Source organism: Oncorhynchus keta, chromosome 23 (assembly GCF_023373465.1).
Source record: "Oncorhynchus keta strain PuntledgeMale-10-30-2019 chromosome 23, Oket_V2, whole genome shotgun sequence".
NCBI classification, from domain to species: domain Eukaryota; kingdom Metazoa; phylum Chordata; class Actinopteri; order Salmoniformes; family Salmonidae; genus Oncorhynchus; species Oncorhynchus keta.
The window spans coordinates 15,005,431-15,066,378 of record NC_068443.1 but is presented as its reverse complement, the minus strand read 5'-3'; the positions used below and the strand labels follow the sequence as shown (position 1 = coordinate 15,066,378).

The 60,948-nt window shown below is 41.6% G+C and overlaps 2 protein-coding genes across 2 annotated transcripts; one reads left to right on the top strand and one right to left on the bottom strand.

Annotated features, from left to right (window-relative positions):
• The first annotated feature begins 3,859 nt into the window (after positions 1–3,859).
• On the top strand, positions 3,860–20,940 carry LOC118401847 (carbonic anhydrase 4-like). The gene is made up of 9 exons (XM_035799467.2): positions 3,860–3,968; positions 11,165–11,231; positions 11,323–11,349; positions 11,517–11,687; positions 11,823–11,971; positions 12,589–12,684; positions 12,798–12,876; positions 13,050–13,216; positions 19,477–20,940. The coding sequence occupies exons 2-9, from the start codon at positions 11,165–11,167 to the stop codon at positions 19,666–19,668; spliced, it is 948 nt and encodes a 315-aa protein (XP_035655360.1). The 5' UTR covers positions 3,860–3,968; the 3' UTR covers positions 19,669–20,940.
• A 12,741-nt stretch (positions 20,941–33,681) lies between these two features.
• Positions 33,682–38,933, bottom strand: LOC118401842 (carbonic anhydrase 4-like). The gene is made up of 9 exons (XM_035799462.2): positions 38,835–38,933; positions 36,880–36,946; positions 36,762–36,788; positions 36,424–36,594; positions 36,131–36,279; positions 35,418–35,513; positions 35,225–35,303; positions 34,900–35,063; positions 33,682–34,128 (listed from the first exon to the last, which is right to left on the bottom strand). The coding sequence occupies exons 1-9, from the start codon at positions 38,916–38,918 to the stop codon at positions 33,937–33,939; spliced, it is 1,029 nt and encodes a 342-aa protein (XP_035655355.1). The 5' UTR covers positions 38,919–38,933; the 3' UTR covers positions 33,682–33,936.
• Positions 38,934–60,948: the final 22,015 nt, after the last annotated feature.

Genomic DNA, 60,948 nt, shown 5'->3' with positions numbered 1-60,948 from the left:
AGTAAAAAAAATATTTTGACCAACAAGCGACAGGTTTAATCAGCACCATGGGCAGCACCCTACACACTAAAGCAAGATAAAACTCATCACATTTGTCGAAGCAGAAAATTAGTTGTAGTTGTAAACACCGCTAAAGTCAGTCCATGTTTCAGTGCAGTCAGTCCATGTTTCAGCATCGGCATAGCGGAGAGGGGCCAATGGAATCTTTGCAGGATATCAAGTGGGGTCCATTTGTCCTCATTGGAGCCAGAGTGGGCATTTTCAGTCTGAAAACACTTCTATATAGAAATTCATGGCTGCCTGAGTCAAGGGCACACAGGGCCTCCACCAAGTTGGCTGTTGCGTTCACTGAATCATTCTGACATTTCACCAATGACAGCATCCAACGTGCTGAAGAACAGTCTTTTACATTCAGTCTCTTCTCCTCTGTACTGCTGGCCTGCTGTACTTTTCTCCAAGTATTGCTGGAGATTTGTACTTACATAAGGTCGCTGTTTTCTTGGAGCTAGTGGTGGTGCATCAAATCATTTGGTACTATCAATAGCATTCTTCCAGTTAGAATACCCAGCTTGGGTGAAGGCCTTCTCTGCATTAGCATTAGACAACACAGAACTTTCGACATGGGAAAAAAAATTCAGCATCTGCAGTAACTGAGTATTCCAGCCACTCTCTTCCTATGAACCAGTTCCTCGTAAATTAACATTTTTGGACAGAAAACCTGTGGCTAGGGTAGGATGCTAGTCTAACCTGGCTCCTCTGTTCCAAGATCATCAGGAACAGTTGGAGGTGGAGGAAGCTATGGAGCTGTTGGGGTGGGTAGGCTCTGCACACAGAGCTAGCTGGAGCTCGGTAGAATCATCGCTGTTGGTCTTGATAGCGGCCTCTGTGGTTTGATGCAGATTTGAACTAGCTTAATAGGCTAAGGCTAATAGCACTAATGCTTTTTATAGCATCAAATTTTGATCTTATGGATGGTCAGTCCTTGCATCAATAGATTTGCCTATACATTTCAGTGGTTACATTTCTTTAGCCCCATCCCTCAGCTATTTACCAAAACAGCGGTGGAGTGGCCACTGTGTTATTCATGGAATTTGAGATTACCCCTTTAAATAATGAAAGCAGGAATTCTGAAGAAACACATTGACTTATTTTGGCTGACTCATTTTCACTTCACATTTGTCCATTTTCTCACTACTGAACCGTGCTGTGTAGACTTGAGCCAAGCTGCACTGGCCTGGTTACACATCCACCATAGTTGCAGGAATCATGCTGGAAAGGGCAATGAATGTGAAATAGCCGAGCCAGTTCAGAGCAGTTTGGGTCGGCATGATCGCGTGAAAGGTGAATAGGAGCCAACAGTCTCAGATTTAAATTAGTGCAACTGCTAGTAGAACTGACTTTCTCCAAACAAATGACTTAATTTAAAGACTTAATCACTAAATATTGAGTATGACGATGAGATTGTGTATTTTATAAAGTAATGTGAATCATTTTTAACAATGTACTGTATCTACCCCTATGACCTATGACGGTATTGAAGAACGCGAGGGGAAGAAATGGATGGGTGAACACAGAAATAGCGAGAGAACTGCACTGCAAGTGGAGGTTATTTTGGAAGATGGAGAGTGTCACGATCTCATAAGAAGTGGACCAAAATGCAGCGTGGTATGTGTTCATGATGATATTTTAATTAAAGAAAGCACTGAACACAAAACAATAAACGACCATGAAGCTATAAGAACTGTGCTGACACAAGCAACTAACATAGACAATCACCCACAACCCACAATGACAAAACAGGCTACCTAAATATGGTTCCCAATCAGAGACAACGACTAACACCTGCCTCTGATTGAGAACCATATCAGGCCAACCAATAATAATAATATATGCCATTTAGCAGACGCTTTTATCCAAAGCGACTTACAGTCATGTGTGCATACATTCTACGTATGGGTGGTCCCGGGAATCGAACCCACTACCCTGGCGTTACTACCCTGGCGTTACAAGCGCCATGCTCTACCAACTGAGCTACAGAAAGACCACTGAGCTACAGAAGGACCACAGAAACAGACAAACTAGACATACAACATAGAATGCCCACTCAGATCACACCCTGACCAAACAAAACATATAAATAGGGGTTAGAGGGGTTATGAAGATTGGATATTTATGAAATGTATTTTTAGCATAATTTATTTGTGTTGCTGTTTAATGATCTAATAATCTCCACCTAAATAAATATATTTCATTTTAACAATCAGATCTAATTTGTACTTTTTTTTGGTCATCCCCAAAATGTATTATCAAAATATGATAGAAAAATGGTGTATATTTTACCTGAAACAAATTATACAGTGGTGGATTATGTAATGATTTTGTATGGTATAATAATAATCATCACCATCTATTGGATTTATATTGCCCCAAGTCATTAGTTGTGATAGCTAGAGGGACTTTGTAGTCAGGAGGAAACTGTACTAATGTTTGGCACACTCCGGCTTAGTTTACAGTCATCATTGGTAACAAACTCTGTAACCTGGGACATTTGCCAACCATGGATTAAATACTGTAGTACATTTTGAAAATGAAAAACACATCAGATCTCCCTTGCTGTGTACTATGTGAGTTTTGCCAGCCAAGCTACAACACAGGAACATGAGCAGTCACTAAGGCCAATGTATTGACCAAGCTACAATGAATTTATCAATCATACCTCTCAAGTACATTGACATTTTTTATTGACGTCATGTTCTGGCTTAGTTTACAGTCATCATTGGTAGCAAACTCCGTAACTTGGGGCTATATTTGCCAACCAAGGATTAAACACTGTAGTACATTTTAGTTACAGACACCTTGTTAGTATTCTGAAAATAATGACTAACAACACAACCAACATGTCATTCAAGTTATGGAATATGGAAAGTGGGTGTCTGATGCATCTGCCTTGTGCCCTGAACTTAACAGTATGCTATTGTTATTAATGAAGTCTGAGACACTGTACTGAGGGTTTAACACTATCTGCCCTGACAATGACTCAGATTATTGCAATGGATCATAAATAATATGATGACTTGCCAGTACGTATTGACAAGCATCTTCAATAGGATCTACAAATCTCTGCCGAGAACCATTTTTTCTCATAAAAATTTCAGGGATGATTGATTCACTTGGCATATAATGGTGTCTGCCTGGGTTTCCTCTTTTCTATTTCAATATGTTATTTCAATTCTCCCCACAGTTTCTATCAGTGAGTGGTGTAGGTTGTAATGGAAAAGGTGGAGAGACAACCCAGCTAGCACCTAATGTTCTGAGAACCATGTTTCTTACAGCTTGGAGAGTGTGGTTGTCCGGTGGTTATTTTGCATAGTAGGATAATATCTTGGCTTTGGAACATTCTCAGCATAATGAGAAGGAAGAATTAACAACATGTTATTTTCTTCTCAATAGAGAAAGAGAGGAAAGGAGGAAAGATTGCTTCCTTTGAAGCTGGACAGTTTTTCTTCTGAAGAGAGCAAACATGCTTTTATCCAGTAGGGAGTCAAGGGGTATGAAGATATTCCCCTAATCTATATTAATCTATGGAATTTGTTTCTATGTCAGGTTGTAAATAAAGTGCATTGTGGATGTATTTTGCAGCTGTTGTATTGTTTAAAACACAATGATGAACTATAGACCAAATAGCCTACTGTTGAATCCTGTCACTTTGTTTAGGTTGACTGGTTGTGCTGCCATGAGGACTACTTACAATTAAGATTCCAGTTAGTCTTTCTGTCTTTTTTTTATTTTTACTGTAGGCCTAATGCTCTAAAGTTAGCCCAGGTGAAAGAAGCCTCAACATACACCCCCAAGGTGATCAAAAGAGGCGTGTTTAGTTTAGCTAGTTGAGGTGTGCGACTGAATAAAAAGAGGAAGGATGGGAGGCTGAGCGCACAGGACGGACAGGTGAAGACAGGTGTGGCTTCAAGGTAAGATCATTCTGGCATTGATGCAAACAGACATTGATGCCACAATATGCCCTGCTTTTAAGATATGATGGGTTCTATTTTAACAAAACTAACGCAATGGTAAATCTAAGCGCTGGCGGTAGGGCTATACAGTAGGTTTGGGGGTGTGTCAGATACAGTGGGGCAAAAAAGTATTTAGTCAGCCACCAATTGTGCAGGTTCTCCCACTTAAAAAGATGAGAGAGGCCTGCAATTTTCATCATAGGTACACTTCAACTATGACAGACAAAATGAGAAAAGAAATTCCGGAAAATCACATTGTAGGATTTTTAATTAATTTATTTGCAAATGATGGTGGAAAATAAGTATTTGGTCAATAACAAAAGTTTATATCAATACTTTGTTATATACCCGTTGTTGGCAATGACAGAGGTCAAACGTTTTCTGTAAGTCTTCACAAGGCTTTTCACACACTGTTGCTGGTATTTTGGCCCATTCCTCCATGCAGATCTCCTCTAGAGCAGTGATGTTTTGGGGCTGTTGCTGGGCAACATGGACTTTCAACTCCCTCCAAATATTTTCTATGGGGTTGAGATCTGGAGACTGGCTAGGCCACTCCAGGATCTTGAAATGCTTCTTAGGAAGCCACTCCTTCGTTGCCCGGGCGGTGTGTTTGGGATCATTGTCATGCTGAAAGACCCAGCCACGTTTCATCTTCAATGCCCTTGCTGATGGAAGGAGGTTTTCACTCAAAATCTCACGATACATGGCCCCATTCATTCTTTCCTTTACACGGATCAGTCGTCCTGGTCCCTTTGCAGAAAAACAGCCCCAAAGCATGATGTTTCCACCCCCATGCTTCCCATGCTTTGGTTTTCGTTGGATGCAACTCAGCATTCTTTGTCCTCCAAACACGACGATTTGAGTTTCATCTGACCATATGACATTGTCCCAATTTTCTTCTGGATCAACCAAATGCTCTCTAGCAAACTTCAGACGGAACTGGACATGTACTGGCTTAAGCAGGGGGACACGTCTGGCACTGCAGGATTTGAGTTCCTGGCGGCGTAGTGTGTTACTGATGGTAGGCTTTGTTACTTTGGTCCCAGCTCTCTGCAGGTCATTCACTAGGTCCCCCGTGTGGTTCTGGGATTTTTGCTCGTCCTTGTGATCATTTTGACCCCACGGGGTGAGATCTTGCGTGGAGCCCCAGATTGAGGGATAATTGCTCCCACAGTTGATTTCTTCAAACCAAGCTGCATACCTATTGCAGATTCAGTCTTCCCAGCCTGGTGCAGGTCTACAATTTTTTGTTTCTGGTGTCCTTTGACAGCTCTTTGGTCTTGGCCATAGTGGAGTTTGGAGTGTGACTGTTTGAGGTTGTGAACAGGTGTCTTTTATACTGATAACAAGTTCAAACGGGTGCCATTAATACAAGTAACGAGTGGAGGACAGAGGAGCCTCTTAAAGAGGAAGTTACAGGTCTGTGAGAGCCATAAATCCTGCTTGTTTATAGATGACCAAATACTTATTTTCCACCATAATTTGCAAATAAATTCTTTAAAAATCCTACAATGTGATTTTCTGGATTTTTTTCCCTAATTTTGTCTGTCATAGTTGAAGTGTACCTATGATGAAAATTACAGGCCTCTCTCATCTTTTTAAGTGGGAGAACTTGCACAATTGGTGGCTGACTAAATACTTTTTTGCCCCACTGTATACTTACTGTATGTGTGCTATTTTTATTTTATGGGCGCAGATGCTGGCAGTGGCGTGAAAGGTCTGGGTTTTTATGAATAAACAAGTTGTGGGTGTGTCGAGGCTTGGTCCGTCAATGGCTGGCCAATCATTACATGCTCAATGGCTAAATATGTGGTTTCTTCCAATTACTTATTGTATCGTTTGTATTGCATTGTCATCGACTTCAATTTGAATGTTAGTCCATTATAGCCTAGTTCTTAAATTGCCTACCTCATATTTGAAAAATATGTTGAACATGTTTGTAGTCCACATTGTTCTAACTGCATTGCTTCAATATGGGGGGCACTCAGAGTCTGAGCAGGGGTGGGTGAACACAGGGGCCATGGAGGTTGGAGTGGGGATTTCATTTTTAAATTTAATTTTACCTTTATTTAACTTGGTAAGTCAGTTAAGAACAAATTCTTATTTACAATGACAGCCTACCCTGGCCAAACCCGTATGATGCTGGGCCAATTGTGCACAGCCCTGTGGGACTCCCATTCATAGACGGATGTGATGCAGCCTGGTTTCAAACCAGGTACTGCAGTGACAGCCTCACTCTAGTCTCCCAAGAGGCTCCCGTGTGGTGGGTTACCAGGTGCACAGAGTCTGTTTCAGGGTAACCAGGTGCACCGAGCATGTTTCGGGGTAACCAGGTGCACCGAGCATGTTTCGGGTTACCAGGTGCATGTGGTTCCTAACAGCGGAAATATAGATGTCTTAGTGTCTGGGAAGGGGTGCCCCGTTTCGCCTGGTGGGCAAGGTTATGGAGATGGCTGAGGCTCGGTCGGGATGCGAGGATGGGTGATGCCCAGTGAGATGTTGACCGGTGTCGACTGGGTTGTCAACAGGTTAGGGAGAGTAGGTGTGTCGGCCTGCAGGTCTGTAGTTCCAGGGAGTAAGCTATACGTTCTCAGGTCCAGGGAGAGAGCAGGCAGGCAGGGAGTGTAGGCCTAGAGGTCTGGAGTCAGAGGTCACCAGGTCAATGGGGGCCTGGCTAGAGGCCCAAATTAATAGGTGTGTGAGTGACACTGTCCTTCAGGGGAACAGAGCAGGCAATTAATGTAAAATCGTGTGAGATTAAAATGGACTAACCAAAATGGACTAACATGTAAAAGGCTTGTCAGTTGATATTCTGAAAGTAGTTTGAGGGTTGTAGGTCACATGACGAGGGAACTATTGAAATGTAAAAAGTAAAAAAATGAATGTATAGCCGTGTGAGATTAAATTTGACAAACTAAAGGGTGTACAATATAGAAGGGTAGTCAGTGGACATTCTGAACCTTGGTTGAGTCCAGTAGGTCACATGACCAAGAAGCTTTTGAAATGAGAAAGTTTGAAAAATTAATGTAAAATCTTGTGAGATGAAAATGGACAAACTAAAAAGTGTGCAATATAGAAGGGTAGTCAGTGGACATTCTGAACCTTGTTTAAGGTCAGTAGGTCACATGACCGAGGAGCTATTGAAATTCAAATGTTTGCAAAATTCATCTAAAACATGTGACATGAAAATGGACAAACTAAAGGGTGTGCAATGTGTAGTCCCACCGAGTGTACATTCTTAAACTTGTTTGAGGTCAGTAGGTCACATGACCAAGGAGCTTTGAAATTAGAAATATTGAAAAACATTGAAAATCAATGTAAAATCGTTTGAGATGAAAATGGACAAACAAAAGGTTGTGCTACATATACGGCTACTCAGTGGATATTCTGAACGTAGCTTGAGGGTTGTAGGTAATAAGACTAAGGAGCTATTGAAATTCGAATCTTAAAAAAAAAACATCTCATGAGATGCAAATGGGCAAAAAAAGGATGTCCAACGTGTAGGCCCACTGAGTGTACATTATGAATCTTTTTTGAGGTGTTTATTTTAATTTAATTTAATTTCACTTTTATTTAACTAGGTAAGCTAGTTGAGAATAAGTTCTCATTTACAACTGCGACCTGGCCAAAATAAAGCAAAGTAGTGCAATACAACAACAAAACATAATTACACATGGAATAAACAAGCATACAGTCAATAACACAAAATAAAAAATAAAAAAATAAAGTCTATAAACAGTGTGTGCAAATGGCGTGAGGAGGTAAGGCAATACATAGGCCAATAAATAGCGAAGTAACTACAGTTTAGCAAATTAACACTGGAGTGATAAATAGCAGATGATGATGTTCAAGTAGAAATGCTGGTGTGCAAAATAGCAGAAAAGTAAATAAAAACAATATGGGGATGAGGTAGGTAGATTGGGTGGGCTATTTACAGATCGGCTATGTACAGCTGCAGCGATCGGTTAGCTGCTCAGATAGCTGATGTTTAAAGTTAGTTAGGGAAATATAAGTCTCCAGCTTCAGCGATTTTTCCAATTCGTTCCAGTCATTGGCAGAAGAGAACTGGAAGGAAAGGCGGCCAAAGGAGGTGTTGTCTTTGGGGATGAGCAGTGAGATGTACCTGCTGGAGCGCGTGCTACGGGTGGGTATTGTTATCGTGACCAGTGAGCTGAGCTAAGGCGGAGCTTTACTTAGCGTAGACTTATAGATGACCTGGAGCCAGTCGGTCTGGCGACGAGTATGTAGCGAGGGCCAGCCAACTAGAGCATACAGGTCGCAGTGGTGGGTGGAATAAGGGGCTTTGGTGACAAAACGGATGGCACTGTGATAGACTGCATCCAGTTTGCTGAGTAGAGTATTGGAAACTATTTTGTAAATGACATCGCTGAAGTCGAGGATCGGCAGGATAGTCAGTTTTACGACGGTATGTTTGGCAGTGTGAGTGAAGGAGGCTTTGTTGCGAAATAGGAAGCCAATTCTAGATTTACATTTGGATAGGAGATGTTTAATATGAGTCTGGAAGGAGAGATTACAGTCTAGCCAGACACCTAGGCATTTGTAGTTGTCCACATATTCTAATTCAATCGTCCAGAGTAGTGATGCTAGTCAGGCGGGCAGGTGTGGACAGCGAACGGTTTAAAAGCATGCATTTGGTTTTACTAGCTTTTAAGAGCAGTTTGAGGCCATGGAAGGAGTGTTGTATAGGCATTGAAGCTCGTTTGGAGGTTAGTAACACAGTGTTCAAAGAAGGGCCAGATGTATACAGAATGGTATCGTCTGCGTATAGGTGGATCAGGGAATCACCCGCAGCAAGAGCCAGAGACTGCCAGAGGTCCGGACAACAGGCCCTCCGACTTGACACACTGAACTCTATTTGGCAAGTAGTTGCTGAACCAGGCGAGGCAGTCATTTGAGAAACCAAGGTTGTTTAGTCTGCCGATAAGAATACGGTGATTGACAGAGTTGAAAGCCTTGCCCAGGTCAATGAAGACGGCTGCACAGTACTGTCTTTTATTGATTGTGGTTATGATATTGTTTAGTAGCTTGAGCGTGGCTGAGGTGCATCCGTGACCAGCTCGGAAACCGGACTGCACAGCGGAGAATGTACGGTGGGATTCTAAATGGTCAGTGATCTGTTAATTAACTTGGCTTTTGAAGACTTTAGAAAGGCAAAGCAGGATGGATAAAGGTCTATAACCGTTTGGGTCTAGAGTGTCACCCCCTTTGAAGAAGGAGATGACCGCGGCAGCTATCCAATCTTTAGGGATCTCAGGCGATACGAAAGAGAGGTTGAACAGACTGGTAATAGGGGTTGCAACAAACAACAAATATTGCAACAAAGATAATTTTAGAAAGAGAGGGTCCAGATTGTCTAGCCCAGCTGATTTGTACGGGTCCCGGTTTTGCAGCTCTTTCAGAACATCTGCTATATGGATTTGGGTGAAGGAGGAGCTAGGGAGGCTTGGGCAAGTAGCTGCGGGGGGTGCCAAGCTGTTTTTCGGGGTTGGGGTAGCCAGGAGGAAAGCATGGCCAGCCGTAGAGAAATGCTTGTTGAAATTCTCGATTATCATGGATTTATCGGTGGTGACAGTGTTACCTAGCCTCAGTGCAGTGGGCAGCTGGGAGGAGGTGCTCTTATTCTCCATGGACTTTACAGTGTCCCAAAACTTTTTGGAGTTAAAGCTACAGGATGCAAATTTCTGTTTGAAAATTTTTAAAATAAATAATTTAAAATAGTTTGAGATGTAAACCGGGAAAAAAAGTGTGTGCAATGCCATCGGGTTAGCTGGAACCCGTTTTAAACGTTTTAGGAGTAATGGTTTAAGAGCTAATGAAATGTGAACATTTTGATTTGTCACTATTTTGACGGTCCCTCAGTGCTGTTTGTGGATGTAAGGAAAAATACAGGTGAATATGAGTTGAATATCCAACTTGAATCTGTCTTTACCTCGGTATTATGAACTGCGGTACGGTTAATACCGGCTTTTTGTGGGTCTTAACTTCCCATTAGTGCTGTATGAAAATGGCACCTTTGTGTCAGTTTAAAAGGACACACCTCAAATATTGCCACCCCTATCCCTCAGCACAAGTGAGCTGATGTTAGACAGCTACATTTCTGTACCTGGCGTTCAGAATGGAAAATGCCAGTGTGCAAGTCTTTTTTTAACAGAATTGCAAACTATAATGTCCGTTTGACACTTGCGCCTCCTTACCGTGAGATGAAAATAGAGCCCAACATGTTTTAAGTGGTGCACATCTCATTTTTTTGGCCTGGCTAATACATTATTTGTTTGTTTTCAGGCTGCCTAGTAATTTACCAAGGTATGAATTGTATAGAGTGTGAGGTTGGGGAATCCAGTCATGTAAAAAAATATTTTTAAATATGATTGCACTATGAAATATTTATAATTGCTCCCATCTGTCACTTGCACTTATGTTAGCTTTTTTCAAAAGCATCAGAACCAACCGAACATTTCAACTACAACAACATTCTCAGTAAAAGGTTATAGAAACGTTTTACTTGCTATAATAACAAAATAATTTTAATGAATTGCATTTATATAGCTCCTTTCTGGATGCTTAAAGCACTCACCTCATCCACCACCAATTTGTAGTACCCACATGGATGATGCAGGCAACCACTTGTGCCAGAACGCTGAACACATATTAGCTATCAGGTCGATAAGTGAGGAGTGATATATGCCAATTATGAATGAGGGGGATTATTACATGGCAATGATGGAAATGGGGCCAGGTTGATAATTTACAGATTAGGATGATGATGATAAAAATAATGAATAACGCAATAATCCACATTATAATTCACATTTCCTGTTGCTGCAGGATTATTTTCCTGCTGTCGCAAACTGGGTCAAATTAAGATCCTACATCTGTAGCCAGGACATCGGGTTAACACCCCTACTCGCTATGAAATGTGGTTGTTTATCTACCTTAGTTGAATTACCTGACTAAGTTGCTCTAGATAAAATCGTCAAATAAAATGTAAATTTGTGGGATGTTGAAATCAAGGCCAGGGCGGACTGACCAAATTTCAACCACATTTCAACCACATTTCAACATCCATGGCTCTTCCGATGTCGGTCGGTGCATAGTGGTCTCTCTATTCATAATTTCCTATACCTCGCTTTCAGATGAATCGACTTGTGGTTATCGTTGCGACACTCTTTGTCCCCACTACATACGGTGCTGCAGGCGGTTGTAAGTGATTATTCTATTATTTTGTTGGACTGTGACTTTTCTATCAATGTTGTGACTCTGCATAACTTTTTCCCTTCTTCAATTGTAACAGTGTGGTGTTACCATGATCCTAGTTGTGGTAAGTATTGATTTTATCCACTGATTACAGTGTAATTTCTACTCACAAATTGAAGTGATTGCGATAGCAGTGGATAATAAACTAGAGAATTGATTTATTAGCATATTATATGACCCTTATAAAACGATGGTACATTGACACCATGGTATGATTGATTCCATGTTAAGATGACACCACTTGGTCCAACATTGTCACTGAACATTGCAATGGATCCCGTCAGTCTCCCATCAACATCGTCTCCGCATCAGCAGTGGGCGATGAAACCCTGACTGCCTTCACTTTCACTAAATACGGAGACAACTCCACAATGAACAAGATCAAGAACACTGGCAAAACTGGTGAGGAGAATGGATGGATGCCTTGCTTTGTCAATCCATGCACACAAAGTCCCACTTGAGGAAAATGTATGTACTAAACCAGGAACCTTCATTTTCGAAATGTAACCAATTCCTCTCCTCCTCTCTTTCTTTCAGTCAAAGTGACGCTCGCGAGTGGTGTCCAGGTTACAGGTGGGGCACTGTCTGAGGCCTATGACAGCCTGCAGTTTCACCTCCACTGGGGGAATGGTACCTCAGTACCTGGGTCGGAGCACACAGTGGATGGAACACGCTACCCCATGGAGGTATGGAAAGGTTCAACACAACATTGCTGCGTTCTGATTCTCTAACCTTCTCCAGAATTATGCCCCCTCCCTTCCACACTCCCACTTCTTGGATTTGTGAAAGCATGGCTGGAAGGAATTTCCACCATATTCCAAACACTAATCCATTCCTTTTAAATTCATGCAGGGAAGAGTGTATGCGTGCACTTTGGGAGAAGGGTTGAGATTCTGAATGTAGCCCATGTCACATAGGGTGACACTTCTCATACTGATGCACATATACCAAACTGCAATGGACCAATGTCAAGGTCTTCATTTAGCCTTAGTCCAGTCTGAATTATTCCCCTCCAGCCAAACTGCATCCCTGCCACTTGGTTTACTATAAATCTGACAGATGGGGAAACGTAACCTCTCTCAAATTAATAAATGGTGCAATAGTCCACTGTTGTACTGAGGCATTTATACGTTCCTTTCCTCAAGAATCGAAGCATATATATATCATTAAATGACATTTCTTTTGAACAGCTCTAAGTATGGCAGATTGTAGTCTACCTTTTTAAATGAATCATTCCAATATTTTAATTTTCCAATCGATTCAGATAACTTTTATAGATCATCTGTTATGCTTCACCTTTCAGATGCACATAGTAAATGCCAAGTCGTCGCTCAATGGCAATACGACCGCGGCCGTTGCAGACGACACGGGACTCGCTGTTCTTGGCTTCTTCATAAAGGCGAGTGGATGGTTTAACCTTCCTAGAAATGGCATCCATTTTTCCACTGTAGATTGGGCATTTCAGTGTTTTATTGCTGTTTTTGTTTATAAAGTCAATCTTGTTCCATAAAGGCCATGCCGAGTAATGTGACTGGTTCACCAGCAGCCTGGAATACTCTGACATCATACTTGGCCAACATCACACTAAAAGGTGAGAGGAGAGATTTAACTGGTTCTGATTTGATCAAGAACTACTTCCTCGAAATAAAGTTTGGAAGAGGATTTGGGTTGAATTTTTCTTTTTTAATTCAACATTTGTATTTTTCTTGTTCCATTTCAGTACCATATTATTTTGGTATATGTTTTATTTCTCTCTTCCTCCAGATGAGTATATAAACATTACTCATGATGCTTTTTCATTGGATGAGCTCCTGGAAGGGGTGGACCGCACTAAATACTACCGTTACCTTGGATCCCTGACCACTCCAAACTGCAACGAGGCTGTGGTGTGGACCATGTTCAAGGATCCCATCAAAGTCAGCCAGGATTTGGTGAGTTTGTGCAACAATTTCACAATAAACTGAATACAATTTCTACTTACCAGGAAATAAACATAGCTCCGACAAGAAACATGGACTGTATTCAAATATCTTCAAGTGCAGGATCCATTCCTTATCCATTCTGCTTTTGAAATATTATCACAGTAATGATTCCAAAATAATACCGGCCTGAGGAAAGACACATGGAACAAGGGGTTAATATGGTAATCAGGGCGAGCTGTAATCTATAACAAACCTTGTTCAGTCTCCTCAGGACGTTGAATGGCCCCACAAACTGAGGACCCAGCTTCTGGCAGGGCAGGTGGAGGGTCGAGAGCCAGACCCGGTCCCCCGGCGTGAACACCGGGGCCTCACTGCGGTGGCGGTCGGCGCTCTCCTTCTGCCACCTGATGGCCCGTTGCAGGTGCACATGGGCAGCGTCCCTTGTCTCCTCCGAGCACCGAAACCACTCATCCCCTGCAGTTGCTTCGATCTGGCTCTGATGCCACGGTGCCAGAACCGGCTGATAACCTAGTACGCATTGGAAAGGAGATAGGTTAGTGGAGGAGTGGCGGAGTGAGTTCTGGGCCATCTTTACCCAGGGGATGAAACCGCCCACTCCATCGGCCAGTCTTGGCAATAGGACCGCAGATACCTACCCACATCCTGGTTAATTCTCTCCACCTGCCCGTTACTCTCGTGGTGAAAACATGAGGTGAGGCTGACCGAGACCCCCAGACATTCCATAAATGCCCTTCAAAACCTGAACGTGAACTGGGGACCCCGATCAGAAACTATATCCTCAGGCACCCCTTAGTGCCGGAAGACGTTGGTGAACAGGGCCTCCGCAGTTTGTAGGACCGTAGGGAGACCGGGCAAAGGAAGGAGACGGAAGGACTTAGAAAACCGATCCACAACGACCAGGATCGTGGTGTTTCCTTGTGACGGAGGAATATCCGTCAAGATATTCACTGATAGGTGTGGCTATGACCGTTGTGGAACAGGTAGGGGTTGTAATTTCCCTCGGGGCAGGTGTCTAGGTGCCTTGCACTGGGCGCACACAGAGCAGGAGGAAACACAAACCCTCACGTCCTTAGCCAGGATAGACCACTAACACAGGGCACTGTCCGACCGATGCCAGGATGACCAGAGGAGGGTGACGTGTGGGCCTAATATATCAAACGGTCGCGGACAGCAGACGGAACGTACAGACATCCAACTGGACGGGCTCTGTACGTAATGCCCGCTCGATGTCCGCGTCCACCTCCCACACCACCGGTGCCACCAGGCAAGAAGCCGGAAGTATGGTGGTGGGATCCGTGGACTGCTCCTCTGTGTCATACATCCGGCAAAGTGCGCCTGCCTTAGCGTTCTGGGAACCTGGTATGTAGAGGATAGGGTGAAAACAAAAAGGGTGAAAAACATAGCCCACCCTGCCTGGCGAGGGTTCATTCTCCTCGCCGCCCGGATGTACTCCAGATTGGGGTGATCAGTCCAAATGAGAAAAGGGTGTTTAGCTCCCTCAAGCCAATGCCTCCACACCTTCAGAGCCTTGACGACAGCCAACAACTCCCGGTCCCCCACATCATAGTTACGCTCCGCCGAGCTGAGCTTTTTCGAAAAGAAAGCACAGGGGCAGAGTTTTTGTGGCGTACCCGAGCGCTGAGACAGTACAGCTCCTATCGCAGCCTCGGACGCGTCCACCTCCACTATAAATGCCAAGGAGGGGTCAGGATGAGCCAGCATGGGAGCCGAGGTAAACAGAGCCTTTAGGTGACCAATAGCCCTGTCTGCCCCAGCTGACCACTGCAGTCGCACCGGCCCCCCATTCAGCAATGAGGTAATGGGAGCCTCTACTTGATCAAAGCCCCGGATAAACCTCCAGTAGTAGTTGGCAAACCCTAAGAACCTATGCACCTCCTTTACCGTGGTTGGAGTCGGCCAATTACGCACGACTGAAATGTGGTAATTTTCCATCTCCACCCCTGATGCGGAAAGGCGGTACCCTAGGAAAGAGACGGACTGTTGGAAGAACAGAAATTTCTCATCCTTGACGTACAGGTCATACTCCAACAGTCGACCAAGCACCCTGCACACCAGGGACATATGATCGACGCATGTAGCGGAGTATATCAGAATGTCAACGAAGACTGCGGGAGCATTCATCAACCCGTACGGCATGACATAGTCATAGTCAATTGACCTCGATAGTCAATACATCGGCGTAAGCCTCCATTCTTCTTCTTCACAAAAAAGAAACTTGAGGAGGCAGGTGAAGTGGAAGGCCGAATGTATCCCTGCCCCAGAAATTCGGAGACATATGTTTCCATAGCCGCCGTCTCCTCCTGTGACAGAGGATACAAGTGACTCCTGGGAAGTGCTGCGTCTACCAGGAGATGTATCGCACAATCCCCCCGTTGATGGGCTGGTAGTTGAGTCGCCTTTGTCTTACAGAAGGCGAGAGCCAAATCGGCATATTCAGAGGGGATGTGCACAGTGGAGACCTGGTTTGGACTTTCCACCGTAGTTGCACCTATGGAAACACCTACACACCTCCCCGAGCACTTACGTGACCATCCCTTGAGAGCCCTCTGTTTCCACGAAGTAGTGGGGCCATGATAGGCCAACCAGGGTAGGCCCAGCACCACGGGAAATGCAGGAGAATCAATAAGGAAGAGACTAATTCTCTCCTTATGACCCTCCTGCGTTATCATGCATAAGGGAGCGGTGGTCTCCCTAATCAGCCCTGACCCTAATGTCCGACTATCTAAGGCGTGCACAGGGAAGGGCATATCAACAGGAACAGTAGGGATCCCTAAACTATGTGCAAATGAACGATCAATAAAGTTCCCAGCTGCGCCTGAATCTACTAGCGCCTTATACTGGGAATGCAGGGAAAACTCAGGAAATTATATGAACACAAGCATGTGAGCAACAGGGAGCTCTGGTTGAGTCGGGTGCCTACTCACCTGGGATGATCCAACAGTGCCCTGCCTGCTACCTCGACTCCCTGCAGAACCTCCCCAGCAATGACCAGCAGTGTGTACTCTGCGGCCACAGGTGGTGCAGGGAATGTCCCCCCTCCGGTCCCCCTCAGAGCAGCACCTCCTTGCTCCATAGGTGTCGGATCGGAGGTGCTGGGGGATGGAACTGACGGACCCCGATCCGGACGTCCACGGGCAGCCAACAGGTTATCCAGCCGGATGGATAGGTCAACCAGCTGGTCAAATGTAAGGGTGGTGTCTCTGCAGGCTAGCTCCCGATTAACGTCCTTGCGTAGACTACACCTGTAGTGGTCGATCAGGGCCCGCTCATACATCCCGTGCCGGCGGCCAGAGTTCGAAGTCCAGTGCAAAGTCTTGTGTGCTCCTCATCCTCTGTCTAAGATGAAACAAGCGTTCCCCCGCCGCTCTTCCTTCAAGTGGATGATCGAAAACCGCCCGGATACGGCGGGTGAAATCCTCATAGTTGCCAACGTCGCTCCTTCCTTTCCCCAGACGGTGTTGGCCCAATTCAAGAGCTTTCCCAGATACACAGGAGATGAGGGCGTTTACACCCTCGCGTCCCGAAGGAGCCGGGTGGACGGTTGCCAGGTAGAGCTCCAGCTGGACAAGGAACCTCTGGCACCCGGCAGCCATCCCATCATATTCCCTCGGGAGCTCGAGCCGAATCCCACTGGGTTCAGGTGAAGGAGGGGTGGACAGCGGTGTGGCTTGTTGTGGGAGCTGGGGTGATGATGATGGGGTTGCTGGAAAACCCCCTCTCTCCCATCGCTCCATAGTTTGCAGCACGCGATCCATGGCTGTGCCGAGACTCCGCAACATAGTCGCGTGCTGCTGGACGCTCTCCTCCACAGGTATAGGAGGGCCGTGTGCACCTGCTGACTCCATTAGGTCGGGTGCGTGTTTCTGTCAAAGGTCTAGGTGATGCTGGTAAGGCGGAGTCAGGCTCAGGACACAGAGATGAGTAATACCGGAACTTTACTTCAAAACAATATTCCATGAAGGAGACAAAATAATCCAGTACACAAAACGAGACAACTTGGCAATAACAAACACGCACAAAATCAAGGGGGAAACCAGAGGGTTAAAGAGTGGAACAATGATTATGGAATGGAAACCAGGTGTGTACAATGAAGACAAAACAAATGGAAAATGAAACGTGGATCGGTGGCGACTAGAAAACCAGTGACGTCGACCGCCAAACGCCACCCGAACAAGGGGAGGGACCAACTTCGGCTGAAGTAGTGACAGGGTCAAACGTTTCAGGTAGCCTTCCACAAGCTTTCCACAATATGTTGGGTGAATTTTGGCCCATTCCTCCCGACAGAGCTGGTGTAACTGATTCAGGTTTGTAGGCCTCCTTGCTCGCACACACTTTTTCAGTTCTGCCCCAAAACGTTCTATGGTATTGAGGTCAGGGCTTTGTGATAGCCTCTCCAATACCTTGACTTTGTTGTCCTTAAGCCATTTCGCCACAACTTTGGAAGTATGCTTGGGGTCATTGTCCATTTGGAAGACCCATTTGCGACCAAGCTTTAACTTCCTGACTGATGTCTTGAGATGTTGCTTCAATATATGTCAACATAATTTTCCTTCCGCATGTTGCCATCTATTTTGTGAAGTGCATCAGTCCCTCCTGCAGAAAAGCACCCGACAACATGCTGCTGCCACCCCCGTGTTTCATGGCTGGGATGGTGTTCTTTAGCTTGCAAGCATCCCCCTTTTTCCTCCAAACATAACGATGGTCACCATGGCCAAACAGTTCTATTTTTGTTCCATCAGACCAGAGGACATTTCTCCAAAAAGTACGATCATGTGCAGTTGCAAACCGCAGTCGGGCTTTTTTATGGCGGTTTTGGAGCAGTGGCTTCTTCCTTGCTGAGCGGCCTTTCAGTTTATATCGATATAGGACTCGTTTTACTGTGGATATAGATACTTTTGTCCCGGTTTCCAAACAGCTTCTTTGCTGTTGTTCTGGGATTGACTTGCACTTTTTGCACCAAAGTACGTTCATCTTTAGGAGACAGAAGGCGTCTCCTTCCTGAGCGGTGTGACGGCTGCGTGGTCCCATGGTGTTTACACTTGCGTACTATTGTTTGTACAGATGAACATGGCACCATCATGCGTTGCTCCAAGGATGAACCAGAATTGTGGAGGTCTACACTTTTGTAGGTATTGGGTGTTTTCTACCACGATGTTAAGCAGAGACACTGAGTTTGAAGGTAGGTCTTGAAATACATCCATAGGTACGCCTCCAATTGACTCAAATTATGTCAATTAGCCTATCAGAAGCTTCTAAAGCCATGACATAATCTTCTGGAATTTTCCAAGCTGTTTAATTTTTATTTTACTAGGCAAGTCAGTAAAGAACAAATTCTTATGTTCAAAGACAGCCGAGGAACAGTGGGTTAACTACATTGTTCAGGAGCAGAATGACAGTATTGTATCTGGTCAGCTCGGGATTCAAACTTGCAACCTTTCAGTTACTAATCCAATGCGCTAAGCACTAGGCTCCCCTGCAGCCCCAAAGGCACAATCAACTAAGTCTTTGTAAATTTTTGTCCCACTGGAATTGTGATGCTTTGAATTATAAGTTAAATAATCTGTCTGTAAATAACTGTTGGAAAAATGACTTGTGTCATGCACAAAGTAGACGTCCTCACCGACTTGCCAAAACTATAGTTTGTTAACAAGAAATGTGTGGAGTGGTTGAACAAGGAGTTTTAATGACTCCAACCTAAGTGTCTGTAAACTTCTGACTTCAACTGTATATATTCTGTATCTTCATTTTGAGCCAGTTTCAAACAGCAGGTTAATAATCCTGCAGCAACAGAAAATATGAATTATGTTGATTATACTTTTTGCATATTTTTTTACAGGGGTTGCTACATTTTTCATTAGGGAATGTCAAGTCTGAAATGAAAATCACAAACTTTAGAAAAGCTTTTTAAACCTTGAATACAGTAGAAGCAACAACAGGATGATCAAATTAAGATATCACAATCTGTACATATATTTCAGTAATTTGTCATTTTTATTCAACTTTTAACCAGAATGCAGTGACATGCCTCAAAGTTGTTTTTGTGATATATGTATATATTTACTTGGAGAGCAGTTATCTCAAAGTTTAGTTGATTTCACATTACTTGGCAGCTCAACTGAAAGTAGATGTTGAGCTGACGTTTGTGCCCAGTGGGTAAAGCCATTGGGCCAGCCTGATGTCACACTTATGTCTATGATCCTAGTAATTCATTAACCTTCTCTACTCAGATTGATCTCTTCAGCACAACAGTGCACATTGACCACAACTCCACCTCTGACTTGATGACCAACGTCTTCAGGAACATCCAGCCTGTCAACGACTGGGTGGTGACGACCCAGGGCCATCCAGCGTCGGGAGCCTCCACAATGCGCTCCTCTCTGGGCCTAATGGCCCTGGCCTGGATGCTGCTGAGGGTTTAGTGACGGCTACTAACGCCTCACCTGAAGTGCACTACCATACATACATCGATTACCAACAGGGTTCACTTTGATCCAAGGAGAAACTATTTGTTAAAGCAACAATTATAGCAAAATATCAACTTATTTATTATCCAAACATCATTAGACATGTAATTAATCTGAAAAAGAAAAATGACCGAAACATACTTATTTTAACAAAATTACAGTACATTTTAATGTACCGTATAATGAAAAAATATGTAATGTGCATTTATTTTCCAAAATTCAACCCACAATACTAAGAAGCTAATTGACCATAATTTGATTAAAGTATAATTTAGTTTTCTGAACTTTGAAGTAAATATTAATGCTGTCATATTTATGTAGTTAAAGCCACTGCCATTTAAAGAGACAGTACATCAGTTCACTTCAAAAGGTGATCCTGAGAGCCGACTTTTTGGACGACTTTATTGGAAGATTTTTATATGCACAAAATAAGGTCATTTTGGTTTTGTACACAGTCTTATGATACGTGGTATAGAAAAGTATAATCTTAGGTGAGTATGTGGATAGCTATATCTAGGCAGATGATCTGTCTTACTGGTCAAAATAATTGTTACAGGTCCCCCTCCGCCCTCTGGTGGTATGAATAACTTGTAATTAAAGTATGTCTACAGAAAAACCTTGATAAAAAAACGATTCCTATTTATCAAATTACAATAGGCGGAATTGTGTGTTTTGGCCTGGGTTCAAAACAGTTACTGAGGATTAAAGGGATGTTGACATGGTTTCTGCCTTAGAATGACAAGACAATTGATGAACATTGACAAACGGCCATTCCTTTAGTCAATGCAGTTTTACCAGTTGTCGTGAAAGGTCATTGTATGTCAACAGCAGTATAGAAGACTGAGGGCGGTGGTAGACTTAGGTGGTATACCTGAATGCATGTCTCAGTGTGCCTAAATTACTTTTCCACATGTACACTATTGCCTCAATGAATTCTGTATATTTAGTAATGCTGAATTTTGTAATTAGGTGGGAGGTGGGAATTTACCAGTTGTGAAGTAGTAAATACCATTTAGATGAATTCATGTCCTTTGATCTCGTTGAAAAATCCCAATTGGCTAATGGCCAACCATCTGCGTCAACCAACATTTAAATGTCCAGCTATCATGTTTGTAAACAAATTATAGAGTAAAAAAAGAAACATTAATAGATTGCTTTTTGTTGTTATATTTTACATGACTCCTTCATGCTTTGTTGAATATGAACTTTCTTGATTACCCAACGGTGGGACAGACTGTTTGTCTGCTTATTACCTACAATTGATCAATTGAAAGTTAGTTACTTTAAGGAGCAGTTCACTCTCTGTGGGTCTAACCCCAAGAAGTTCTGGAAAATGGTTAAAGACCTGGAGAATAAACCCTCCTCTTCACAGCAGCCCATGTCACCTAAAGTTGATGATGTGGTTGTTACTGACAAGAAGCACATGGCTGAGCTTTTTATTCACCACTTCATTAAGTCAGGTCTACTATTTGACTCAGCCATGCTTCCTTGCCTGTCCAACAATTTGTCATCTCCTTCCCCTTCTAATGTGACCAGCCCCGATACTCCTCCCTTTTTTCCCCTGCTCCGCTACAAAGTCCCTCCCTGCAGGAGGTCACTGAGTCCGAGGTGCTAAAGGAGCTCCTTACACTTGACCCTAAAAAACATCTGGGTCAGATGGTTTAGACCCTTTTTTCTTAAGGTTGCTGCCCCTATAATCGGCAAGCCTATATCTGACCTTTGAAACCTGTCTCTCCTCTCTGGGGAAGTTCCCATTGCTTGAAAGGCAGCCATACCCCTCTCCCCACAGGTTTGATTACTACCTCTGAGGGTTTAGAGCTTGAGGTAGTCACCTCATACAAGTACTTGGGAGTAAGGCTTGACGGTACACTGTCCTTCTCTCAGTACATATCAAATCTGCAGGCTAAAGTTAAAACTAGACTTGGTTTCCTCTATCGTAATCATTCCTCGTTCACCCCAGCTGCCAAACTAACCCTGATTCAGATGACCATCCTACCCATGCTAGATTACGGAGACATACTTTATAGATCGGTAGGTAAGGGTGCTCTAGAGCGACTAGATGTTCTTTACCATTCGGCCATCAGATTTGCTACCAATGATCCTTATAGGACACATCACAACACTCTATCCCTTCTGTAAACTGGTCTTTCTGTATACCAGTCGGCAACCCTCACTGGTTGATGCTTATTTATAAAAACCTTCTTAGGCCGCACTCACCCCTATCTGAGATATCTACTGCAGCCCTCATCCTCCACATACAACACCCATTCTGCCAGTCACATTCTGTTAAAGGTCCCCAAAGCTCTCACATCCCTGGGTCGCTTTCCTTTTCAGTTCGCTGCAGCTAGCGACTGGAATGAGCTGCAACAAACACTCAAACTGGACAGTTTTTATCTCAATCTCTTCATTCAAAGACTCAATCATGGACAATATCAATATTGTTGTTGTGTTGTGTTGCTAATTATCATGGGGCGGCAGGTAGCCTAGTGGTTAGATCGTTGGGCTAGTAACAGGAAGGTTGCAAGATCAAATCTTTGAGCTGACAAGGTGCAAATCTGTCGTTCTGCCCCTGAACAAGGCAGTTAGCCCACTGTTCCTAGGCCATCATTGAAAATAAGAATTTGTTCTTATCTGACTTGCCTGGTAAAAAAATGCACACTCTTACTGACAGTTGTGTCTGCTTTGTGCAATGTATTGTTGTCTCTACCTTCTTGCCCTTTGTGCTGTTGTCTGTGCCCAATGTTTGTACCCTGTGTTGTGCTGCTACAACGTTGTGCTGCCATGTTGTGTTTTTACCATGTTGTGTTGCTGCCATGCTATGTTGTTGTCTTAGGTCTCACTTTCTGTAGAGTTGTGTTGTTTCTTTTGTTGTGATGTGTGTTTTGTCCTATATTTTTATTTATTATATTTTTATTTTTAATATCAGCACCCGTCCCCGCAGGAGGCCCTTAGCCTTTTGGTAGGCCGTCATTGTAAATAAGAATTTGTTCTTAACTGACTTGCCTAGTTAAATAAAGGTTAAATAAATACATAAAAAATATGCTGTTATAGAAGTAATTACCTTAGTAGGTGACATCAGAGGTCAGCAAGTGGTAGAATTTGGATCTCAGGGATGATGACATTCCCACTAGTTGGAGGGCCATTCTAGTTGGTTTTCCTCAGTTGTATGTGGTTAATTCGCACTTTCCACTTGGTTACAAAAACAGCATTAGTGAGGCACTGTTATCATTTCCTTCAGACTCTCCTCCTTTTTATGTGAATCATTAATCAACCCTGAAATTGCAGAGCGCCAAATTCAAATGACATAAATAGTAATAATAATCATTCATGAAAATACAAGTGTTATACATCAGTTAAAAGCTTAACTTCTTCTTAATCCAGCCTCCTTGTCAGATTTCAAAAAGGCTTTACGGCGAAAGCATACCATGCGATTATCTGAGGACAACGCCCCTCATACAAAATCATTACAAACATTTTCCAAACAAGCAGAGGCATCACGAAAGTCAGCAATAGCAATGAAATAAATCTCTTACCTTTGAAGATCTTCCTCTGTTTGCAATCACAAGGGTCCCAGCTACATAACACATGGTCCTTTTGTTCGATAAAGTCCCTCTTTATAACCCAAAAAGGTCAGTTTAGTTGGCGCGCTTGACTCAGTAATCCACCGTTTTCCCTAGTTTAAAATGCATACAAATGAATCCCGAAAGTTACCAATAAACTTTGTTCAAACAAGTCAAACAACGTTTCTAATCAATCCTCAGGTAGCCTAATATGTAAATAAACAATCAAATTTAAGAGAGAGAAATGTATGTTCATTACCGGAGATAAATAATGAAGTGAAAAAAAGTGAAAAAACCAGCCTGAAACTCTTTCTAAAGACTGTTGACATCTACTGGAAGCCCTAGGAACTGCAATATGGGAGGTATCCCATTGATTTTCCCATAGACATGCATTTTAAGTGGTGTCACTTCCCAAAAATATTTTTTCTGGATGGATTCTCCTCGGGTTTTCACCTGCTTTATCAGTTCTGTTATAACCACAGTCATTATTTTATCAGTTTTTGAAATTGTTGAGTGTTTTCTATCCAATACCACCAATTATATGCATATCCTAGCTTCTGGGCCTGAGTAACAGGCAGTTTACTTTGGGCACCTCATTCATCCAAACTTCCGAATACTGCCTCCTATCCCTAAGAAGTTTTTAATGGAACTGTGTAAAGATAGGAGATTGACAAAATAGTATGTCGAATAACTATCCTTGCATACAGAGGAATTATTAAACAAGTGTTAAACAAGGAGTATAAAGTATATACTGGGGTAGAGGAGTATAATTTACAGATAAATATAGCTATATTATATGGTTGAAATAAATCTATGCTATTGGAATAAATAACGATAATAGACACATAAAGGACAGTACAGTAGTATGGTTTATAGTAGCACCTCCAAGAGGCATTTAGTAATGTGGATAAACAGTAGGAGGAAACAGAGTGTGGACGAGCAATCCACGACTTAACAGACCACTAGTGTAACAGTTTTCCCCCTCTTCTGACGAGGAGTATGAAGGATCGGACTAATGCGCAGTGTGGTAAGTGTTTATGTTATTTAATTGGAACAGAAACACCAAACAAAATAACAATGAGAGCTAAACGAAAACGAAACAGTCCTGTAAGGTGCAGCAACACAAAACAGAAAACAACTACCCACAACCCATAGTGGGAAAACAGGCTGCCTAAGTATGGTTCTCAATCAGAGACAACAACTACCCACAACCCATAGTGGGTCGCTCTGGATAAGAGCGTCTGCTAAATGACTTAAATGTAAATGTAAATGTAAAACAGGCTGCCTAAGTATGGTTCTCAATCAGAGACAACAACTACCCACAACCCATAGTGGGAAAACAGGCTGCCTATTTATGGTTCTCAATCAGAGACAACGATAAACAGCTGCCTCTGATTGGGAACCATACTAAGCCAAACACAGAAATACAAAAACATAGAACAACACATAGAATGCCCACCCCAACTCACGCCCTGACCAAACTAAAATAGAGACATAAAAAAGGAACTAAGGTCAGGATGTGACAACTAGGAAGATATAGTCCAGGAATGACAGGGATAAATATTAAAGCAACAGAGGAGGATTGGTTTTAAATAGGTGAATAGCACAATAAAAATAACTAAGACAGCATAGCTAGTGCGGATATTAAATGAAGATAAAAGAATAACTACACAATAAATAAAAATGTGAAAGTAAGGATATCATTAGCAATAGGACAAGAAAGAAAGAGAAAAATAAATACTGAGAATGTTTAAAGAAGGAGAAGGATTGTTCAAAAGTATAAAGAAAGCTTATGCTGCAGGTTCAGGAATGTTGAAGAAGGACAATGAAAAGTCAGACAGGAAGAAGGTGGAATGGTTTACACAACCTCCACCATACACCAGTGGGTAATACCAACCTGAGTTGTGGAAATATAGAGAGAAATAGAGGTGAAAGATGATAAGGAGACTCTCTCTGTGCCCTCTTAGGTAAAAAAAAGGACCTGGAAAGGACAGGGGAGACTGAGCAAGGTGCAGGAAGGAACCTGCATCTTTCATAACTGAACTGTTATGAAAGATGATGTGGAAATAGGAAGACAAGTGTGAATGGTTTTGGTAACTGTGGGTTATCAATAATAGTGATATTTGAGGCGCTATACTGGAATAAGACATTAAGTAATCTGTATTATTCAGTAATACATTTGCAGACATTATAGTTTAGGTTCTAATACAAGGTATTAAGTGACTAATGAATTATTGTCTGGGCAGTGGATTGCCCTACCTTAGAAAATAGTTAATAGAAGGGAGGGGTAAAATAATTAGCAAAGAGGTTATTAAACCTAAAATGAACTTTAAAATGTTTTAGTTAGTTTATGAACATTGTGATGGTTGGCAAAACAATCAGCGACAACCACAAGGCCCTGTAAACCCATGGGTGGGGATACTAGGCCTAATCAGGGACTAGGGATGCCCAGAGAATCCTACAGGCGAGGGTCAGTTTTCAATGATATCCACGAGAGCTGATCAAGAACTTATGCTGCAAGTTCAAATAGAGAACAGAGGCACACCCACAATGATAGATTCTGGAGCCATCCACACATATGTAAATCCAAATTATGCCTCTCATCTCCCCATGTCTGACAAATATACCAAAACTATAGGATGCTCGGGACAAACGCAGCTAATTCCAGTGACAGCCCAGTTCCAGTGACAGCTGATGGCAGATCAGCATTACTCCCTATTCTAGTGTCAGAACAAACACTGATTCATTTAAGTGAAGAGATGTAGACTAGTGAAGGTAACAAAAGACAGTCATTTGGAAAATAAGAATTTGGAATTTGAATTGATTAAGAATTGGCTGATGTATTTTCTACATTAGGCACATTACAGGTTAATCTTAAAATAATAGATGTTTAATGAGTGTGAAGCAGTGGTTAGTGATAAAAATATATTCATTGATAAGGAGGATTGATGTAGTGTTGACAGTATGTGAATGGTAATATGGTATTAGTACCTTTTTATAGCACACTAACAATATTTTAGTAATTTGATAGGCTGAGGTTTCAATACAAGGTTAAAGGATGAGTAGAGGGATTGAACCATGAGATTGTAAAAAATATTAGCTGTGGTTGAAAGCAAGCAGGTAGTGGGACATTTGAAGTAGAGGTATGAGAAACATTATTTGACCGTTTTTGATTATTGTTGCTTGGTTTTATAGTTAGGCAATTCCAGTGAATTTGAGCAGGAAGATAATGTATTAAAAATTATAATCTGTCTCCATTATGTGGAGCAGTGTCCAGTAATGCAAGTAGAATGAAATATGTCTTGACTGCCAAGCTGATAAGACATCACCAAGTTTTTGAAGGTTCTACATTTGTTAAACAACAGTTTTGTATTTTACTAAACTTATGCAACATGTTAATTCAATTGATAGGATTACTGGAAAGGGGCACTGGGATTGTTTATTTTAAAATGGGGTCAATTCCACTTAATGGAACACTATATTATCTGATGGGTCTTGAATAAGAATTCTTGCTTCCAGGACAAATGCAGGTTCAATACAGTGTGTATGTTAATTAAGGGAGACATAGGTGACCATGTCTAAAACACCTTTTTATTTGATGCCTGGGATCAAATATCACTGATTTCTTCAGCTGAGACATTGACTACATTTGCAAATGAAAAAGTATTACATTTAGAATGGTTAACAGGAACAATCGAAGGTGAAACAGATATTAAATGTGTTGATTGGAAATTGGTCTATTAACAATACCAAGATATTTGTACATGATTATGACAGTAAGAGACCAATCATATAATATCATATGGGTGTATAGTGACTAAGGGTAGTGCATGCTGAATAAAGCATGCGAAGGCTGGGCCATTTCTGTTTATTTTTTGACATATGGTTTAACACACACATACACCAGCACGCACACACCATTTACTGGTTATGAATATGGGTTAGTGTTGTTGACACTGTGGGATTTATTTTGGATGGGGTCTTTTCAATTTAGTTTTAAATTGGTTATGCAGAAGGATGGAAATGTTTTTGAAAGGTATTTAATTGTTTCGGAAGGTCAGGGAAAGAAGAGAGATAGGAAATATTTTAATGGTGTCGATTTCTTTCCTATGAGACCTGATCAATCTCATTAGAAATGATCGAAACAGGTGGGATTAAATTATAAAATAAATGAAAAATACCAATCTCTATTCAAATCGTATCACTACTTTGAAATGCTATGATTTTGTTAGGAAATTATAAAGCGTTGTAATCTAAGCTGACTAGTTATTTGAATAAGTAACATTTTTATTTAACCTTTCTAGCACAGGGGAACACCTCGACAACATTCCGCTGAAAAGGTAGCGAGCGAAATTCAAAAATATTTTTTTGAAATATGTAACTTTCACACATTAACAAGTCCAATGCAGCAAATGAAAGATAAACATCTTGTTAATCTAACCATCGCGTCCAATTTCAAAAATGCTTTACAGCTAAAGATGATTATGTCAGATCAGCGCCAAGTCGAAAAAACACACAGCCATTTTTCCAGCCAAAGAGAGGAGTCACAAAAAGCAGAAATATAGATAAAATTAATCACAAACCTTTGATGATCTTCATCAGATGACACTCATAGGACATCATGTTACACAATACATGTATGTTTTGTTCAATAATGTGCAGATTTATATCCAAAATCCTAGTTTACATTGGCGCCTTACGTGCAGTAATGTTTTGATTCCAAAACATCCAGTGATTTTAGCAGAAATACTCATAATAAACATTGATAAAATATACTACTGTTTTTCATAGAATTAAAGATAGACTTCTCCTTAATGCAACTGCTGTGTCAGATTTAAAAAAAACTTTACGGAAAAAGCATAATCTGAGAACGGAGCTCAGAACCCAAAACAGCAAGAGGAATAGCCGCCATTTTGGAATCAACAAAGTTAGAAACAACAACATAAATATTCACTTACCTTTGATGATCTTCATCAAAAGGCACTCCCAGGAATCGCAGTTCGACAATAAAATAGTGATTTGTTCCATAAAGTTCCATCATTTATGTCCAAATAGCCTCTACCAACTGTGGCTCAGTTGGTAGAGCATGGCGCTTGTAACGCCAGGGTAGTGGGTTCGATTCCCGGGACCACCCATACGTAGAATGTATGCACACATGACTGTAAGTCGCTTTGGATAAAAGCGTCAGCTAAATGGCATATATTATTATTATTATTATTGTTGTTAGCGTGTTCAGCCCAGTAATCCATCTTCATGAGGCGCGAGCATTTCATCCAGACAAAAACTCAAAGTTCCGTTACAGTCCTTTAGAATCATCTCAAACGATATATGGAATCAATCGTTAGGATGTTTTTAACATAAAACATTAATAATGTTCCAACCGGAGAATTCCTTTGTCTTCAGAAAAAGCACTGGTAAGTGAGGTAACTCTGTCGGGAGTGCGCGTCATGAGACCAAGGCACTATGTCAGACCACTGACTCAAACAGGTCTCATGAGCCCCTCCTTTATAGTAGAAACCTCATTCGAGTTTCAAAAGACAGTTGACATCTAGTGGATGCCCTAGGAAGTGCAACCTCATCCATTTCTCAATATGTACTCCTGTAGGCAAAGCTTTGAAAAACCACAAACCTCAGATGTCCCACTTCCTGGTTGGATTTTTCTCAGGTTTTTGCCTGCCATATGAGTTCTGTTATACTCACAGACATCATTCAAACAGTTTTAGAAACTTCAGAGTGTTTTGTATCCAATACTAATAATAATATTCATATATTAGCATCTGGGACAGAGTAGGAGGCAGTTCACTCTGGGCACGCTATTCATCCAAAAGTGAAAATGCTGCCCCCTATCCCAAAAAAGGTTGTTAACAATGTGGTAAGTTATGCATAAGTATATTCATGAAAACCGAAATATGAGACCATGACAATTCCCACTCTCTCTTCACCTGACTCTATGCCTCCAGGATACGTTACCGCTGGACTCCACAAAAACAAAAGCCCTAAAGAAGCTTCCTCATGCTTTCACCCAGTCTTCGCCAGTCTTCGACAGGTTCTGAGAGTTGTTCCCAAGCCATGTGCTTTTATTGCCACTTAATGGGCACCCTGCTACTACTAACATGGCCCATGCCTATAATCGCTTTCAATTGTGATCCCTTCGGCAACTGCCGTGAGAAGAACTACTGCCTGTAATATATCAAGTGTTCACCGGCTGTTAGAAATTGGGAAAGAGATTATTGAATTGGAAGAATATTCAACCTACATATCATTCCATCTAACCCATAACACACTAGTCACTACTCCTAATGCACTTCTACAGTTATAAACATACTAAAATCATTACGTCCATATACATCAATCCCTCCTCTGGAACAATGATCACTCTCATGTTCTATAAAACCTTAAAACACATTGACTTAACAAGAAAACAGAAAAATAAAAATGATTTGTTTAATAACTTCCCACTACTCTTAATGCAACTAAAACTGGGGAAAAAAACGTTCATCCATAACGTTCTATGCCCATGTTATGCAGGTCTTCCTGCCGTCTCCTTCATCTCCATCATTGGGTGTTATTACAAAACACAGACTATAAACCTTACATGAAATTACTTGTATTCTATCACCCAGACATCTCTATTTATCAATACAATGTAACGTTAAAATTATAATGACATAATAAAACAAAAGTAACAAAAACCTTTTGTTAACCCAAGCTATCATCCAGTAAGTTCTAACAATTTAGAGATAACGTTTCCAGAGCTTCCCTAGGCCTAATACATTTAAACAGTGCCCCTAACCCTCACCTGTTCAAAAGCAACTCTCTCTTGCTTTATCCAACTCATAACTAAAACATTTATAAATGATCCAGCCCAAATTCACAATAACCGTCCTTAGTGCTTAATTTAACTCCAATTCAAATGTCTCAATGTAGCACACATCATCCCTATTAAAGCTTGGTCGCAAATTGGTCTTTTTGGGGATATAAGGAAGGACTTTATCGAACAAAATGACCATTTGTGATGTTTCTGGGACCTTTTGGAGTGTCAACAGAAGAAGATCTTCAAAGGTAAGGCATTAATTATATCGCTATTTCTGACTTTCGTGGCGCACCTGCCTGGTTGAAAAAGGGTTTTCATGCTTTTATATGCGGGGCGCTGTCCTCAGATAATTGCATGGTGTGCTTTCACTGTAAATCTTTTTTGAAGTATGACACCGGGGCTGGATTAACAAGAAGTTAAGGTTTATTTTGATGTAAGACACTTATATTTTCATGAATGTTAAATATTTCTATTTCTGTAATTTGAATTTCATGCTCTGCAGTTTCACCGAATGTTGGCGAGGTGGGTCGCTAGCGGAACGTCTGCACCAGAAAGGTCATTAAGGACAACAAGGTCAAGGTATTGGAGTGGCCATCACAAAGCCCTGACTTCAACCCTATAGAACATTTGTGGGCAGGACTGAAAAAGTGAGTGCAAGCAAAGTGGCCTACAGACCTGACTCAGTTACACCAGCTCTGTCAGGATGAATGGGCCAAAACTTATTGTGGGAAGCTTGTCGAAGGCTACCCGAAACATTTGACCCAAGTTTTAAAAAATTAAAGGCAATGCTACCAAATACTAATTGAGTGTATGTAAACTTCTGACCCTCTGGGAATGTGATGAAAGAAATAAAAGATGAAAGAAATAATTATCTTTACTATTATTCTGACATTTCACTTTCTTAAAAGAATGTGGTGATCCTAACTGACATAAGACAGGGCATTTTTACTTGGATTAAATGTCAGGAATTGTGAAAAACCGAGTTTAAATGTATTTGGCTAAGGTATATCTATCGCATCTTAGTCGCTCTGTCACTGCTCATCCATATATTTTATATTTATGTATTTTCATCCCTTTTTATCCCTCCTTTTTTCCCTTTATTAGATTGTATGTATTAGGTTTTGTTGTGGAATTTGTTAGATATTAGATTTTGTTGTGGAATTGTTAGATATTACCTGTTAGATACTGGTGCACAGTCGGATCTAGAAGCATTAGCATTTCGCTACACTCGCAATAACATCTGCTAACCATGTGTATGTGAACAAGACAATTTTATATGATTTGACTAGTCTCCCAGTCCCTGCAGCTGAAAAACATCCACACAGAATTATGCTGCCACCACCATGCTTCACCGAAGGGATTGTGCAAGGTTTCCTCCAGACGTGACACTTGGCATTCAGGCCAAAGAGTTCAATCTTGGTTTCATCAGACCAGGGAATCTTGTTTCCCGTAGACTGAGGGTCATTTAGGTGCCTTTTGGCAATCTCCAAGCAGGCTTTTACTGAGGACTGGCTTCCGTTTGGCCACTCTACAATAAAGGCCTGATTGGTGGAGTGCTGCAGAGATTGTTGTCCTTCTGGAAGGTTCTCCCATCTCCACAGAGGAACTCTGGAGCTCTGTCAGACTGACCATCTTGGTCACCACCCGGACCAGGGCCCTTCTCCCAGATTGCTCAGTTTGGCCGGGCGGCCAACTCTAGGAAGAGACTTGGTGGTTCCAAACTTCTTCCACTTAAGAATGATGGAGGCGTCTGTGTTCTTGGGGACCTTCAATGCTGCATAAATGTTTTGATATCCTTCCCCAGATCTGTGCCTCGACACAATCGTGTCTTGGAGCTCTACGGACAATTGCTTCAACCTCATGACTTGGTTTATGCTCTGAAATGCACTGTCAACTGTTGGACCTTATAAGGACAGGTGTGTTCCTTTCCAAATCATGTCCAATCAATTGAAATTACCACAGGTGGACTCCAATCAAGTTGTAGAAACATCTCAAGGATTATCAATGGAAACAGGATGCACGTGAGCTCAATTTTGAGTCTCATAGCAATGCTTATGTAAATAGGGTTTATCTGTTTTTTATTTTTAATACATTTTCAAAAATGTCTAAAAACCTGTTTTTGCTACATCATTATGGGGAATTGTGTGTAAATTGATGAGGAAAATGTTTTATTTAAACCATTTTAGAAAAAGGCTGTAACGTAACAAAAGGGAAGGTGTCTGAATACTTACTTTATATGCCTACCCATCCACCCCGACCAACCACTCTACTTCGTTTTTGCCTTAAGTAACTATTTGTCTTATGTAACCATACCAAACGTAACACATCATACTATTTTGAGTGTCCTGGATTTACAACTAGTCTATTAAACCAGGATGTGGTTCTGGGTAAAGTTAATGATGCCTTGACCTTAACAAAGGTCCCAGGACCAGTAAATGCAAAAGGTACAGTAGGTATGGGTGCTCTTTTCGCCATATGCATATTTCTTTCGAGGCAAAACCCACTCATAACGGTGGTAGGTTTTGTGTTGTTTGTGTTGAAGAAAGATGCATGTGCAGAAAACAACCCCATACTTACTTTCAAATTGGGTGGTGGATCTTTGATGTCATGGGGCCATTTTGCTTCCACTGGTACTGGGCCCTGTTCAGGTCAACGGTAATTGGGCGTCAATCAGACGTTCTTTTGCAGTATTACACAACTTTGAAACCTGAACCCCCCCCACACACACACTTATTTGGGCTTCCAATCTGTGACATTTGTCATTTGCACAAAGCAGTTTACTGTATGTGAACAAGTGTAACATACAGTACAGTTTGACTGCACAGCCTTGTAGTGACGCTAATGCAGCTTGCTTTCAGATATCTTGGCAGTGCTTCAGTGAAATGACGTGTGCACTTATCACATGAAACACGCCCACAGTCTCCCAAAAAGCAGATAAACCTGATAATAAATGCCATGGAATATGAGTATCTGCACAAGTTAGACACTGACAATCCAACATCAGAGAGGCCAGGTGGTGGCAAATGTCAAGATAGGTGACGTCACAAGTTTAAATTGCATTGATACCATCATTACCGCCTTTCTTTCTCTCCCTTATCTCAATCCTAATCTCAATCCATCTGTCTCATTCTCATTCTCTCATTCCAGGAGAAATGACAGAATATTTGAGAAATTGAGTATGACACTGGAAGTCTGGCTGGCTGACAACAACCTTGAAGTTCCCCTGACTTCAGAATCTGGAAAGGCTTTTTCTCCTCTGTATCTTTCTCACTCAAGCATTCACAAGGGCACCCACACAGCCCCCCAGCACTGCCCCTTCAAACCACTGTTTGATTTTCAAATCCAAACAATGAGAGGTCTCAAGCCCACAGGAATTATTTTGTTGTTGTTGAGAGAACCAATCAAAGCTCAAGACAGCTTTTGCGTGAATACTGCACCAACAACAGACTCCAGTCCAGACCAGTGTGTCACAGGTCTCGCTCGCTGTGTACCATGTGAGTCACATCAGCCAGGCTACAACATGGGCGCACAAGCAGTCACTATAGCCAATGTAATAACAAAACTAGATTGAATTTATCAATCATACCTCTCAAGTACATTGACATTCTTTATTGACTTCATGCTCGGGCTTAGTTTACAGTCATCATTGGTAGAAAACTCTGTAACCTGGGGCTATATTTACCAACCAAGGATTAAACACATTTCGCTATGATTGTTGCTTTTTCCAATAGTTTCTTCTTGGGGTCAAGATGACCCTTGTTGGTAATCGATATAAGGAAAATATGTTGGTAGCTTGAGGGTTCATGGAGATATGGCAATGCACTTCAGGTAAGGAGTATTTCGCCGTCACTAAACCCTCAGCAGCATCCAGGCCAGGGCCATGAGGCCCAGAGAGGAGCACATTGTGGAGGCTCCCGAAGCTGGACGGCTCTGGGTCGTCACCAACCAGTCATTGAACGGTTGGATGCTCCTGAAGACGTTGGTCATCAAGGCAGAGGTGGAGTTGTGGTCAATGTGCAATGTTGTACTGAAGAGATCAATCTGAGGGGAAAAGGTTAATTAATTTCAGATAGGATCATAGACATAAGTGTGACATCAAGCTGGCCCAATGGCTTTACCCACTGGGCACAAACGTCTAGTTTTAGTTGAGCTGCCAAGTAACGTGAAATCAAATAAACTTTGAGGCAATTGCTCTCCAAGTAAATACATAAATAGATCACAAAAACAACAACTTTAAGGCATGTCATTGCATTCCGGTTAAAAATGTGATTAAAATAAGAAATGTATGAAATGTGTGTTCATATGCCGTACATCCTGTTGCATGAATTTTCCTGCACAGCATGAAATGATAACTTTAGAGTGCTCAAGGCTTTGAAAAGGCTTCTAAAGATTGTAATCGCCACATTACATGTTCCTTCTTAATTTGCCCTAACAAAAAATGTAGCAACCCCTATAAAAAAGTCCTTTAATTATAATCCACATAACAATACACATTTCCTTTTGCTGCAGGTCTATTTCCTGCTGTTTGAAACTGGCTCAAATTAAGATGTGGGATCTTTATGTTCATGACTTCTTGAAGAGCCAATTAATACGTCACAATCTCTTTTGTTGGACCAGCCCAGATGAAAGATCATGTTTGGTAATATTTTTGAATCATAACCTTTATAATGTTTCATAAGCAAAATGGATAAGGAATGGATCCTACACTTAAATATATTAAAATACAGTCCATGTTTCTTGTCGGAGCTATGTTTATTGTCTGCTAAGTAGAAATTGTGTTCAGTTTCTGGGGAAATTGTTGCACAAACTCACCAAGTCCTGGCTGACTTTGATAGGGTCCTTGAACACGGTCCAAACCACAGCCTCATTGCAATTTGGAGTGGTCAGGGAGCCAAGGTAACGGTAGTATTTGGTACGGTCCACCCCTTCCAGGAGCTCATCCAATGAAATAGCATGAGTAATGTTTACAATATCATCTTGAGGAAGAGAGAAAGAAAAAACGTATATAAAATCATATGCTACTGAAATTGAACAAGAAAATTACTCATTTTGAATTCAAAGAGAAAACTAATGCCAAATCCTCTTCCAAACTTTATTTTGAGGAAGTAGTCAGAACCAGTCAAATTTCTCCTCTCACCTTTTAGTGTGATGTTGGCCAAGTAGGATGTCAGAGTATTCCAGGCTGCTGGTGAACCAGTTGCATTACCCGGCATGGCCTGTTTGAAAAACAAAGACTTTAGTCATAAAAAAACAGCAATAAAACATTGAAATGCCTAATCTACTGTGGAAAAATGAATGCCATTTCTATGAAGGTTAAAGCATCCGCTCACCTCTATGAAGAAGCCAAGAGCAGCAAGTCCCGTGCTGTCTGCAACGGCCATGGTCGTGTTACCGTTGTGCGAAGACTTTGCATTTACTATGTGCAACTGAAAGGTGAAGCATAACAGTTGATATAAAAAGTTATCTGAATCCATTGAAAAATTAAAACACTGTAATGATACATTTAAAAAGGTAGACTACAATCTGCTATATATACAGCTGTTCAAGGGTCATTTAAATTAATGACATATATATGCCCACTGATTCTTGAGGAATATAACTTATAAATGCTTCTTGAGCGCAGTACAACAGTCAGATTATTGCACCATTTATGAATTTGAGATTGGTTAAGTTTCCCCACCTGTCAGCTTTCTAGTAAACCAAGTGTCGGGGCTGCAGTTGAGCTGGGGGAATTAATTCATTCTGGACTAAGGCTAAATGAAGACCTTGACATTGATCCATTGCAGTGTGGTATATGTGTATCAGTATGAGAAGTGTCACCCAATGATTAATGGGCTAAATTCAGATTCTCAACCCTTCTCCAAAAGTGTACTAATACACTTCCACACATTAATTTAATAGGAATGGATTAGTGCTTGGAATATGGTGGAAACTCCCTCCAGGCATGCTTGCACTAATCCTTGAAGGGGGGTGGAAGAGGGGACACTAATGGAGAAAGGTTAAGAATCAGAATGCACTAATGTTGTGTTGAACCTTCCCATACCTCCATGGGGTAGCGGGTTCCATCCACTGTGTGCTCTGACCCAGGTACTGAGGTACCATTCCCCCAGTGGAGGTGAAACTGCAGGCTGTCATAGGCCTCAGACAGTGCCCCACCTGTAACCTGGACACCACTTGTCAGTTCCACTTTGACTGAAAGAAAGAGAGGAGGAACAATAGGAGAGGAATTGGTTACATTTTGCACATAAGGGTTCCTGGTTTGGTTCATACATTATCCTCAAGTGGGACTTTGTGTGTATGGATTGAGAAAGCAAGGCATCCATCCATTCTCCTCACCAGTTTTGCCAGTGTTCTTGATATTCTTCATTGTATAATTGTCTCCGTATTTGGTGAAGGTGAAGGCAGTCAGGGTTTCATCGCCCACTGCTGATGCAGAGACGATGTTGATGGGAGACTGACGGGATCCATTGCAATGTTCACTGGCAATGTTGGACCAAGTGGTGTCATCTTAACATGGAATCAACCATACCATGGTGTCAATGTACAATCGTTTTATAAGGGTCATATAATATGCTAATAAATCAATTCTCTAGTCTATTATCCACTGCTATCGCAATCACTTCAATTTGTGAGTAGAAATTACACTGTAATCAGTGGGTAAAATAAATACTTACCACAACTAGGATCATGGTAACACCACACTGTTACAATTGAAGAAGGGAAAAAGTTATGCAGAGTCACAACATTGATAGAAAAGTCACAGTCCAACAAAATAATAGAATAATCACTTACAACCGCCTGCAGCACCGTATGTAGTGGGGACGAAGAGTGTCGCAACGATAACCACAAGTTGATTCATCTGAAAGCGAGATAAAGGCAATTATGAATGGAGAGACCACTAAAGCACCAACCAACACAAGAAATCCATGCACTTAGAAAAGTGGTTGAAATTTGGTCAGTCCGCCCTGGTCTTAATTCTCTTCATCCACAACGTCCACAAACGTAGACGTCTATGATTGGTTCCGATTTGTTCGAATCCGTACTGGCCTTGATTTGACCCAAATATAGGCATTGATATTTCACAAGTTTGGACACTACTGTTGTCTACTATGCTCTACTGTACTGTGCTATCCAAACTTTTTAACATGGACATCTATGATTGGTTCAGATTTGGTCCAGACCGACCAAATTTGGTCTTGTTTGGCGGCGGAGGTCATTAGCATAATACCCAGTGTGCTTTGAACATGTTAATTGTTATATATTGGTCATTTAGAAGACCCTTATCCAAAGTGACTTACAGTTGGTGCAATCAACTAAGGTCGATAAACAACCACATACAATATCACAGTCCTAGTGAGTAGGGGTGTTAACCCCGGTGTCCTGGCTGCAGATCTTAATTTGACCCAGATTAGATTTTTACAAACCAAATAACCACATCATATGTTATAGCAATCTGTACGGTCGATGACAGTCTTTGACATGGCACGCAGCCATTGGTTAATGCATGCAACATCTAAGCAGGGGAACGCAACCAAAATGTCTTTTGGAAAAGGCTGGCATTAAAACTCCTCCTTTATCTGTTGTTGGACATCTGTCAGGTTCTCCAGCAACACTGAATCCTTTTTGTTTACTTTGTGTGTATCCAAGAACAAACATGAGTAAATAGACATGTATTTTGTTTGACAGTTTTCACTGATGCGGGTGATTGTTTTGAGTTGACTCACGATTGTTTGTAAATGTATATACGGCTCCCGGAGCACATTTTCCTTTGTTATGTTGGCGGGTAAAGTATCGAGCTGATTACTCCGTTTCCTATCTCTTTTATTTTTGAATTAATTCTGTTAGAAATAATTATTTCTGGTCTGAGTTATGACATGAGTTAGAATAAATGATGTCATGTTGAAACTACCTTGATGAATTCTGATTGTTTGCCATTATTGAATAGAGACTATCTTTATGATTTGATTTATGCATTATGGCATTTTATTTATTATTGTTTGTTCTCAGATTTTCATTCCTGCACACTCTGAATCAATTAAAAGTCAACAACAGTGAGACTAACCAACTCTGTGTCTTTCCTTCTGCCAAACCTTATTAGTTTTGTTCACCTGTTCACCAATTTCTTCTCCTGACCTAACCAGTCCCCCTGGCCTAACCAGTCCCCCGAGTGCTAACACTCATTTGTAAAAACGTTTCTGTAACCGTTGTTGAAGTGTTCTGTTGGTTCTTCAGAACTTTGCACATGACCACTGCCAGTTCTGATGCTTTTGGGCAAGTGACAGATTTGAGCAATTTGAAATATTCCATAGGCCTACTGCAATCTTTTATTCCACACTGAAATCCTATATTATTTGGAAATGTTACTTTTGAACATGCACATAATGCTTTCTTTGTTGACATGTATATATAAGTGATTATGTATGGCTGAAATTTGGCCATAGAAACAATTGCCAAAACAATATGTATTTTCAACGTCCGGAAAATAATTTTAAACGTCCATAAACAATGTATTTTCAATACCCCAACCTCACACTCTTTGCAATTCATCCCTTGGTAAATTACTAGGAGGCATGAAAACAAAAAAAATGAATAGTCACTGACTTCCCATCACATGATTTGGCATAAATGCAGTGAAACAGCCTAGTCAATGAGATGTGTGCCACTTCAAACATACCATATCTTAAAAGCAAGGCATATTATTCCATAAATGTATATGTATGTTAGCATCAATGCCAGAATCATCTTACCTTAAAGCCACACCTGTCTTCACCTCTCAGTCCTGTGCGCTCAGCCTCCCATCCTTCGTCTTTATATTCAGTGGCACACCTCATCTAGAAATAATAAACACACCTCCTTTTGTAACTCAGCCGGTGGGTTTCAAGTTGAGTGTTCAAAATTGTGTAATACTGTAACTACTATTAAACCCTCTTTGGCCTCACTCCCCCCTATCTGAGATATCTACTGCAGCCCTCATCCTCCACATAGAACACCCATTCTTCCCGTCACATTCTGTTAAAGGTCCCCAAAGCACACACATCCCTGGGTCGCTCCTCTTTTCAGTTTCCTGCAGCTAGTGACTTTAACGAGCTGCAACAAACACTCAAACTGGACAGTTTAATCGCAATCTCTTCATTCAAAGACTCAATCATGGACACTCTTACTGACAGTTGTGGCTGCTTTGTGTGATGTATTGTTGTCTCCACCTTCTTGTCCTTTGTGCTGTTGTCTGTGCCCAATAATGTTTGTACCATGTTTTGTGCTGCTACCATGTTGTGTTGCTACCATGTTGTTATGTTGTGTTGCTACCATTCTGTGTTGTCATGTGTTACTGCCTTGCTATATTGTTGTCTTACGTCTCTATTTATGTAGTGTTGTGTTGTCTCTTTTGTTGTGATGTGTGTTTTTTCCGATATTTATATTGTATTTATTTTTTATTTTTTATTCCAGGCCCTGTCCTCGCAGGACGCCTTTTGCCTTTTTGCAGGCCGTCATTGTAAATGAGAATTTGTTCGTAACTGACTTGCCAAGTTAAATAAATACAAATAAATACATTTGTCTCTGCTTGTAAGATATGTTATGCTAAAGTACTGAAATTCCCACAAAAAGAATGTTGTTTCATAACGTTCTCTGAACTATTTGAGAACATTCCCAATGTCAAGCCAGTTGCAGAATGTTTCTAGAACATCACAAAAGTTTAAATGAAATGTAACCATGTTTAGAACATTTAGGAAACCTTCTGTTAAAGTAATGAAATACCAAGAAAATCACGTTTTTTTGTGCTGAGAATTCTGAGAATGTTCCAAATCCAAGCAACTATCCTGCACCTTTACTAGAAAGTTGTACTCAAACTAACCATAGGACAACTACGTTCTCACCAAATTCTGATAAATATTTGGTTCTCAGAACGTTATTTCCAAGCTTGGTTATCTTCCCCTTTTCTATTCAAGTGCGACCTACACTACACACTGATATGAACTGTGGGAAAAAAAAAAAAAATAACAAAGTATCGAATAGAAGCAAGGAAACCCAGGCAGACACCATTATGTGCTAAATGAATCAATCATCTCTGAGATTTTTATGAGAAAACTGGTTCTCTGCGGAGATTTGTAGATCCTGTTGAAGATGCATGTGTCATGATCATTATATGGAATGGACCAAGGTGCAGTGCGGTGTGTGTTCAGTTTTCTTTATTTGCAAATGTCGCCAACAAAACAATAATACAACACAAACGAGCGTGAAACTCCATAAGGCTATACATGCACAAACGAAGACAACTACCCACAACTACCAAAAGGAAAAAAACGCTGCCTAAGTATGATTCCCAATCAGAGACAACGATAGACAGCTGTCCCTGATTGAGAACCATACCCGGCCAAAACATAGAAACAAACAACATAGAATGCCCACCCCAAATCATACCCTGACCTAACCAAAAAGAGAAATAAAACAGCTCTCTCAGGTTAGGGCGGCCGGGAGTCCCCAAAGTTGCGGACTCCCGGCCGCAAACCTGAACCTATAGGGGAGGGGCCGGGTGGGCTTCTACCCTCTGGACGTAGCCCCCGCTCCACCTCTGGCTCCCCCCACTTTGGTGGTGCCTCTGGTGTGGGGACCCTCGTCGCCGATACCAGACTGGGGACCCTCTCTGCAGGCCCCGGACTGGGGACCCCCGCCGCATGCCCCAGACTGGGGACCCTCGTTACAGGCAAAACGGCTGTCTAAGGTCAGGGCGTGACAGCATGTCAATATGTTGGCAAATATAGCCCCAGGTTACGGAGTTTGCTACCAATGCTGACTGTAAACTAAGCCAGGACATAACGTCAAGTGTTGCCTTAGTTACTGCTCATATTTCTGTGTTGTAGCTTGGCTGCCAAAACTCACATAGTACACAGCAAGGGAGAGCAGTGACACAATGATCTGGACAGGAGTCCGTTGTTAGTGCAGTATTAATGGAGACTTTAGCTTGAGCTTTGATTGGTTCCCTCAACAACAAAAAAGAAGTCCTGTGGGCTTGAGACCTCTCGTTGTATGGATTTGAAAATCCAACAGTTGTTTTGGAAGGGTGCAGCGCTCGGGGGCTGTGTGGCTGTCCAGTCCATGTAGGTTTTGAGTGAGAAGACAGAGGAGAAACAGCCTTTCCAGATTCTGATGTCAGGGGAACTTCAAGTTTGTTGTCAGCCAGCCAGACTACCAGTGCCATGCTCTACTTGTCAAATATTCTGATATTTCTACTAGAATGTACATGTGACATTCAAGAGAATGCGACAAATGGATTGAGATTAGGATTGAGATAAGGGAGAGCAAGAAAGGTGGTAATGATGGTATCAATGCATTTTAAACTTGTGACATTCGCAACCACCTCTTCTCTCTGACGTTGGATAGTTAGTGTCTTGTGAAGATACTCACATTCCATGGCATTGATTATCAGGTTTATCCGCTTTGTGGGAAGAGGAGGAAGAGGGTCAGCATTCCTGGAACACTGGGGGCAGCACTGGTGTACACTATCCTGCCGTGAAGGGACTGCTAGCCGTGGTAAATGTTGTGGTAGTCTGCGTGGGGGGGGGTCATCTTCATCTAACACAGAGATAACAATACAATGAGAGCGAGACAGATGCAGGTAGAGAGAGAGGGGCAGCTGCAGGATTAATAGCCAATAGTAACTCCCATAAATACCAGTTACCATTACACTTCATTTTTTGTAGGCCTATTGCAGAAACCTTTGCCTATTATGTGATAACTAGCTGGCCTTTTAAAAAAGGGGGTAGAGGAAGAAGGTCAATGAAAACAACAGGTCGACCTTTATTGTCATGAATTTTGCCCTGGAAGCAGAACTGAGAGATTTCTACTTGATGGGCCAGCTGCAAAGTCAAAATTAGCAACAGTATATTGTAAAAATTAATTAAAACAATAATGTGCGTTTTGGTCTTAATTTAAATTTAGAGTTAGCCATTTGGGTTAGCAGTGTGGTTAAGGTTAGGGTTAAGATTAAGCACTGGGTACACACATCAATTCAATGTACAGTATATTCCACATTGATTCCACAATGTTGATGCAACCAGTGTGTGCTCAGTGAGTAGGATTCGGTTTGAAATGTGATTTTATGACTTTGTGGCTGTGCCAGCTTGCGACCACTCTGCAGAGCTGCCTCCAGAACAAGAATCATGACAAAAAACTCTAACCTGCAAACAAGCCGGGGTGAGACAGACGTGCAGAGAATTTTGAAATGACATGATCGGTTTAAGCACATTCAATGTAATGTAATGCAGAAGAGAAGACAGAGGGATCATGTACACTGCGGTGAGTTGTGTGAGATACCACCACCTGGATGTGTTTTTCATTGTGCCTGACGCACGCACACATGTAGAACAGCCCACTGGGCACAAACTGATTCAATCATCATGGTTTCAAAATAATTTCAACGTTTTGTGAAGTGGAGACTACTAATTGGATTTGAAGAGTCACCTCTTCACTGTTGACGTTGAGACTGTTGTTTTGCATGTACTATTTAATGAAGCTGCCAGTTGAGGACTTCTGAGGCATCTGTTTCTTTAACTAGACACTCTAATGTACTTGTCCTCTTGCTCAGTTGTGCACCGGGGCCTCCCACTTATCTTTATATTCTGGTTAGAGCCAGTTGGCGCTGTTCTGTGAAGGGAGTAGTACACAGAGTTGTAGGAGATCTTCAGTTTCTTGGCAATTTCTCGCATGGAATAGCCTTCATTTCTCAGAACAAGAATAGACTGATGAGTTTCAGAAGAAAGCTCTTTGTTTCTGGCCATTTTGAGCCTGTAATCAAACCCACAAATACTGATGCTCCAGATACTCGACTAGTCTAAAAAAGGCCAGTTGTATTGCTGCTTTAATCAGGACAACAGTTTTCAGCTGTGCTAACAAAAGGGTTTTCTAATGATCAATTAGCCTTTTAAAATTATAAACTTTGATTAGCTAACACAACGTGCCATTGGAACACAGAGATGCAGAGATGATTGTCCTTCTGGAAGGTTCTCCCATCTCCACAGAAGAACTTATCTGTGTCCATCGGGTTCCACGTCACATTCCTGACCAGGTCCCTTATCCCCCTATTGCTCAGTTTGGCCGGGCGGCCAGCTCTAGGAAGAGTCTTGGTGGTTCTACACTTCTTCAATTTAAAAATGATAGAGGCCACTGTGGTCTTGGGGACCTGCAATGCTACAGATATGTTTTGGTACCCTTCCCCAGATCTGTGCCTCGATACAATCCTGAAACAGGATGCACCTGAGCTCAGTTTTGACTCTCATACTAAAGGGTCTGAATACTTATGTAAATGTGATGTTTCATTTTTTTTAATAGATTTGCAAACACATTTGCAAACACTTAAAAAAAAAAGGTTTTGCCTGGTCATTAGGGGGTATTGTGTGTAGATTGATGATTATTTTTTATTTATTTAATCATTTTCTGAATAAGGCTGTAACAAAGCAAAATGTGGAAAAAGTCAATGGGTCTGAATATTTTCAGAATGCACTGTATGTTGGGGTGTCAGTGTAATTATGTGTGAGTGTGTGGTTAGAGCCCAGTGTGTGAGCACATAGAGTCCGTGTCAATGGAGGTAGTCTGGGTAGCCATTTGATTAGCTATTTAGCAGTCTTGTTTAGCATTATTACTGTTTGGGGGCAGAAGCTCTTCAGGGTCCTGTTAGTTCCAGACTTAATGCACTGGTACTGGTTGCTCTGTGGAAGCAAAGAGAACAGTCTGTTGCTTGGGTGGCTTCTTTGAATTTTTGGGGGGCCTTCCTCTGAACGCCTGGTTTAGTGATTATGGATGGCAGGGAGCTCGGCCCTAGTGATGTACGGGGGCAGAGCTAATTGTAACCAAATTTCAACATATTTTATACAAGGTTTGTCTATGTTGAAATTTGTACTTGAATTTGATTTTCAACATTATATCCTCTATTAGAAAACAACAATAGGCTGGGCAGCACTTCCTACTGGAGAATTTATCTCCAGCTAACCTTTGGTCTCTCATCCAAAGTTTTAAACATGCCCAGCCCTGCTTAACTATGATATTTATGACTGACTATTACCAATATAACATCGTGAGAATGATTGCTGAGAGATCACCACTTGAAAAACGAAATAGATTCACTATTACTATCAAAGGGTATATTTAAAAGAGAATACGTTCTCAATCATTAATGATGCTTTTCAGGCCTATATCACAGTTGCAAAGTAATCGACAGCAATTATTTGAATTCAACCCAGAATTCAACTACAAATAGACAATACAATAAGGTTTGATTACAAATTACTTTTGCTCTCTTATTGAGTGGGTGAATATTGGTAGTAATCTCATTGAGCAACGTCTCAACTAAATATTACCCAATTATCCACATTGAAATGACGGGTTATGCCCAGTTGGAGGAAATATGCACAGACACCTGTGCAAGCAATGAATCTCTCTTGTGCGCGTCTTCCACTGAAGAGTATGCTGGTGGAGTACAGTACACTAGGGAGACTTGTGACCGCAAAGCCAGATAACGTGTAGGAGTTTAAGGATCAGATAAAATTCTGTCAAGTAGATAAAGGCAGTTGATAGATGGGTTACCTCAGTTGACTACTCATAGCTGATTTGTGTTGAAAAACAAGGTGTATGTACATTGATACTGCACTGTGAATTTAAAAGCACATATTTTGCCAATTTGCGTTACAGGATCCTAGGCATTTGACGTTAGTTCCTAAAAATATATTTTTTTATTACTGAAGTTTCTTCTAGGATATGTGAACTTTCAGGTGGCTTAATTACAAACTCATATATGAATAAAAATATGAAATGATGAGACGAGTTTAGCCAAGGAGAAAACACTGAGCTACAGTACATAGGGAGAAAGAAAATACAAGATACTTCCAAGCTAGCCATGATTGGCTGATCTTATGGAGGGGCTGGACATGCCAAGAGATGAGTCCTGCTTGGTCTGTCTGTAACAGAATGCGGCTTCCCTGGTCAGTCAGGTTTGAAATGATTGTCACTCTTGATAATGATAAGATTAAGACTACAAAATAAATAACACAATTACTGAGCTAAATTGTATGCTATTGCTCAGAGATAAGGATTTTTTAAAACAAGTAATACTTTTTTCTCAGAAAGATAGGAGTCAAATATTGGCACCAGTGTCACGGCCGTTAAAAGAAGAGGACCAAGTGCAGCGTGGTGAGCGTACATTTTCTCTTTCTTTGGAAAATAGATGCCGAACAAAACAATAAACACTTCAAAAACAAACCTTGAAGCTAAAGGCTATGTGCCCTAAACAAAGTCAACGTCCCACAAAGACAGATGGAAAAAAGGGCTACCTAAGTATGGTTCTCAATCAGAGACAACGATAGACAGCTGTCCCTGATTGAGAACCCTACCAAAACATAGAAATTAAAATAATAGAGTATAGAATACCCACCCCAACTCACACCCTGACCAAACCAAAATAGAGACATAAACAGGATCTCTAAGGTCAGGGCGTGACAACCAGTATCTTCAATACCTCACCTTGTGCGGATAATATGTCACTGAGCCTTTTTCTAAATTGTTTTATGAGATGGGAGAACACATTGGGATATTAGACCATTCCTCCATACAAACTCTTTCAAGATCCTTGATATCCTTCATCTGTGCTCATGGATTGCCCCCTACAATTCAAACTGCAGGTTATCAATGTGGTTCAAGTCCAGAGATTGAGATTGAGAAAAATGTGTATTTGTATTTAATTAATAATTTATTTTGCAGGTGTGCATGACCAAAAGGATGACCATAGGTGAGATTCCAATCCAAGTGCAAATGAGAGAGAATAAAGTAGACAGCACGGGTCAAAATGTTGATTTATGACCCTATGTCCGGATGATGCGTACATGCCCAAATTTGGGCATCCGGCCAGGATATCCTGTTCCTGTTGTCATGTGTTAGAGGGTGTGTTATTTTTTAAAATCTATATTGCATCTATTCATTTGAAGTTGTCGTGATGATTGATGTGTACGGACCTGGTTAAACTGGGTCCAACAAGCCCTTAGGGTTGTTGTCTATGAAGTAGGAATGTCCGTGGGGGGTTGTATTTGCGGCAGACACATTATAAATAAAGCCCAGAACAAGACATGCGGCCCCAGAACACTAAACAAGATTTTTAAAATAAATCCCAGAACATTAAAACTTCTTGGTGTTAGGGGGCAGTATTTTCATTTTTGGAAAAAAAACGTTCCCATTTTAAACGGGATATTTTGTCAGGAAAAGATGCTAGAATATGCATATAATTGACAGCTTTGGATAGAAAACACTAACGTTTCCAAAACTGTAAAGATATTGTCTGTGAGTATAACAGAACTGCTGTTGAAGGCGAAAGCCTGAGAAAAATCCATTCCGGAAGTGCCCCAGGTTTTGAAAGCGCTGCATTCCAATGACCCCCTATATGTTCTGTGAATGTACCATCAACGAGCTTACGCTTTCTACGTATTCCCCAAGGTGTCCACAGCATTGTGACGTAGATTTACGCATTTCTGTTGAAGAATAGCCGTATGGGGGCACATTGCGTAAGTGGTCACATGGTGGCTCCGAGAGAGATTCTTGCGTAAAATACAGAGGAAGCCATTACTCCAATTGGTCCTAGAGATAAAGGAATTGTCCCGACGGATATATTATCGAATAGATATTAGAAAAACGATGGATGGATTCTAAACAATGTTTGCCATGTTTCTGTCGATATTATGCAGCTAATTTTAAATATTTTCCGGCGTTGTGGTGACCGCAATTTTCGGGCGATTTCTCAGCCAAACGTTAAGAACAAACGGAGCTATTTCGCCTACAAAAATAATATTTTGGGAAATTTTTTTACTTTGGCTGTCTACCTGGGAGTCTCGTGAGTGAAAACATCCGAAGTTCATCAAAGGTAAACGATTTAATTTGATTCCTTTTGATTTCCGTGACCAAGTTACCTGCTGCTAGCTGGACATAATGTTATGCTAGGCTATCGATAAACTTACACAAATTCTTGTCTTGCTTTGGCTGTAAAGCATAATTTAAAAATCTGAGATGACTGGGTGATTAACAAAAGGCTAAGCTGTGTTTCACTATATTTCACTTGTGATTTCATGAACATGAATATTTTCTAGTAAGATTTTTTGTCCGTTGCGTTGTGCTAATTAGTGTCAGTTGATGACAATTCTCCCGGATCTCCCGGGAGGGGTAGTTCTAAGAGGTTATTAAACAGAAAATTATGTCTCCTAGGCCAATTCTCGGGGTGCTATACGTCTCTTGTCACGAATCTGATGATAAAAGCATCGAGGAAGTTTTGGGTGAGGCCCCTGAATGTTTTAATGGAGTTTTGGGTACGAGTGAGGGACATATGTCTCACATATTCCAACCTACGGTTAAGATATTCACAGACAGCGGCCCCAAACCCCTTTATCATGCAAAACCCGGGAGTTTTTCTCCTGCGCTGCGGATGAGAGAATGGCTTAAGATAAGGCTAGTGCTCTGTCAAATTGAACAGGCCCTGAGTGGTACAACCCTGCCCAGGATATGCATTGGAAGAACTGGTGTGCGGCCACAGTGATCTGAAGGCCCTAAAAATCGCTTCAATGGCGTATAACCCCGACTCCAAAGTGACATTTTTAGCATGTGATCAATTTGATAGTACAAATGCGACGAAGTCTGTCAGTTCATATGTATTTTCCAAAGCCTGCAAGAATGTAAACTTTTTTAGGCCAGTTTTTAGCTTTAAATGGATTGATTATCCCATATTCATAAACCTGATGAATAAGCTGGACAGTCTTTTACAAAATTGTGAATAATTACGGCGCTGGCTGCGTCTATCTGTAAGACATACCCAGGATCTACATGCCAGACATTTGATCTATCCATGGAGTGAAAATTTACGGAGTCTTGACGGGGCGTGTGTGGGATATCCTGCGAGCAAGTCTTGACGAGGGTGAATTAGAGACGGATGCCGGTCAGGGCTAACCAGGCCCTTTATCTGTAATAAATGAGTAGTAAAAATGTTTAATTAATTATAACATGTTTTAAACTGTATGTTCTAAAGATTTAGAATTAATGGGGATTAATGCTATATCTCAACCCTTAATGAACGGGAAGCTGTCTTTTCTCATTAAAGGTTAAAGATTAAAGGTTAAACATTTAAGGTTATTAAAAGTTTAGTACTGTCTGGTAATGATGTATAACTGTTGTAAAACCACTGTTTATAAATAAAACATCCGTGCATGTTTCAATATTGCGCAGTAAAGTTGTTTTGGATTTGTCACGGTTTTCATGTGGTGAAGGAGAGTCGGACCAAAATGCAGCGTGTATATTGCGATCCATGTTTAATCACACAACGTAACACGAATCCAAAACACACACTCAACAAAACAATAAACGTAATGACAACCGAAACAGCCTAAACTGGTGCAAACTAACACAGAATAAGGACATCAAGACATAAGGACAATCACCCACAATACAACAAAGAATATGGCTGCCTAAATATGGTTCCCAATCAGAGACAACGAAAAACACCTGCCTCTGATTGAGAGCCACTTCAGACAGCCATAGACTTTCCTAGAACACCCCACTAAGCTACAATCCCACAAAGCTACACACCACATACAAAAACCCATGTCACACCCTGGCCTGACCAAATACATGAAGAAAAACACAAAATACTTCGACCAGGGCGTGACAGGATTAATTATGAGATATTTTAAAAAGGCCTGTACTAAATATTATTTATTAAATAAACGGTTTTAAAGGAGGTATCTCACCGTTTAACTTCTTGATGCACCCATCCCGCTCAACATCCGCTGAATTGCAGAGCGCTAAATTAAAATTAAATTACTAAAAATATTTATTTTTCATGAAATCACAAGTGCAATATTGCAAAACACAGCTTAGCTTGTTGTTAATACACCTGGCGAGTCAGATTTCAAAAAAGCTTTTTGGCGAAAGCTTACCAAGTGTTTATGTTAGGACATCTCTCAGTAGACAAAACATTACAAACATATAGCAGCCAAGTAGATTGGTCACGAAAATCAGAAAAGCAATAAAATGAATCGCTTACCTTTGATGAACTTCAGACGTTTGCACTCACGAGACTCCCAGTTACACAATAAATATTCCTTTTGTTCCATAAAGATCATTTTATATCCAAAATACTTCCATGTCACGCCTTGGTCTTAGTGTTTTGTGTTTTCGTTGATTGTTTGGTCAGGCCAGGGTGTGACATGGGTTTGTTTTGTTGTATTTCGTATTGGGGTTTTGTAGTTATTGGGATTGCGGATGAGTAGGGGTGTTGTATGGGCTTGGCTTCCTGAGGCGGTTCTCAATCAGAGTCAGGTGATTCTCGTTGTCTCTGATTGGGAACCGTATTTAGGTAGCCTGGATTTCGCTTTGTATTTCGTGGGTGATTGTTCCTGTCTCTGTGTAGTGTTCACCAGATAGGCTGTAATAGGTTTCACGTTCGGTTTGTTGTTTTTGTATTTATTAGTTATTTCATGTATCGTTCAGTGTTTCTTCATTAAAGACATGAGTAACCACCACGCTGCATTTCGGTCCGACTCTCTTACTACAAACGAAGAACGCCGTTACACTCCATTTGTTTGGCGCGTTATGTTCAGAAATCCACAGGCTCGAGCGGTCACGACCAGGCAGAAGAAAATTCAAAATAGTATCGGTAAAGTTCGTAGAAACATGTGAAATGTTTTTTATAATCAATCCTCAGGTTGATTTTACAATATATAATCGATAATATTTCAACCGGGACTGTAGCTTTTTCAATAGGAGAGAGAGAAAATGTCTGCTCCAAGCTGTTGCGCATGCAAAACGCTGCTGTTACCCAGCCATAAAATGACGTGATGTGATCTTTCTCGCTAATTCTTCAAAATAAAAGCCTGAAACTATGTCTAAAGACTGTTCACACCATGGGGAAGCCATAGGAAAATGAATGTTATACTCACATACACTATTTTAACAGTTCTGGAAACTTTAGAGTGTTTTCTATCCAAATCTACCAGTTATATGCATATCATATCTTCTGGGCCCAAGTAGCAGGCCGTTAAATTTGGGCATGCTTTTCATCCAAAATTCCGAATGCTGCCCCCTACCCTAGAGAGGTTAATCGCAGGCCCATCCAATAGTGGTAAAACTTGTTTTGTAAAAAGTATTTTAGAGAATTCTGAACATGTGTTAATTCAAAAGCCTAATAATATTGTGTGGTGTTATTCCTATTATCAAACTTTGTATGATTAATTGTTGAAGAAAATACTTGAATCCCTGTCTGATGATGAACTTCTCCCTCCTCATAAAAACAATCTGCTGGTTTTGGACAATATGCTATTTGCAGGTAGCGAACATCCCGAAATTGCACAAGCTTTTACCCAATATACTCATCATAGAAACCTGTCCGTGCTTTACTTGTTGCAGAATGTGTTTCACCAAGGTAAAAATAGTCCATTAGTTTGAACGCCAATTACATGGTTTTGTTCAAAACCCCTAGAGACAAACTACAAATTAACACTCTTGCTCAGCAGATGTACCCGGGAAGGAAATCCTACTTCATGGAGAGCTATGAGGACGCTACCAAAGCACCATTTTCATATTTAAGTGTGGATATAAAAGCAAATATTCCAGAACCCTAGTAAAATTGACTATCCTACCGATCCTCGACTTCGGCGATGTCATCTACAAAATCGCTTCCAACACTCTACTCAGCAAACTGGATGCAGTTTATCACAGTGCCATCCGTTTTGTCACTAAAGCACCTTATACTACCCACGACTGCGACTTGTATGCTCTAGTTGGCTGGCCCTCGCTACATATTCGTCGCCAGACCCACTGGCTCCAGGTCATCTACAAGGCCATGCTAGGTAAAGCTCCGCCTTATCTCAGTTCACTGGTCACAATGGCAACACCCATCCGTAGCACGCGCTCCAGCAGGTGTATCTCACTGATCATCCCAAAAGCCAACACCTCATTCGGCCGCCTTTCGTTCCAGTACTCTGCTGCCTGTGACTGGAACGAATTGCAAAAATCGCTGAAGTTGGAGACTTTTATCTCCCTCATCAACTTCAAACATCAGCTATCTGAGCAGCTAACCGATCGCTGCAGCTGTACATAATCTATTGGTAAATAGCCCACCCATTTTCACCTACCTCATCCCCACAGATTTTATTTATTTACTTTTCTGCTCTTTTGCACACCAATATCTCTACCTGTACATGATCATCTGATCATTTATCACTCCAGTGTTAATCTGCAATATTGTAATTATTCGCCTACCTCCTCATGCCTTTTGCACACATTGTATATAGACTCCCCTTTTTTCTACTGTGTTATTGACTTGCTAATTGTTTACTCCATGTGTAACTCTGTGTTGTCTGTTCACACTGCTATGCTTTATCTTGGCCAGGTCGCAGTTGCAAATGAGAACCTGTTCTCAACTAGCCTACCTGGTTGAATAAAGGTGAAATAAAAAAAATATTTAAAAAACACCTGAGGCTACGAACCGGTCTGTTCCCATGGGAGTGGCCGGCTGCGTACATTCCTAAAAAGTAACCGCTATGTCTCTGCATTTAAAAAGAAACCTGCCCCTCTTGGGAAGCCTAGTTGGGGCTACAGCTAAAGAACAGAAAGCCATCTTCGGTCACTGTTCTTCAGATCTCATATTATCCGTATATGAGATTGCTTTGAATCTTCTCAAAGGATGCATTCCACTGACCCTAACCCAATTGAAAAAATTAAAGAGACAAAAGACAGTGATCAAACTCCTTGTCAATAAAAGGGCCAGTCTTCAAAAGAAAAGACATAGCATACAATAGTCTGGGGGTTCTTCTAAACTTCTTCTTCTTCTTCTTCTTTTTCTTCTACCTTTACTAAGTATAGCCATGCCCTTCATCACCAGCCTTATTGCTGCCAGACGTGGGGTTGAACACAGAGTGTGATGGCCAATAAAATGTACTTGGTGCCTCAACAAGAGTTGGATAGACTTAAAAAAACAAATGCAGGGTCCTGAAAATATCAGACAAACAGCGGAAAATGATTTGGATTCGGCCATGAAGGATATTTTGAACCAAAAAGAATTGAACCCCTATGATAAGGTCCAAAAATACACAAACCTATTGCAAAGGTATTCGGTCTTCGTAAAGCAAGGTGAGAGAGAGAGACCAACCATTTAACGCTTTCCCTAACGGACCCTTTAAAAGATGACGAGCCTAGCGAGAACCAAGCCCCTGTAATGCCTGTACCTGCGATCTTACCGGCTGAAGATCAAATGCCTGTTGAAGATAAAGTTATGCATGACATTTTGACACATGTTCCGGCAAGTAACAGGAAAAATGTTAGATACATTATGAACAAGATAAAAGACTCAAAGGGGACCGCTACTTGGAATGACAAAGGAGAATTTATCCTTCAGGGCTCTGTTGTCAGGGGTTCACATATGCTTGACTTGCTTAAAAGTACCACGACTGCCCACAAGGTTGCTGATGACAGAAGACCTCCCGGGTGGCGTCAGTTTCTTAAGGCCCTGGCAATCCTCAACATTTCCCTCTCGGGGGTACCCAACTATAAGCTCGTCAACAGATTCAAGCTTTAAAACAAAAACCTTCAAAGAGCTACAGCACCTCTAAAGATGCCCCAACAACCCCTCCCCCTATGAAAGGGATGATGATAACTAATTTACCCCCCTGAACATCTCCGGACCTTTTCCTAATCCCAATCTCTCAGGGTGGTTAGACTTTTGATTAAATTCAATACATTTTATTTGAAAAATGAAGCAATTTAACATTTGTGGCATTCTTGAAACATTTGGCGTGAGCATACGCCTTGATTACATGGTCTTAAAGCACACATTTGAACACTTTTGATAGTTTCTAACAAAACAAGCTACAACATTATCATTACTTCTTAAATCATCATTATAAAGAGACATAACATCTTCAAAAGAAACTCACCGGGCTGTTTGGCATAGGTAGAATACACAGTGGTGACCGCATGTAGTGGAAAGGTTATCTTGCACTTGTTTGATGCTGTAGTATTTATTTGATCCATTTTCTTTAATAGATTTGGGGAAATGTGAAAAACCGGGGGGAAAGCCATAGGAATCCCAAAAATATTAGATTTTTCTTCCTCCTTCGTCTTCTAATGTCACAGCTAGCCAATGTTCATCCGGCATGTGTTTACGATGGGTATTGACAATAAACATGGCCGGCCACTCCGGCCGCAATAGGGAATTCATCACAAGCCAACACTCCACAAAATTGTTTTCCAATCAATCGGCTCATGAGCCCTTCCAACTCTTGGGTATTCATGTCTTTGCTCAACAATCCTTAATAATAATCCACTAAGACCTGTCTTCGGGTATTCACTTCCAAGATTGAATCAGAGCATGCATAAACAATCATGCTAACGCTACAGGCGGTACAGGCTATTTTCGCACAGATATGTTATTCAATTGCGGTTGGAAAGCCTTAGCAGGGACCTGACATCCATCCTGACAGAGAGCTACATGCTCTGCATTGAAGTGTTGAAAATTAAATGGGTTTTTATGTATGCTGCCCGTATTAGAGGCGTGATCAACCAAACCTATAACAATATATCGGGGTAAATGGCCTAGAAAAATGTTTTCTTGACTGCAGATTCTGCTGCCCACAGGTATGCTAAAGGTTTTCATGGTAATTCTTTGGAGAGAGTAAAGGGCATTTCCTTTCATTAAAGCCTGTGAGTGACCCAGACGAACTGCCGAAGACAGACACTTTTTAAATAAAAAGCGTTGCCCCCAACACTTTTAAACTAAATTCCCCATCCTGGGCAGACATCAGGCAAAACTCATCCTTGGCCCTGTTTAATTTTATTCTTAAATCAACCGAATTTGAGAAGAGAGTGTTTTAAGAGTAAATGTTCTGGAAAGAAAATGTCAGAGTGTATAGGCCCTACCAAGCGCGTGCCTCCTGTCCTTTGTTTGCACCGGTGGAAGGGTCTGTAGATTCCATAGAGACTCCTGCAGTATCCTTGCTAAACAGCCTGGGCGCCGAATTGTGTCTTGAGAGTGTCTTTGGAGTAATTGAGTAAACATTCCATGATGGCCCTGTAAGTGTATGTGGCACTGCTTTGACTGATTTGGCGTCACATCCACTTGGGAGAAGGTGGTGGCCACTGGGTAATTAATGAGACTCACGTTGGCATCGTCTGCAATATTAGCACCATCTCTATTGGTCACTTTTAGACATAAATGCACCAAGGTGTTGTTGAGGTCCCGATAGTTGTCACCGTGGCCTGGTATGAAACATTCTATAGGACCGGTGTCTGTCATGGCCGAGAGTGGGGCTATCTCCACATAACTGGACCGCTCTACTGAATGTTGGGTTAAGGGGGCCGTGAAAAGATCGAGCTCTGTCTTTATAGCTTCAGAGGACATGTGTTGTAAAAGAGCCATGTTGCTTGTTCTTTTAGAAAATACTTCAGAGTATTATTTTTGTCGTTTTTGGTCCAGACCTTATCACTTTACCACGTCTTTGACTTACTGAGTTTCTTTTAACTGTTAACCTCTTTTAAGGTTTTTAGGGGCAGGCTTGCGCCTTATACCCGGAGGTCTCTTTTTCGGTCATTGAGACAACATCATAAGCCCCAAGCCTTCTTGATGCTCGTCATCTGGTCCATATCCCTTTTAATTTATTTGTATTATGTTTACAAAAATATATAATACTAATATTATATATGTAGAAAGGTTTTGGTGGGTCTAAAGTGGAGTTTTACAATCGTTTTACCATAAGTAAATTAGATGTTTTCGTTCTGATCCTTTTAAAGTTCAACCAGAATGTTTTCAATATATTTCTTGCTTACAGGTACGTAGTGTGGCTTGTCGTAGGTGACAGTGACTATGTCGCCATCCTTTCCATCTATATGAACTGTTCTCAGGAGGGGCACACAACTGTCTCCGACCCTTTGATAGGATATGATGTCGGTATACACAAATATGTTGTAAAATCCTGCATGTATATCCGAAGGAAATGGGAATAATTTATCTTTCACATACGTCCATTTATTGAGACCCATCCCCAACATGTAGGCTAAATTACCGCTGGTCTTTATACCCCCATCAGCATCCCCTGAGATTTGTACATATTTATGTATAGGATTGTAGATCAGGAGTATTTCCATATTGTTCAGGGTTAGGAGTTCATTCAACTCTGAGACGATCCTGTTGACGGTTCTATAGAATCCTTTTTTAAGCTTAATAAGTTTTGCAGGTTCCGATATCCTTTTGCAATAAAAATCACAGTCCTTATCCTTGATATTATACCAGCTATGGGGGTATGTAATCTCGCTGAGACCTACTTCCCAGGCCTCTGATAATTATAGGCTTTGGAAAATTGGTTGTATAATTCGAACTCTGATTATTACGATATATATGTGCAGACGAATTTACTGGGGAGAGTCAGGTAAAAGCTGCTGTGTCCACGAAGCACTCCTGTGTACACGCGAATGATGGTGTATTTATCATGGTTTAAGTTAACCTCCAATGCCTCCATCACCTCATGCTCTAATACCCAACTGTTGAACTTTTGGGGACAGTTTTTCCAGCGGACCAGCACCCATTTTTAGCCTTTTCTCTCTTTTGATCTAGAATCTCCTCCACGTGAAAGACTTTGTCTTTACCCAGCTGTACCTTCTGTAATTCCTTCTCTAATATAAAGATCCCTCTATAAGCTCTCCGTCATAATCTTTTAACTTGTAGACAGGGGGTATGCGCGGTAGACATTCGGTAATGGTGAACACCTCATCGCTTTAACCTTGCTCATATTTTTTGTCGAAAACACCCCTCAACTTGGATATACGCACCAAGTCCCCCACTATGAATTTAAAATCCATTTTTTTCTTACGGCGAAGGGGGAACAAACCATACAGATTTTTAAAGACTTGAATAGAGTTTTCAGAAGAGACCTCAGAGGGCTTCATCCGTATACTCTTAGGGTAGCTGTTGTTGTACCCCTTTACTAAATCTTGATCTACTGAACTGAACTGAACTGAACTCAACTGAAGCTTTCAAATCCAAGCCGGTAGCGAAATGTACTATATTTTGCTTCTTTATGAGTTTCTGAAAAGTATTATTAAAAAATTATTTTCTGCCATCAGTCACTTTCTTGGGGGCTCCTCCTTCCTTCAAAGGCCTGGGTCACCTCTGCCCCGCTGTTATTTTTTAAGACCCTTACAAATGCTATTTTAGAGAAAATATCTATAACTGTTAGCATGTAGCGATTTCCATCATTTTTATCTGCAAGGGCGTGCATGTCACATCGATCCGCCGAAATTGTGACAAGGACTGAGTAGAAAAACTATTTCTTGGAAATAGCTTCCGTAGAGGTTTATGTAGAGTATGAGCATCCTGCTCGGCTAACCACTCATTCACTTTAGCAGCGCTTAACCAGCTACCTGTTTCTTCGGCTATAGCTCTCTGTAAAGCTCCTTACCCCCATAAGATCCAGGGTTAGAGGGGTTATAATAAATGTTTTTCAACATCTGTTCCGCTATCCTTCTTGCCTCTCTGAGGTACTTAACGTTAATGAGCCACTCAAATAACGACAACATTTCATTTTCATTTAGAATGTTTGCAAACATCAAGTATTATGTATACAGACAATTCAGGATTCGTTGCAGGTAACTTGTCCCCGTTTTCTCAATGATCCCAGCATGCAACACCCTGTATATTTGGTTTAGATTGACAGGCTTTTGTCGCTGAATTTTTAAAACACTCACATCCGCTATATACAGTGGGGAAAACAAGTATTTGATACACTGCCGATTTTGCAGGTTTTCCTACTTATAAAGCATGTAGAGGTCTGTAATTGTTTTATCATAGGTACACTTCAACTGTGAGAGACGGAATCTAAAACAAAATAACAGAACATCTCATTGTATGATCTTTAAGAAATTCATTTGCATTTTATTGCATAACATAAGTATTTGATCACTTACCAACCAGTAAGAATTCCGGCTCTCACAGACCTGTTAGTTTTTCTTTAAGAAGCCCTCCTGTTCTCCACTCATCACCTGTATTAACTGCACCTATTTGAACTCGTTACCTGCATGAAAGACATCTGTCCACACACTCAATCAAACAGACTCCAAACTCCCCACAATGGCCAAGACCAGACAGCTGTGTAAGGACATCAGGGCTAAATTGTAGACCTGCACAAGGCTGGGATGGGCTACAGGACAATAGGCAAGCAGCTTGGTGAGAAGGCAACAACTGTTGGCGTAATTATTAGAAAATGGAAGAGGTTCAAGATGACGGTCATTCACTCTCAGTCTGGGGCTCCATGCAAGATCTCACCTCGTGGGGCATCAATGAACATGAGGAAGGTGAGGGATCAGGCCAGAACTACACGGCAGGACCTGGTCAATGACCTGAAGAGAGCTGGGACCACAGTCTCAAAGAAAACCATTAGTAACACACTACGCCGTCATGGATTAAAATCCTGCAGTGCACGCAAGGTCCCCCTGCTCAAGCCAGCGCATGTCCAGGCCCTGCTGAAGTTTGCCAATGACCAGCTGGATGATCCAGAGGAGGAATGGGAGAAGGTTGTGTGGTCTGATGAGACAAAAATACAGCTTTTTGGTCTGAACTCCACTCACCGTGTTTGGAGGAAGAAGGATGAGTACAACCCCAAGAACACCATCCCAACCGTGAAGCATGGAGGTGGAAACATCATTCTTTGGGGATGCTTTTCTGCAAAGGGGACAGGACGACTGCACTGTATTGAGGGGAGGATGGATTGGGCCATGTATCGCGAGATCTTGGCAAACAACCTCCTTCCCTCAGTAAGAACATTGAAGATGGGTTGTGGCTGGGTCTTCCAGCATGACAATGACCCGAAACACACAGCCAGGGCAACTAAGGAGTGGCTCCGTAAGAAGCATCTCAAGGTCCTGGAGTGGCCTAGCCAGTCTCCAGACCTGAACCCAATAGAAAATCTTTGGAGGGAGCTGAAAGTCCGTATTGCCCAGTGACAGCCCTGAAACCTGAAGGATCTGGAGAAGGTCTGTTTGGGGGAGTGGACCAAAATCCCTGCTGCAGTGTGTGCAAACCTGGTCAAGCACTACAGGAAACGTATTATCTCTGTAATTGCAAACATAGGTTTCTGTACCAAATATTGAGTATGGTGGTTAGAGTGTTGGGCCAGTAACCAGCAGGTAGCCTAGTGGTTAGAGTGTTGGGCCAGTAACCAGCAGGTAGCCTAGTGGTTAGAGTGTTGGGCCAGTAACCAGCAGGTAGCCTAGTGGTTAGAGTGTTGGGCCAGTAACCAGCAGGTAGCCTAGTGGTTAGAGTGTTGGGCCAGTAACCAGCAGGTAGCCTAGTGGTTAGAGTGTTGGGCCAGTAACCAGCAGGTAGCCTAGTGGTTAGAGTGTTGGGCCAGTAACCAGCAGGTAGCCTAGTGGTTAGAGTGTTGGGCCAGTAACCAGCAGGTAGCCTAGTGGTTAGATTGTTGGGCCAGTAACCAGCAGGTAGCCTGGTGGTTAGAGTGTTGGGCCAGTAACCAGCAGGTAGCCTAGTTGTTAGAGTGTTCGGCCAGTAACCAGCAGGTATCCTAGTGGTTAGAGTGTTGGGGCCGTAACTGAAAGGTTGCTAGATCAAATCCCGAGCTGACTAGGTAAACAAAACTGTTGTTCTGACCCTGAACGCGGCAGTTAACTCACTGTCATTGAAAATAAGAATTTGTTCTTAATTGTCTTGCCTAGTTAAATTAAAATGACATATAGGAGAAAATCAGCCTGAATATCAGGATGCATAACAACTAAAGTTTATATTGCTAATTCATATGCACTTTGCATCTGTAATGGATCTTCAGAGATTGCAACCCCTCTTTCCCCACAAAAAGTTCTACGTTCATTCCACGTGGACCTATTGACCCAGCTGTGGTTACGTAGTACAAATCAAATTGTATTGGTCACATACAATTGTTTTTGTAGATGTTATTGCAGATGTAGCAAAATGCTTGTGTTCCTAGCTCCAACAATAAGGTAGTATCTAACAATTCACAACAATACACAGACATCTACAAGTAAAAGAATGCCACAACACATCCCGGCTGGATACCCACTTTAGCTCGGTGAGTGTGGAGAGCTGGCACTGGATGCACTGGGCTATGAAGGCGCACTGGAGGCATAGTGCGTAGAGCCGGTGCAGGATATGCTGGGCCGTAGAGGCTCACTGGAGGTCTCCAGCGTAGAGCTGGCACAACGCATCCTGGCTGAATCCCGCCTGTAGCACGGCAAGTGCAGGGAGCTGGAACAGGCCACACTGGGTTGTGCTGGCGAACTGGGGACACCGGGCTTAGAGCTGGCGCAGGATATCCTGGACCGAAGAGACACACAGGAGGCCATGAGCGCTGAGCCAGCACGGCAACTGCAGGGAGTTTGCACAGAGCGCACCGGGCTGTGGATGCACTCTGAAGGCATGGTGCCCAGAACCGGAAAACACGATGCTTGAGATCACTTGCTCCCCACGGTAAGCACAAGGTTTTTTTTCGGGCTGCCTCTAGTGCTTGCTTCATTGAGCTATCTCCTCCTATCGTCACCGTTCCGCTTTCACCGCCTCTATCTCCTCTTTCGGGTGGTGATACTCTCCGGCCCTTGTCCAGGGTCCTGCTCCATCCAGGATTTCCTCCCAGGTCCAGTCCTCCTGACCAGGCTGCTTGGTTCGTTGGTGGTGGGATCTTCTGTTTCGGCTCTCGTTGGGAGAAGGAGACCAAGGAGCAGCGTGGTAGGTGTACATTTTCTTTCATTTTAAATGTTCCACCAAAACAAAAAAAATGACCATAAAACTAGGTGTGCAACACATGCAACACAAAAAGACAAGGTGAGAAAAAGGGCTGCCTAAGTATGATCCCCAATCAGAGACAACGATAGACAGCTGCCTCTGATTGGGAACCATACTCGGCCAACAAAGAAATATAAACATAGATTTCCCACTCTAGTCACACCCTGACCTACCAAATAGAGAATTTAAAGGATCTATATGGTCAGGGCATGACAGTTTGTCCGGTTAAGGTCATTTCTGTAAATACATTCAAAATACAGAATAAAAATTATTTCAGTCTTTTACTGTTCTCATTGTCGAAGTGGACACACGCAGACCGTGAAACCTAGGCTATGCTTGTGAGGAACGAGTTTTGGTTCATTTCAATCCATTTACAAGTTGTCAATTTATGCTCCTGTCAATGTTGATTAAGAACGCACACCTGGTTATGAATAGGGGTCAAGGGGTCTGAATACTTTCTGATTGCATTGTAGGGTGATTTATGCTGCGAACCACATGCTTTTATTAGCCTACCAGATGCTTTTATTAGCCAACCAGAATCGCAAGGGGACTGTGGTGATGCATCTTGCACTGAGATGCAGTGCATTAGACCACTGTGTCCTTCGGAAGCCCAATTAAAAGGTTTTACTTGTTTTAGCCTACAGTTCACAATAACAGGAAAAAATACATGTAATTACCTAAATAAAATGAAGAGATGGTAAACTGATGACACTTCATTTAATTTTCGTAGTTTTGGCTGTTTGCTAAAACATAGGGAAGCTATCCAATTTTTTATAGCACCGATGACAACAACCTTTTAATTTGATGATAAGGCAAAGAATAAATGTTTTTTTTGAATGCATCTTCATGAACTTCTTATGGTATAGGGGATGCTTGTGTCCCACTCTGCCAAAAGCCAGGGAAAATGCAGCGCGGCAAATTCAAATAAATGATATAAAAATCAAACTTTCCTTAAATCAAACATGTAAGATACTCAATTAAAGCTACACTTGTTGTGAATCCAGCCAACATGTCCGATTTTAATAAGGCTTTTCGGCGAAAGC

Coding starts and splice junctions, on each gene's coding strand:
- LOC118401847 (XM_035799467.2), top strand. CDS start 11,165: ATGAATCGACTTGTGGTTATCGTTGCGACACTCTTTGTCCCCACTACA. Junction 11,232..11,322: donor ATACGGTGCTGCAGGCGGTT/GTAAGTGATTAT, acceptor CAATTGTAACAG/TGTGGTGTTACCATGATCCT. Junction 12,685..12,797: donor TTCTTGGCTTCTTCATAAAG/GCGAGTGGATGG, acceptor TGTTCCATAAAG/GCCATGCCGAGTAATGTGAC.
- LOC118401842 (XM_035799462.2), bottom strand. CDS start 38,918: ATGAGGTGTGCCACTGAATATAAAGACGAAGGATGGGAGGCTGAGCGC. Junction 36,280..36,423: donor CAAGAACACTGGCAAAACTG/GTGAGGAGAATG, acceptor TCTTTCTTTCAG/TCAAAGTGGAACTGACAAGT. Junction 35,514..36,130: donor GAACCCGCTACCCCATGGAG/GTATGGGAAGGT, acceptor TTCACCTTTCAG/TTGCACATAGTAAATGCAAA.